Below are 72,089 nucleotides of genomic sequence, written 5' to 3'. Positions count from 1 at the left end.
AATGGAGTACGGGACACACTATAGCCATCGCTGCCTCATGCTGCCTAGCAGCTTGAAGAAGCCAAAAGCCTCACATCAAATTATCCCAGCCAGAGCTTCATATTTATCCGTATGCTGATGGGGAATACAGACAAAAATCATACTTTCCCCATCCCAAGCAGGGTAAAGCCAAGTGATTCACTCATGGGCATGAAATCAAAACATCATCTGTGTCAACTAAAAAAACAAAACAAACAAAAACAAACAAAAACTTCTAGTGAGATTCTTATTAAAATTTTACATGATTTTATCTTGACAAATCTTGTGAAAAAATCTTAGCCTCTGAAGATCTTATAAAATGCCGAGATGGAACTGATCTTAGCATTGATGAGTCTGACTTCACAGGAGAACACAGGACTGCCTGGGAACTCCCTGCATCCAATACTTGGCGTCAGCAGTTTCTGATGGGCATCCCAGCTGGAACTCCATTTCAGGGAAAAGTAATGAACTAAAAGAAAAACTTAAGGGAAGAGGTGATAAGTCTGAAATTGCTGGATAATAATTAATAGAACCACATATCAGGTTAAGTCCTTTAGAGTATATCCAATAGGCAATTATTAGACATTGTATTTTGAGCAAACAGGCGTCACATTCTAGAAAACTAACTTTTGGTGATGTACAAGCTTGGTGAAGTGATCCTCCAGTCTCAAGTCAGGTGGTATAATCAGGAATGAAGGGAGAGCATCCGGGAAGTTGTAAAGGTAGGAAGCCGGAGGACATGGGAGGTGATTGCATAAAAGGCAAAGAGAAATTAGAAGAGTTGCAGTTTGCCTGGAAATAGGGTGATGTCATTCATAAAAATGACTATTATGAAGAAGAACAGGAGAATAAATAATAGGCCTGTTTTTAAAATGCTGAATTGGAAGTGATGACCAAATAAAACTTAGAGAAATGTACATTCTGTTATGCTGTTCGTATTGTTGACAAAAATTGTCCAACAACTATTTCTACTCAATACCAACCAAATTAATGATCCCCTAAATTATAAAAATAAGCCTAACTTTAAAATATTATTAAATAACATTCTATTTATATGGTTGGTTGCAATCTTAAGACAAAGTTCTTTTAGGGGAAAAGCAAAGTTCGAAATCATTCACAAAAAAATACTGTAAAATTGAAATGAGAAGAACATGAGTAGGCATTAGACTAAACCTAATATTCACAAAAATAACATAAACTCACTACTCTTGACACGTACACTCAAGTCCAAATGCAATTGCTTTGGAACAAGATTCTGGAAAAAAAAAAAAAATTACTTCCTTCTTAACTCTGACCCAACCTCTCACAACTCTATTTTTCTGAGTCAAACATCCAAAACTCTTTAAAAGACTCTAGCACTGAGCATAAATATTTCTTCTGCATGATTCTGGCTGTAGAGTGCTTCTATTTGTCAATCTAAAAAGCTGAGAAGACTAAAAATTGGATCAACTGTTTTCTACAGAAATAAAGTCTAAAAAATTACTTTAGCAGAATTCTACATTCAGCATGTCTATAAAGTAAACCTGGCAACCCCTCCTCATTTTATTTTCATGCTGACTCAACTGCTGTCAATTTACAGAAATGACCATCACTTCTAAAAATGACCATTCATTGATGTAGAATTCTCCATTTATTAAGTTTGACATGATTTAATTGACATCAACTCTGACAACTTCTATTGTTTTATTTTTATTATTATTTATTTTAGCTCTCATTGCAAAGCCTAGATCTAAAATCATCACTAAAAATGTCTGTTATGAAATATGCACGTAGTTCATCTTTGTGCCTTGTTTTCTTCTTTTGGGATATACCTGAAAAGTGGAAGAGAGAAACAGAGGAACTTTAAAACAAAAGTCTTAGCAATTAAATTATTCACAGACTTGATCAGCTTGTAAGACAGGCTTTAATTTAGTATTTCTCTTATAGACGAGACACTTCAGAACTTCTCATTACTTCTTACCTCAAGTAAGACCCAAGTTCCTTGAGTCTCCGGGTTTCGTTTCTTTTTTTTTTTTTTTTTTTTAAGATTTATTTATTTATTTATTTGACAGGATAGAGACAGCCAGCGAGAGAGGGAACACAAGCAGGGGGAGTGGGAGAGGAAGAAGCAGGCTCATAGCAGAAGAGCCTGATGTGGGGCTCGATCCCATAACGCCGGGATCACGCCCTGAGCCGAAGGCAGACGCTTAACCGCTGTGCCACCCAGGCGCCCCAAGTCTCCGGGTTTCTTACTTGTAAATGGGCATGATAATACTTGCAGGACAGGATAATTTGTAACTGAAATAAGCTAAATACAGAAAGATACCTGCTACAAAGTGCTTACTAATAAGCAAAACCGGTCAGGAATTAAAGCATCTGTTAATCAACTTGTCCCATTTTGGATGCAAAGCCAACTAAAAACAGCTTTATATGTTTGATAGCAAATGTATGGATGTTATTAAAACTGGCGCGTTGTTTAAAGTGGTTTATAAAAAGCTTGAGTGTATCCATAAGTTGTGAGGGCAATGAGACATTAAAAAAGAGAGAAGGCAATTTGCCCTCTCCACCCTACTAACACTGATAAAATCGATCATCGCCTAATCAATAGCATTTCTGGCAGCCTTTAGGGCACTTTGGCTGCTGATCTACCTCCTAACTAACTTGTCAGCTGCTACTGCATGGCCTCCATTTATCAGCTACAGACTGTGGCCATTATAGCATGATTCCTTACCTGTTATTTTGGCCCTCACCTTGATATTATCTTTATGATATTGTTGACACCGAATCAACTTTTCCTCCATAATTATTGCTTGCACTTCAAAACTACATTTTGTTTTGTTTTGTTTTCAACACCTCTTTCTACCTGAAGAAATACTCTTGGTCTCCCACATTATAGATATATTTTTTTAAGATTTTATATTTATTCGACCGAGATAGAGACAGCCAGCGAGAGAGGGAACACAAGCAGGGAGAGTGGGAGAGGAAGAAGCAGGCTCACAGCAGAGGAGCCTGATGTGGGGCTCGATCCCATAACGCCAGGATCACGCCCTGTGCCTAAGGCAGACTCTTAACCGCTGTGCCACCCAGGCCCCCCAAATATTTTTGCTTATTCCTGAGCTAATGAAATACATAATCAAAAAATTTGCCACAAATATTGAAATAATTTTATAATTGTTAGTTTATAAATTACAACAGGATCTACAAATACATTTAAAACTTACCCACAATTTTCATATTGTGCAGCACACACATTTATATATATAAAGGGTATTTGTTGAAACTATGGGTCCAAGGATCTTTTGCAACTAACAAAGCTTTTCCCCTCTGGGTCTTCAGTAGACAATTTGAGGACATGCATCAGACCAATAAGCATCTCAGAGGACCAAAAATAGTGGTTCTCAATCATTATTCTCAATTTGTGGTTTGGAAATCTGTGGTTACATTTTGGATTGTAACAATGATAAGACATACTTGCCTTTTAGGTGGTAAGAGTCTGAGATGTCCAATGCCCAGCAATGAATGTAATAATGTCACACAACTTGTAAATGTTTCACCAGATATGTATGTATATAGATAGATATATATGGACAATCTGTTTAAATTAACTTTATCCTAAAAAGCAGGTCCATTTTACATATAAAGAGAAAATATTTGGAGCAAGTTTTTAATATAATTGAAATTTCCAGAAGTATATTTACCATGTAAATCAAAGGAAGACTCTACTGTGTCTTACTTGAAATTTTACCAAGAGTTAATCACCATTTTGAATAACAAGTCTTTAAAGGTAAGGTTGCCCATGGGATCTGAGTCATCAGTAAACATGCCCATATAGATCTTGTCTATAATTGTCATATTCATGAATGTCTACATATAAGTGCTATCCTCTGACTGCTTGTGTCTTTCATCATAGTCATGACCAGGCTTTTGCAAATTAAAAACATATTATTTTATTAAACATTATTTTATTCTATATTTCTCTATTACAGTTGAGATATTAGATTCTTTTTTATTTAATCACATATACTGATAAGTGAAAATACGAATGAATTTTATTGCAAAATCGGAAAGGTTATTGCAAAATATTTGTTATAAAAATGAAGTGTTAGGTCTGATTGAGACCAAATGACACTGTGGTTTATTATATTAAATATAATATAATTTCAGCAATTGAAGAGGTTTCTCAGGGTTCTCTGATCCAGACAACCTAGATTTGTTCCATCAAAATATAGATGCTCAGAGTCCATCCCCTGCCAGACATTCATTTGTCTTTTACCAAATAGGACTGAGTTGATGGCTGGAGAGACTGAGATGAAACGTTCCTTTGCAATGTAAACCCTTGCAGACCTCCATTCTCTGCAGCCTCTGAGAAGAAAACCTGCAGTTCCGGCCACCCTTTCTGTGTATTTCTCTTCTGATCTCACCTAGCGGTCTTCTGTGGCTCTGAACGTCTAGGAAGCATACTGATGGAGGGACATGACCTCCCCCATAAGAGCCGAAGACCAGAGTGTCATCCACACCTCTCATGTGACTGTTCCCAGCCTCCCAGAAGCTGAAGCTTAGATTTGGGGTTGAGAATCACGGTCCAGGCTGCTGCGGTTGGCATCTGAGTCTCCAGGGTTTGCCCAATCAGTGGCAATTTATCAGCAGAATTTTATCAATTTTTTTTGTGTGTGGTGATATGTGTGTTAAAAGAAGGGAGATTATTTCAGAAAATATGATTTTTATAAACATATAAGCTTTTAGAAACACTTTGTAATGGACAATATATTGTTTTTGCTCCATGTCATTCTCTAGTAATAATAAACTATGCCATAGCTTATTTCTAAAAGCTTTCTGGCAATGTTTCTCTAGGAAATTCAAATTATTGAACACTTCACAAATAATTTTCTTTGCTCTAATGTATAAAAATAAAAAGATGTTTTGTGAATTAAAACAACAACAATGTAAACTCTTGCACTAGCACCCACGGATAATAGGGTAACTCAATCTTAACTAGTGAAATAGTAACAGAATGGTGCTTTGCCTGAAGACAAAAGAGAAGGAATCAAATAAGTATCTGGTTATGGGACTCTGCATTATTACACAAATGACACAGTGTAACTATTACATAGTAATACAACTCCAGAAGATCTCAAATACGTTCTTAAAAAAAAAAGTACAGTCTGGAGTTGCCACTAGAGGATTATCCTCTAGTTTTGGTGTTGACAATAACCTTAAGTTATAAACGCCAATTACCTAGAAAACTTGGGGAAAGCCACAATCCACTTATTGTGAGCCCTAAAAAAGACAGCAAGAAGAAACCACTATGAAGTTTTCCATGACTGGAATTTACTCGTAGAGATAAGCAAGCCAAACTGTTGCCCCCAGAAGCTGCCAAGAGCTGATGATTAGCCCATGTAGAGCCATTATCAACTTGAGTTTCCACATGTTGCCCTAGGCTGAAACCATAACCACAGAGAAAGCCAATGCATATTCCAAGCCCTGCCTCTTTGCCTAACTAGATCCATTACTAGGACCTAGTTCCTGACCCAAAATGGTAAAATAGAGGACTCTGGTTGCCCCACTCCCTTTGCTTTCTTTTTTTAAAGATTTTATTTATTTGTCAGAGAGTGAAAGAGAGGGAGAGAGCACAAGCAGAGGGAACAGCAGGCAGAGGGAGAAGCAGGCTCCCGTTGAGCAAGGAACCCAGTGTGACTTGATCCCAGGACCCTGAGATCGTGACCTGAGCTGAAGGCAGACGCTCAACCAACTGAGCCACCCAGGCGCCCCATTTTTTTTTAAGTTTTTATTTAAATTACAGTCTGGTAACGTAGAGTGTAATATTAGTTTCAGGTGTACAACATAGTGATACTATGCTTTTTATTTCAAGTGTCTCATTCTGGCCTTTTCTATCTTGGTCAAGTCAGAAGAGTAGGAAAAAGTTTCCCAGCTTGTTAGCACCAGCAGTCCAGTGTGAAAGAAACCCTGATTTGTTTGGCTTGGACCCAGTTGAGCTCTTGCCTGCTCCTTTCTACTCATAGTCCCTTTACTACGTAATGATATTGCACTTGCTTCTGGGATCTAATGTCGAGTCAAAACCATCACAAGTCCAGGCCCTCATGGAGCATGAGACATGTAAAAGACAGACAATTATATTAACTCACAAGTAAACTGAACTGCAACTCTGAGAAATGTTACAAAGTGGAACTGCATCGTGCTCTGAAAGCATATAAGAGAATTTGACCTAGGTATAGGGACCAGGGAATAATTCCATAAGGAAATGAAGCCTGAGCTGAACTCGGAGGGTATATAGGTGTTAAATGATATCGTGAGTGTTCTAGGGCCCTGTCAGACCACCCCTTCGGGACAAAAGCACTAATTCCCACAGGTGCTGGGAAGGGCGGAAGTGGATGACCCACAGCTAAATTGTTCTCAAACTGGAAACAGTTAGAGCTGGGTGGCAAAGGTAGGGGTAGGATAAAGGCCTGTCTGGTATTTTCAGCCATTCCTTATCTTCTCTATCTTCATCATAAATTAGAGTTAATAATACTACTCTAATCACCTCGGAACATTTTGGGGACAAGTAAATTAGACAATGGATATGAAGTACTTGCTACAGGGCTATCCATGTAGGAGATAGCTTAGCATAATTGTGAAGAGCATGGGCTTGATAACAGACTATCCTGGCTTCAAATTATGACCATACCATTTCTTCAATCTGTAAATTTGGGCAAAGTGATAAAATGGGGGCAAAATTTTCAGTCGTGTAAGTTTGCTGAAGTCGCTAGAACCCAGCCCTTAACTTGATATTAATACCAGTAAAAACCAACTAAAGAATTGTCAAGGATATTTGTTGGTGATTATTAATTCTTTATATTTTAGTGCCTAGAGCAGCATTTGTATTTCGTAAATATTTTAAGTGAATAAATGATAATTTCCCTCTAGTAAGTTATTCAGCAGTGCTTTATACCTATTAAACATATTTCTAAATTGCCTCCTATGTGCTGACCTGTTATAGGTGAAATTTCCCTGGTATAGTTGGAGAATAGTACTACAGTCAAAGACAACTTAAATAGCATCATGAAATTCAGGTTTCTTTTGAAAGGTATGGGTTTCCCCAAGAGGTCATCTCTCATATTTGGACTACAAGAATATACTTACTCATCCATATCCTGTATGATTTTGTAGCCCTTTTTCACATCCTTTTCTGTCTTTCTTTCCCTTGTTTATATAGAAGGAGTTTAAAAAACAACCATGAATTATTAGTTATTAACTTCTCACAAGTTGCAAGGCAGTGATATATGTCTGCTACTGATTGCAGAAGATAGGTTCAAAGCCATATCTATTAAAAAGTTTTGTGTCATAAATTTTGTGTAAAATATAGCAGTATCAAATCAGAAAGTCTCTTGCAGCCTATCTCCCTTAATCTACCATCATTCCTTTATGAAGTTGTCAGCCAGAAGAAAATTGTCAAAAGAATACAGGTAAGAATTGGCCCTCAATCTCTCCTCTAGAGACCCACTTAAAACAAAAGTTTGAATTGCTATTTCTCTTTCAGGTAAAGCAAAGAAACTATCTGAGTATAAAACTATTTGAGGCCCTAATAACCCAAGAGGATATATTAGAAGACAATATGACATAAACTTAAAAATATCAAAAGGAAATAAATTAACAAGATTAATCTGCAGATCATTTTGCCTCACACACAACTACAGAGCTCAGTGTCAGTCGTTCTTAATTTGAATGTGTTTACTTTTCTTTAATTTCATAGATTCAACATTAAAAACAGTAAAAGCTCCTCTTATTATTCAGTCCCCACTGCAATATGTGACATTAGTGTTTTAATTCTGGGACCAGCTACCTCCTCCCAGAGAGCTGGATTTTACATTTGGTATTCTAGTAATTATCTTGTGGTAGCCAGTTATTGCTAGGGTAATATTAGTATTTACCCATAAGTAAGATTCAAACCATAAGTCTGAAAACTAAGGATATTTGAAGGTGAAGTCTAAAAAATAAGGATAACAAAGTGTCACTTAGTTCAAAGTCTAGACCAGAGAGAAAAGTTTCTTAATTTCTTTCAATAACCATAAAAATCTCAATACTATTTCACAGCATGGTTTAGCATAACAGACCACCAGAAAAATTCAGTACTCTCACAAGACCATGATGCCAGTGAAACTAAGATTAATTTTTTTAAATAATCCAAACAGCTCTATCAAAAATCCAAATCTCTATCAAAAGACACTTTGAAGCCTGTAGTTTAGTGAATCATTTGTAGACACTGAGGAAAGGCATCTAGGGAACATTCATTTTGAAATATTTTTTAATCTCATAGTAGTGTTAACTTCCCTTGTCTTGTTTCATGGGATTAAAAAAAAAAAAAAAAAACTCATGAACTAGGACAGTTTCCGCACTCTTTCAAGGGTCTGAGACAGTTGAAAATGACTTAAAATTACAATGCATTAACAACTGAAAAAAAACTGATAATAATGATAGTAAGAGCTAAGTGCATAAATATCTTAATTACTCAAGTTTTACACCCCTTTCTTCATTGCTATTATAAGAACAATAACAAGGTTGGTGTTGTTATTACCATCGTTTTACAGGTAAAAAGATTGTGTCTTGGAAAACTTAATAATTTGTTTAACATTATTATCTAGGTGGTAAACCAGGAGTTGAATACAAATTATCCAACTCCAGAGTTTTTAATTTTAATTACCTTTTAGTAATTAATAAAGATTTAGCATGTAAAATAATTGGGAGATATTAAGTTCAAATACACACACACACACAATTTGTTGAAAAACTCCATTGAACCAAATGTTTAGTTTCAATTCAGGGAACCTCCTGGGAAAAGACATCTTCCTTACATTTCCTCCCTACTATCTCTTCAGATTTGTCTTTCAAAATCAGATTTCCAAAAAGTAGAACTACAAAAAATTTATCTTGGCAAAAGAAATTACTAAGAAAAAATGTCTGTATAAATGGTTATTCTTGAACACACTTTGGATATTTCTGACCACTATCTTCTAGAGATATGTTCTCAACAATTTTCCTCAAAGTTATCTATGGTTGCAATTGTACAGAAAACAAATGATAAGCATAAAAAGAAGACTGTTTTCCATTTACTTGAAACGCTCAGTAATTATTTTATTCTGTTATACCAAATCTACTCAGTAAGTTAAATAAGCTCAACTTGATGAAGTATGCAATTTGGAACTCCTAAGTTTGTAATTGGAAGGATTACTTTCTCCCATAAACTGCTTAGGAATTTTTTTTTTTTTCATTTGTAAGGCTAGAGCATTTGGTTACCCAAACACAGACTCAAGGGAACTTGTCACACTATCCATTGTTTATTAATCACTTTCTACTGATAATCTAAATGATTAGTCTTGCCTCAGTGAATTCTTTACTCTTCTAATACACATTTAGTTTAATCCTTGTTACATATTCTGATTTGTCATAATTTGGGAAGTGGAATTCAGGAATGTTTCTTTCAAAAACTAAAGTAATTAAGGAAAAATAAAATATTTTAAATGTGAAAGAAATTGCAAATCTAATATTTTTAACTAGGCCAGATGTCATATATTACAGGAAAATGCCTATGTGTTTTACGGTAAGAAATTTAAAATAAAATCATAATTTGAAGGTATAATTCAAGTGGAAGATTTCTCTTCAATTTAGGTAAACAGCCTGTTCATTTTCTTATTATATATATAAAACTCTTACAAATTATAATGAATAATAATAAAAGCTACCTAATTAGTTGGGCAAGCTGTTTTTCATACAAATGAAATTCAGAAAAGATTGGGTAAACAAAATATCCAAGAAATATTAAATGCTTTTCCAAAGTTGCCGTTGTTGTTTGTTAAAAGGGCATAATAGGCAGAGCTGGACAATCCTCAGGCAGATAGAAATTCAGTTTGGCACACCATCATTTTCATTTTGAAGAAAACCAGACTTACATTTGTTGCTGAATCAGCTCTCCACTCTTAGGTTCTCAACATTCTTTTTATCTACACAAACTCATTCGTTTTACGTTTCATCTCTCCCTCCCAACTTTGCATCACTTTCTATTTTTCTAGCCAAGCTTGTAGCAATCCATCTTCCTCCATACATCCAGTCCATTTTAACATTCATTTTTAAAAAGTCTTTTCACAGAAACAAAGTTTCTATGATCCTTGTCAACGGCAAGGCCTAACCTCTTTTTATTCTGGAAAGACAGAAATATGAGAAACAAAAGTATAGAATGCCAAAAAAATAGGCAAATTTATTTAAATGTTTAGGGGGAAAAAAAACCTATTTTGGAGCTAACCATCTGCTTGGCTAATGCAATTGTCCTTGCCTGTTTAATTTAATCTGTGAGCCTCTAGGACAAGGCCCTAGTCCTTCAATATGGTTTATAGGGTATTGGGCTTACCTGGCACTCAACAAACAGGGTAATAAAGACCTTGACCTTTTGTAGGCTTTTCATCTCTAGTATTTACCAGAATTCACTGTATTATTATTTGTGTGAATGATTTCACTGAGCTTGGAAAGGGTATATAGAAAGCATTGTATTTCCCATACTCTGCCACCCCATGCCATTCCTCTAGAAAGAAAATGAGAATAAATATTATAGATGACTTCAATATATTCTTTTTCATTCAGTGAAATCATTCAGGGAAAGTTTGGTGATGGAAAGAATTTTGATATCCTAATTATGCTGGATGTTGGTGGCCTCAGTTGATTAGATTGTGGTGGTAATTGAAGGCAAAATCCTGTGCTGAACAATGGCTTTGCTTTTCCCAAGGCACTGGGTTCTACCCATAACATAAACAGATGCTTAACACACAACTTCCATTAGTCAAAAGGTAAGTAAGCTACAGAATGTAAATAGATCTGCAAAAATCTGTCATCACTCTTGCGAAAATTATTTGGTATGCATACACTACTAATAGTGAGTGAATGGCATCAGTTTGGTTAATAAAGAAGAGCTAGTTTGACAGTTTTCCATTATAGCTTAGTTCAACCAGAGCAATGCCAAAGTGCTTGCTGTATGATATATAAATTGTTTAAAATTCTAAGAATCCTTACATAATAGCAAACATTAAGGATACAAACACATAAAAACATCAGGGTTGTGTTTCTATTATGAAATGTTTGCACACCTTTAAATAAAGGAAGTACTTATTAAAGTGCTCTGTTTAATATGACTAGTAGGAATACTCATCTGAATTGATAAAACCAATGGTCAAATGGTCCAACAAATTTTCATCATTTGTGCTGTTGTCGGCTGATTCTTCTTAACATTACTTGCTTTTCTATAGTACTTTTCATTAAAGAAACCCTATTCTTATGGATATGTTATATTAATAACATAAATAAATATATCTTGTGCTGGTTATTCTACAGTTTTGATGCAAATAAGACATAGCACTCACCCTTAAAGATATTTCAATCCAGTTTTTATAATCAAATAAAATCCTCTGAGTATGGTTTCATTTGTCATTGGGACCTGAGTGTCTAGTTCAGTGCCCTACGAAGAGACAACTCCAGGACATGTTTGTGGAATTGCAGTGAGCCACAGAAGCATCCTTGTACACCCACAGGGCAACAGTCCACCTCTGAACCACATGACTGGCATTTCTTTGCAGTCCTGGATCCCCAAAGATGTGGGACCTAGGCCAAATTTTTCACGTTTTAATCAGCTCAAATGAAAAACACTTCAGTACAGAAAAAGAAGGACCCACGTCCAATTGTGATTGGGGACAGGCAAGTAATATAAATAAGTAATACAGAGAAGAGCATGGAATATTAGAGAATTGTTGAAACTGGCCAACTGGAGACTACTACCTCACTAATAGGACTGTTACCACGTAGCTTTAGCCAAATACTGCCATTTACTCATGAACATCCAGTATTAACAAGTCATCTGATTTCTAAGAGAATCTAGAAATTCAGAGTTTTATGGGAAATACCAGAATATTAAGGTAAGGTAAGCTCTATTTATGAACTGGCTACCTATGTGTGGGGCACTCTGCTAAGTTCTATCACTGTTCAGTTGGAAACAACTGAAAATATACAGAAGTCTCTATGAGGGTCAAACGAAGCACATCTGCTGGTTGGAGCTAGTCCTCAGACCCTAACTTTATGATCTTTTGTAAACTGCAAGGAAAATAGAATATGAGTTACGAAGATCTAGATATTAAATATAACCTAAATTTCTCTTATTTTTGTTTTCTTATATAAAATAAACATGGAATTACGTAATTTGTAAGGTTCCTTTCTGCTGTAACAGCTTATCTTTTTAATATGTGTGGAAAGAAGTGTGAAATGTAGACCTAGACCATAAAATAAGGATGTTTATCTATATAGCCTTTGGAACATTCCAGAAATGCACTGTATAGTCTATTGTAGAGAAACGCAAGAGGAAGTTATGGAGAAAAAGAGAAAAGCAGAGTAAATTGGACACCATTGTACAAGGAAGGTTCTGTGGTAAGTATTCACAAAACATGACTGAAGTCGGTTTGCCTGTGGCAGGAGTAAATTTATACAGGCAGTGACAGAAAAGATAAGATTACTTGGAGGGCTGGTGAGGAGTCTGTTTTGGTCATTAGACTTTAGAAAAAGAAGGTCAGAGGATTTATTTTGAAGAAGAGGTTTAGAGAATCAGCAATGAGGCTCAATAGTAAGAGATATATTGTCAACAAAAGAAGGGAAGAAAAGTTAAGAACAGGATTGTTGGAAATGCTGAAGCCAAAGGAAGTGTTTTAGTTATGGGATAAGAAAAGTCTTATTTAGAAGCAATGTCTACAAATAAATCAGAGGTAGAGCAATAACAATAGGAGCTAGCTAAGTGATTTTAAAAGACTCACTCAAAATTGGCAGGCCTGTAGAAACAGTCTATTTTGGCAGTTCCTTAACTTAAAAATTTTTTTGACAAATCTACAATATTATTTATTCCCAAACATGATCTTTCCTGACACAGACCTGAAATATGTTGGGTTTTTCTCCTCATAAATTAAGAAAGATATTAAGAATGATGAAGAGTCAAGACTAGCTGAGAACAAATAACATGTTCTCTTCTACTGACTCGCTTTCATTCTATAGCAATCTAATTCCGAATTAATACTGTGAGAAAAAGAGTTAATTGCAAAGATAAACACACATGTTTTTTGAGGATTAACAAAAACATGCTGGGTTAGTAAGCAGCACAGTTTCCTACTGCAGAGAAGGTGATGAATCAGAAGAGGTTAAGGTAAGGTAAGATCTAGATTTTGAACTGACTACGTGTGGGGCACTCTGCTAAGTTCTATCACTGTTCTATCTTCCACTGTTGACAAAAATTCTCTAATAAATGTGATCTTATTACATTTCTAAGAAAAGATATTTCAGGATCAGAATACATAAATAATCTGCCTAAAGTCCCATGAGGGGCTGACCCAAATTTGAATTCAAATTAGATGAACAGTAGATTCTACACTCATAATGGCTCCACTGTGTTATCTGCCTCCAAATAGGGGACAGAAACCATTCTTGCAATTCTCAGGATGTTTTACGTTAAACTGCTTTCAGGCTTTTGTCCTTGCTATGCTCTCTTTCTGAAAAGCCAGCCTTCAAAATCCTCACTTAACTGGTTTCTTTTCATCGCACAGGTGACAACTCATCTGCCCCCCTTCCTAGAGACCTTGTCTTTCTGATCTAGGCAAGGCTCCCCTGTTCCAGCCACCCTCTCCCCCACTGCACTCTTTTCTTCCCCACAGCCCTCTCACTATCTTAACACTAACTGAATCATTGTCTTTGTACTTCTCTGCCATCATCTGTCTCCTTCCTCCAGTAGGTAAGCTGTACGAGAACAGTCTTCTCAATTGCATTGTTGATCCCTGCTAATCTAGCACTTAAGAATCTAGTGCATAGTAGGCACTTAATAAATTTGTGCTGAATTTATAAGTCAGGAAACATTACCTAACCTTGATTTTTTAAAAATAATCTTTGGATAATGGATAGCTAAACTGCTAGTTTTGTGACTTTTTTTTAAAGGGCAACATACTATCATGTTAGATCCTCACTTCCCATGGAACTAAGTAAATATTACTATATAATTTGTACCAAATCTTTGATGAGCTTCTTCATTCCCATCTCTTGTCACAACCCCTCCCACCAAATACAATACCCACAATCATGAACTGTGAGTTCCAATCTCCCTTGTTCTACTCATATTCTCAACTACCTCCATGGCCTTTCATTTTTAGTGCTTTGCATGTCACACTTTGTGAAAGACCTTACCCTCCTTTGGCTGGAAAACTTCCACCAATTCATATCAATAGGCTCAGTTCTTCCTTTTCTTTTCCCTAGAACTGTGCTCTCATTTCAAGAATGGCCCTTATTCCTAACGCTGAAATGTCTCTCCCACCAGATGCTGAGATCCTCAGAGGCTTGGACCACAAAATAATAGACTTGAGAATGACTAATTTTACCATGTCATGCCATTCAAAAAACAAAAACAAAAAACAAACAAAAAAAACAACGTTTTTTGAGATATGACTGATGTATGCATCGTATTATTTTCAGGTGTACAACATGATGAAATGATGTGTCACGCCATTCTTGGTAGCTGGTCCCTTTCATTTACATTTTAGACAGAGCTGACCGCAAAGAACAGCAAAGCAACATTGATATTCACAATAAAAGTTTCATTTTTTAAAGTCTAACACGAAACAATTTTCTGTGATTTCCTTGTGATAAAAAAAAAAAAAGCATGAAGATTGCTACAATTAGGGTAAAATAAAAAGAACCAGTAGCCATGTGCAAATAACATTCATGAAGTGGGCTAGTCATGGATTTTTTGAAGCTGTTGATACATGGCAGACCACAACTTGGGGAATACAATGACAGTAGCCCTAAAATATCAACAAAGACGAATGCAGGATAACCGTAGTGTTCATTGTAGATTCTATTCAACTGTATATACAGGTAGGGATGTGTGGGTGTGGGTGTGTGTCTGTGTGTGTGTGTAATATGTTCATCAAATTTGTAGCTGCATTCATTGATCTTTCTATTTGGAAAAGACTTTCTTTGTTCCCCTAAAGTAGCTTTAAGGACAGTCTTAACTATGGCTAATAATCTTCCTATGGCTTTATCTTAAAAGAATTAGGGTGACCCCTACTGTCCAAGTTAAGTGGCTATATCCTTCACTTTCTTTTGGGAACTTTCAAATGCAAATTTTAACTTATTGCTTACAATTTCTAATCAAAGTCAGAATTCCTTGCTTCACCTTACACCCATTATTAGAACAGGATGAAAGGAGACATTTGATGAAAGTTTCCATCCAATAAAAATGTATGCGCCTAATTTAGCCTTACTGCATATTCTGCTATTCCCAGCATGGCAAGCATTTTTTTAAATAAAATTATAATAAGTAAAGAAAAGAAGAGCTGAGGTGAAATGTCAACTTGGCAGTAAAATAGGCATTTGAACAATTGCAATTGATTTTGAATGTAAAAGAAATGCAGAAAGATCTGAATACAGGCTTATCTAAAATCAAGATTTCAGTAATTCTCTATTTTTAAAGGCTAAATTAGAAGTACTGGCTTTCTTTCACAATTTTTTGGTTTTAATGGACATTAAAAGTTAATAGATGGCTTGACTGTAGATAATAAAGATTTCTGTCATTTGTTGAAGTAGTACAAATCAATATAAAAGCCAGAGACGGCAGTCACAACAAAGACCTCAGTATGGGGCTACCAAGAAAGATGACATCTCAAATTTTCACAGAAAAATAATTATAAAAGAAGCTGTTCTTTGAACTGCTAGAAATCCATTCTACCTTTTTGGATAATGTGCCTTAATTGGATTTTTTTAAAGGCCACCTTTGGAGACCTTACAAATTTTTTGGAATTCACTTAGGTTTTAGTATTGAATATATCTTTTTAACAAGAGGTAAGGTACCACAATGACTTGTATTAAAAAATAAAATATTTTGAAAACTTTTTTTAACCATTTCAGCCCAAATGGGTTTCAGATAAAAACAGACGGGCTGCAAAATATTGCTCTAGAAATCTGTCTGCATCCGTGGAATCCATGAAGAGTTGATTAATCTTCAAATAAAATTAATTTTGCATGATCAAAAATGATTTTCTCAGTTATAGAAGTAACTATAGTTTGGATATGATTTTTCCATAGTTACTTTCATCCTAGGATAGCTGCACCCAAAACTTGGTGATAGTCTGAGAAACCATGATATTAAGATAAAAAGTATCGGTATAGGCAAATCCTTTACATATAATGTAATATCTCAAGCTACCTTTGTAATAAGTAGTGTTAGTTTCTCCATGGGTCCTCCCTAAATAAGCAATTGATTTGATCCATTCTATCCATTCATTTTTAGACTTGATGTTTAGGGACCAACATGGTTTCAGAGGATAGTTCCGAAAAATCCATGTCACAGTGAATGTAGCTAAAATGGGATTTAGAATACCTAACTTTAAGGGGAAAAAAAAAAGATAACAAGGTAGTGAAATGTTGAAGGATAGAAATATTATGTATTCTATATTACTGTTACTAAATGCATTTGTTCAGCATGGCTTATTTGGTTTCTGCTTAAATTATATTGATTGTTATAAATATGATATTGTACAATTCTTTTTCTTCTTACCATCACTAAATAATTTAAGACCTGTCATAAAGAAAAATGCCAACTCCTCAAATTTGACAGTTTTGATTTTACACCAATACATAAAATTAAAATAACTTTCCCGTTTAACAATATATATTTTAGGTAGAGGAATATTATTAGCAAATATTACATTATTTCATAAAAGTTATCAAATTCTTGTGTTAAAAATTCATATCTATAAAAGGAGGTTCAAGAACAGAAAATTCACACACTTGCTCTCAGCTTAAACTTTAGTAAAAAAAAAAATCCATACACAATATACCATCTGTCTCCTAAACCATGTGAAAAGAAAAGCTTTGAAAATCCAGCCACTGCTAATGTGACATGTTGAAACATTAATCACCCCCTTAGGCCAATATAATTGTAGCTCCATGTTAATTACCTAACAATTAACAGCAGTAATTTCCAAGGGGCAATCAATGAATTAGCTTGTGATTTTCCCACAGATTTCAGTCCCACACTGCCAATCTGAATGCATTTCAAATTCCTCACCGTGGTTCATCAATGACACTTCTGGTGTATGAAATAAAAATTCATTTGCACCCTTACTAATTAGGCTCAAATATATCCCTATGTGTATTGCAAACTCTATTCACTAGCACAAAATCTCTGCCACAGGCATTTTTCCCCATTTAAAAATTCATTTTCTATTAAATTAGAAGGTCACCTAGCAGGAAAATGTACTAATCAAGATTTTATCACTAACGAATTAAAGGTTTTTAATAAGCAAGTTTAATTAAGTTATCCTAACAAGTGATAACAGCTATTTACAACTTAGGGGATGTGTGCATGTGCACTAGAGCATGGAGAGTTTGAAATCATATTTCTTGAATTCAGGAGATGCTAAATATTCCATATACAGATGGAAGTTGACTAGGCATATATGTCTAAGACTGAAATAATTTCAAGCATGACAATTGTTTTCAGGCTGAGGAGGGGAGCTTGCTTGAAAAAAACTTAGTTTTCTAAATTTTATGCTCAAAGAAATAGAATATTTGACTTAATAGAATATTATCTTCTCTTGACCCTGTACTTGTCTTGGTGTCAATTACATGAATGTGTCGGTGTCAATTACTTCAGTGTATTGATAATTTGCATGATATCTGAAATACTCAAATATTGTAGTTGCTTATTATCTCTTGGGATAATGATAAAAATTGTGGTTCTAGGAAATTATATACCATCTTAACAGACATAAATCTCATCTTAAAAGAACTATGATATGGTAAACACAAACTTCTTGTCAAAAGTTTGTTACTCTCCAAAAAGTAAAAATGTAAATGTATATGGTATGTAACCTTCAAAGGGTTTGGAATTCTTACTGAATTTGCTAACACATTTTTTTCCTTTATAATTGCTATGTACATATACAAAGATTTTGCTGCTTGCAGAATATCCCCCTTTTAAAATTAGTAATGGAGAGAGAACAGAGAAAGAAGTAACAATATGGCAATAGCAGCTTTCCAACGTGACACTCATAGGCAGGTCTGCAATTCTACAATTGAATTGTTCTTCCTTTAAAAGATTTAACCATATTTATCAATCCATGATTCATCTCATTTATTCAAAAAACACATGCCAATCGGAACGTGATGTCTGATACTATTCCCATGATGGTAAAATCACAAATAAATATCTCGGTTTAATAGTATGTTATTTAACTTAATCTGTGTTGTTTAATACTGTCTTGAAATCTGTAAATTTTGTAAAGTGTATACAAAAGTGTAATGTTAACATATTAAAGGTGGAGAGGAAGAGGAAATGAAGTCACAGAATTACTAGGAGAAAAAGAGCAAACTCTCCTATATGCTAGTCACAATAACTACTAATGGACAAACCATTAGGGTATAGATAATTTAAGAAGACTCAGAAAATGCAACCCTTAATATTATGAAATGCAAATGTTTTCACTCTCAGATTCTCTTTCCTTAAGGAACGCTTAACACAGATTATGACCAAATCATGTTACAAAGCATGTATCATAAAATCATAGAGTTTTTAAACTCAAAATGACCTTAAGAGGTTAATTTAAAAATGAAATAACTGAAGCTAAGTGATGTAAAGTGCCTATTTATGGTCACACAAGCAGCTAATGGCAGACATAGATTTACTGACCTGCTAGGCCTATGCCCTTTACACCACATTATACTGCTACACTGTTAGTAATGCCATTTTTTTAGTCATTAATGTCATATTTAGCAATAATTAATACATTTTATAAAGGATTTGGGGAGTTAGCCTCCTGCCTTTCTGACCCATTCATTCCTTTCCTCCACTAACTGTTAAGTGGCATTATAAAGAATACAATAATACCTTTTATTCCTACATAATAATAAATGTCCAAGAAGCCTTATTTACTGGCTTTGAAGGCACACCTTAAACTGGCTCCAGTTCCCTATTAACCATTTATCCATCTCTACTTCCCACCACTCCCTAATAACCTTATACATAAGAAGTGACTAGAACTTTCTAATGGAGAAAGAAAGAAAGAAAGAAAGAAAGAAAGAAAGAAGGAAGGAAGGAAGGAAGGAAGGAAGGAAGGAAGGAAGGAAGGAAGGAAGGAAGGAAGGAAGGAAGGAAAAAGAGCATTACATATCTTTGTTAAACTTTACTTTCAACAAAGCAAACATACAAAATAACAGTTTTGGGGATTGACAAATCTACAGAGGCAATTCTTTTATTTAGTTTTTTTTTTTTTGATAGTCTTGATGTGATATCCACCAACAAGTCATACTCATTCCTACATCTATGCTTTGAGTTATTATCTCCAAAACTTTGCCTTCTTTGTCTTCAAATCCATCACATCCTCAAGATTCACATGCTCCAGAAAGTCTAGCTTCACTACGCTGGTCTTCTTCTTTTTTCTGAAACACTTACATTTTTAATGAATATATGTCACTGGTTATTTTTAATGACTAATTTTCAGTGTTTTCTTATTTTTATATTACTGTTGGGGTTTGATTCATTGATCTCTATTCAAATATCACCTCTTCAAAGAGAACTTATCTGATCTGATCAAATAGTCTAAAATAATTCACCTAACCCAAATACCTATCAATTCTGTGATATTCTTTTATTATTTTAATTACATATAAAACTCTGAAATCATTATATTTATTTACTTAGTTGTTTATATAGGGGGAAAAAAACGATCTTATCTGCCTTTTTTACTACTGAGTTCCCTGGATCTAGAATAGTATGTATCAAAAGGCATTCTATACACATCTGTTGTATATTGAATAAAATTAAATGATTCATATTTAAATCTCTAGATTATAAATTGAGCATCATATAGAGAGATAATCTGATTGGCTGGGCTTCAAATCCTGACTCAACCATTCAATCATACATGACAGTGTCCTATAAGATCAGAAGTAATAAGACATTGATACCTATTCTCTTTACTTCTGTTCAATTATAGTACTGGAAGTACTAGCTACAGCAATTAGGCAAAAAAAAAGAAATAAAAAGAATCCAAATCAGAAAGTAAATAAGATTATATCTGCTTGCAGGTGACACAATCTTACACATAGAAAACCTTAAACACTACACAAAATATCTTAGGACTAATAAATGAATTCAGTAAAGTTTCAGGATGCAAAATCAATACAAATATCAGTTGCATTTCTATACACTAACAATAAAATATCGGAAAGGGAAATTAAGAAAAAAATACCATTTACAGTTACATCAAAAATAATAAAATACCTCAGAATAAATTTAACCAAGGAAGTGAAAGACCTATATGCTGAAAACTGTAAGATACTGATGAATTAAGAAGATGGAATAAAAAGTTATTCTGTGTTCACAGATTAGAAGAAATATATGGTTAAAATGTCCATACTACCTGGATCGATTCAAAGATACAGTGTTATTCCTATTAAAATTCCAATGGGATTTTCCATGGAAATAGAAAATGCTATAACTCATATGCAACCACAAAAGACCCCAAATAGCCAAAGCAATCTTGAGAAAGTAGAACAAAGCTGGAGGCATCACATTTCTTGATTTTAAATTATATTATAAAGCTATAATAATCAAAATGATATGGTACTAGCATAAAAACATTTACATAAGTCAATGGACCAAAATAGAGAGGCCAAGATAACCCCATGCAGATATGGTCAATTAATTTATGACAAAGGAGCCAAGAATATACAGTAGGAAACAGTCACTCTAATAAATGTTAGGAAAACTGGACAGCCACATGCAAAAGAATGAAAATGGACATTATCTTACACCATCCACAAAAAGTAATTCAAAATGGATTAAAAACTTGAATGTAAGACTTTAAACCATACAACTCCTCAAAGAAAAGATAAGCAGTAAGTCCCTTGAAATTAGTCTTGGAAGTGGCTCTTTGGATTTGAAAAGCCAAGGCAACAAAAGCAAAAATAAATAAATGGGATGACCTCAAACTAAAAAGCTTCTGCATAGCAAAATAAAGCAAATGAAATGGCAAGCTACTGAATAGAAGAAAATATTTTCAAATCATATATCTGATAAGGGGCTAATATCCAAATTTTTTAAAGAACTTTATAATTAATAGCAAAAAAAAGAGATAATCTGATTTAAAAACGGAGATCTGGATAGAAAATTTTCAAAGAAGACTCACAGATGGTCAACATGGAAATGTGCTCAATGACATTAATCATGAGGGAAATGCAAATCAAAACCACAATGTGATACTACCTCACACATGTTAAGAACGGCTATTATCAAAAAATACAAGAAATAGCAAGTGTTAGCAGGGATGTAAGAAAATAAAACACTTGCGCACTATTGATGGGAATGTAAATTGGTGCAATCACTATGGAAAACAATATAGAGGTTCCTCAAAAAAATAAAAATAGAATTGCCATGGGGACCAAAGTGGGACTAGAAATGAGCTATCTGAGTGCAAACTTGGATCTGACAGCCCAGAGAAGGGCTGGAGTAGTAAGAATGGGGCCAGGGGTTGAAACAGGACCTTGTGTGAACACTTAACCCTAGCCTGCTTGCCTTGCAGAAGTCCTGAGCAAGAACCCTGGCTATATCAAACTGTGCAAGATCCAAGCAGTCCAGAACATCTCTAAGACAATTGCCACATCACAGAACCAAATCTATCCCACTGCTGACAACCTCGTCCTGAGCTTGAAAAGGATGAAAGTTTCACCCAGGGCAGTGACAGCCTCATCAAGGGTAAGGAAAGAACCTGGTGACCAGGAACTCGATACCCAGAGAAAAAGTGGATCTGGTTCTCCCCTGGTTTTTGAGGAGCCAGCTTGGGGTCTGGCATGTCCTTATCCCACCCTCAGTATCATGTGATGGTCCCTTCTGTGTCTGTCCTCTCAACCCTTATTGGATGAAAAAATCCTGACCAATTTGAGGGGGGAATGATTTTGCTCCTCCCTGTGTTGGCCAGAGGTGTTGGGACAGTGTGATTTCTGAGTGATTTCCTATAGTGTTGGTTCCTCCCTCCAGATTGGGAGGCAATAACCACCATCCCAGGAATTTTCAATTAATTTTTATTACCTTTCTTTAAAAAGATTTTATTTATTTATTTATTTATTTATTTATTTATTTACCAAAGAGAGAGCACAGGCAGGGGGAGAGGCAAGCAGAGGAAGAAGCAGGCCCCACTGAGCAAGGAGCTTGATGCAGGACTCAATCCCAGGATCCTGGAATTATGACCTGAGCCGAAGGCAGATGCTTAACCAATGGAGTTACCCAGGCATCCCTAATTTTTATTACTTGAAAAAAAAAATTAGAATTGCCATGTGATCTAGCAATTCAACTTCTTAGTATTTATCTAAGGGAAACAAAAATGTTAATTCAAAAAGTTATCATCACTCCCATGTTCATTGTGGCATTAGGTACGATAGCAAAGGCATGGAAACAACCTAGGTGCCCATCAATGGATAAATGGATAAATACATTGTGGTATATAATACAAAATGGAATTTTATTCATCCACAAAAAAAAAGAATGAAATCTTGGTTATTTGAGACAACACGGAGGGAACTTGAGGGCATTATGCTAAGTGAAATAAGTCAGACAGAAAAAGATAAATACCATGTGATCTCACTAAAAACAACACAAAACAACACGACTGAACTCACAGATACAGAGAAGAGATTGGTGGTTGCCAGAGGTAGGGGTAAGGGGTAGGTGAAATTGGTGAAGGTGGTCAAAAGGTATAAACTTCCAATTATAATATAAATGCAATGGGGGTATGACGTACATCATGGTGACTGCAGTTAACAATATTCTATTGTATATTCGAAAGTTACTGAGAGTAGATCTTAAACTTTCTCACCCCAAAGAAAAAAATTGTAAATAAATGTAGCAATGAATATTGACTAGACTTATGGTGGTGACCATTTCACAATACATACAAATATTGAATCACTATGTTATACATCTGAAACTAACAAAATGTTATATGCCAATTATATTCAATAAAAAAGAACGAATGGCTGAAAGCATCTCAGGTTTGTGATGCTTTAAGAATACCATTAAGATAAATCAAAAGAGATTTACACTGACCAAAATATCATAAATCAAAGACAAAGAGAGAATATTGAAATCAGCAAACAAAGTGAGTCATCACATACAAAGGAGCACCCATAAGATTATAAGCCGATTTCTCAGCAGAAAATTTGTAGACCAAGAGAGTTGGGTGATATATTCAAAGCACTGAAAGTAAATTGCTACCAAAGAATACTATACCTGGCAAAGCTGCCCTTCAGAAATGAAGGAGAGATAAAAAACAGAAGCTGAAGGAAATCATCACACTAGACCTGCCTTACAAGACTTACTGGACACCCAGAGGAAGGAGAGAGAGATAAGGGGACAGAAAGCTCATTTCAAGAAAGAATGGCTGACAATCTTCTCATATCCGATGACAGATTTGGATATCCAAGTTCATGAAGCTCAAAGGTTACTAAATAAAGTCAACCTAAAGAGATCTTCTCGAAGATACATATAATAAAACTATGAAAAATCAAGGACAAAGAGAATCAAAAGCAGAAAGAGACAAAAAACTTATAATTTACAAGAGAATCCCCGTAAGGGGCTCCCTTTTCCCCACATTTTCTCCAACACTTGTCTCTACAGAAATAGAACAACAACAACAACAAACAACAAAAATCTTGTGGGATTATAAAAGGCCCCAAAGAGCCAAAGCAATCTTGAAAAAGAACAAAGCAGAAAGCCTCACACTTGCTGATTTCAAAATATATTACAAAACTGCAGTAATGGCAGCAGCTTGGCACTGGCATAAAAACAGACATATAAACCAATAGAACAGAATAGAGAGTACAAAAATAAATCGAAGTTTATATGGCCAACGGATCTTCAGTAAGGTGCCAAGGACACACAATTGGGGAAAAGAAAGTCCCTTCAACAAATGGTGTTGGGAAAACTGGATATCTACATGCAAAAGAATGAACCTGAACTCATGTCTTACAGCATACACAAAAATTAACTGGAATTGGATTAAAGATTTGAATGTTAAGACTTGAACTGTAAGAATATTTAGAGAAAACACAGGAAGAAAACTTCTTGACATTGGTTTTGATTTCTTGGATTTGACACCAAAAACATAGGCAACAAAATAAAAAGTAAACAAGTGGGAATACTTCAAACTAAAAAGTTTGTGCACAGCAAATGAAATAATCAAGAGAGTGAAAAGGCAGCATACCAAATAGGAGAAAATACTTCTAAACCATCTACCTGGTAAACAATTAATGACCAAAAAGAATCTACTACAATTCAACAGTAAAAGAAACAAATAACCCAAATTAAAAATGGGCAAAAAACTTGAGTAGACATTTTTCCAAAGACATAAAAACAGCCACCAGATATATTAAAAGGTGCTCACAATCACTAATTACTAGAGATATGCCTATTAAAACCACCTTAATGTGTCACCTCACATCTGTTAGGATATCTATTATTTTAAAAAATAAAAACGATAAGTATTAGCGAACACGTGGAGAGAAGCCTTATTCATATGCTTTTGGTGAGAATGCATATTGATATAGCCACTATGGAAAACAGTATGGAGCTTCCTCAAAAGTTAAATGTAGAACTACCATATGATCCATCAATCCCAATTCTGAGTGTTTAACCACAAGAATTAAAATCAGTATCTCAGAGAAATCTATACTCCCACATTGCGGCATTAATCACAGCAGCTAAAATATGGAAATAACCCAAATGTCCATCAATGTATGGATGGATAAAGATGTGGAAAAACATAACCAATGGAATATTAATCAGCCTTTTAAAAAGAAGGAAACCCTGCCCTTACAGCCACATGGATGAACCTAGAGGATATTATGCAAAGTGGAATAAGCCAATCACAGAAAGACAAATACTACATGATGTCATGTATATGATGTATCTAAAATAGTCAAACCCGAAGAAGGAGAGAATAGAATGGTGTTTGTCAGGGGTGGGTGGTGGGGGAAATAAAAATAGTTTCAATGGCATGAAGTTTTTATTATGCAACATGAATAAGTTCTAGAGATCTGCTGTGTAACACAGTACCTAAAGTTAACGACATGGTATTGTAGACTTTAAAATATGTTGATAAGATAGATTTCATGTTGTGTGTCTTAGGAAAACCAAACCAAACCCAAACAAAGCAAAACAAAATGCAAAAGAGCATAAGGACATTTTGGGGAGTGATGGATACATTTAGAACGTTGGTTATGATAATGGTAATGGTTATGGGTGTAGGTCTATACATATGTCCAAACTCATCAAGATGTATACATTAAATGTGTGCTATTTTTTGTATATCAATTATACCTCAGTAGAGAAAAAAAAAAAAAGCTTGACTAGGAGGTCTAGGATATTCAAGCCCTGCACATTCCAAAGAAAGGTCTATCTCTTGATCTGTTTCTGGAAGATAATGTCTAAGTCTTTGGAATATTCTCCCTGATAATAGTATCTTTGTTTACCTGGGGCATCGGGACACATCAGATGGTTTGTATTAACAATGTGATTTATGGTGGGAACCACAGGCCATAGGGAATCAGTTCGACCTCTGGAGAGGCTGAAGCCTGAGTGATTATGGTTGGCTACAGTGGATGCTCCATGCCTACCTCCAATAAAAATCCAGATACCAAGGCTCAGATGAACTTCTCTGGCTGGCACTATGTCATATGCATTGATGTGTCATGAATTGCTAAGCGCTATTCGTATGACTGCACTGGGAGAGGACAACATGTGCTTGGTCTCTCCTGGACTCTGCTCCATGCACCTTTTTCTTTTGCTGATTTTGATCAACATCATTTCATTGTAATAAAGCATAAGTATAACACTTTTTTTGATTTCTATGAATCCTAGTGAACAATTGAACCTGAGAGTCATCTTGGGGATCATGGACACACTATGCCATTCATAGAATAACTCTGCTTCCTGATCTTTAGGAGTGTTAAAGTGTGTTGTATATTTTGAAACTCCGTATTTTTTTTTCCTGTTGTTTGAACATCCCCACTGGGCACACTCTGCCCAGGTGGCCAAGTGTACCAGTGTGATAAGGATGACCTTTCCCTGCCACAAGTTCCCCTTCCTGCCCTGCCCTGACCACGACCTAGTAACATTCAAACACACCATTGAAATCTCCTCGTGACTTTCTCCTGTACTCCACCTTGACCTCCAACAAAGGCACTTTGTTTGTGGATTCCTACTGTGTTTTGATTGAGTCCACTTCCCCATCCCCGCCCCCAACCTTCCCACGACTTCCCTTACAGCCAGAAGTAACTCTGTCTCTAGGACCTGTGAATGTAATAAGCTGTGTTTTCCTGCACCTCTTCTGTGTTCCCTCTTGTGCCTGCAGCTGAGTGACCATCAGTTCGTCAAGTCTGACCACAAGAACACAGGACCTGCAGGTGGGAGCTCAGATCGACCCCAAGCATTTTGTTATTGGTAGTGGTGGTTTATTTGCTTTTTTTTTTTCTGAAAAGTATGTTTTAAACCCTCACTATAGCTTCCGTTTTCACAAGTAAACAGAGGAGAATTACTTCGAAGCAGTTTATTGGCTCTGACTATGAATCCCAGTATGACTACTTGTAATTATTTCAAATCTTAAATATGGCTCCTCAGCACTGCCCATCTAACAATGTAACACAAACTGGCATAAATGTAGTCTCAGGAGAAAAATGATAATTTAATGAGTGACATCTAAAGAAATGGATAATCCTAATTTTTAGTATTCTTGCTTTTCTTTCAAAACCTAATGTGAACCTACATAAAAACACATAATATATACATAAAATCTAGGATCTTTGGACTTAATGTCAATAAAGGTAATATCACATATTGCTCTTATATACAAACTGTCTCTCAGTTTCTTAAATAAATGACTGTATTAGTATTGAATTTTTAAGCCATCCAAGCTTGTGAACACCACGATGCTTAACAATATCTAAAACATACGTAATGGAACAAGAATATCATATATCTTTCGAACGAGTTTCTATATGCTCCGTAGCAGCTTTTACTATTGTTGTGGACACGTACTCCCTAGGTTTCAAAGAATTTATAAATCCAATTATTTTCATCATCAATTTTTAAAATTGTCACTCTTTTGAAATATACCCTCGAGATGATCCCATCATTTTTGGGCCAGCATGCTAAATAATCCCATATTTAGAAGTGTCAAAGATGGATGAAATTTAAAAATGCATATTTTATGTATTCAAATATATGTACACATTTTATATCACCTGCAGGGATTTTCCATTACAATCTGATCAAAGATCACTCAATAAAGCAACACCAATCCCTAGAGAACTCTCAGTGTTATCTTTGAAATATAATGTTTTAAGCCCTGACAAAAAGTAGAACTGGGTGAAAAGAAAAAAATGCAGCAACCAAAATAACCCCTTTTAAATGTAAAATGCAAGGAAATGGGAGAGATGTATATATTTAATGGAAAATAAATCCCCCATATAAACATTTTTCCTCAATTTGTTTTGAACTTAATGATTCACAGAATTTTATCACACTTGTAAGAATATTGCCGGTTCTGAAAAGTCTGTTCAATTACCTGTCCTTTAGTGTTTTAATCACATAGATGTCCAATGCTTTAGAATAAATTTAAGTAGTAGAGCTCAACGTACAGCAATGAAACTTGTTTCTGTAATGAACTTTTTAATTCAGCTTCTATCAGGTTAAAAGTGTAAATTTGAATCTTCATTCAAGGATTATATGCAAGGAGAAAACAATAGTGTAGTGATTTTTATGGGGGTTGTAGCAATGTATACTTTATTGTTAAGAGGATGAGAATTCCATGAAAAAATATTTTATATTTTATTTTTTTTTAAGATTCATTTATTTATTAGGGAGAGAGCGAGTGGGGGGGGGAGGGGGGTAGAGAAGGAGTCAGAGACTCTCAAGCAGCCTCCACACTGAGTGCAGAGCTCGATACCAGGACCCTGAGATCATGACCTGAGCCAAAATCCAGAGTCTGGTGCTTGACAGACTGAGCCACCCAGGCATCCCATGAAGAAATATTTTAAAAGTGATTTTTTTCTTACAGATTCAACAAACCAACTAAATGATCTAAAAACTACCCAGGGAGGCATATAGTTTAGAACAGTCTAAGAGAATTAACTAGCACTATATAGCAAAAACATAAAGTAAATAAAAAAGTCACTAAAATGAAAATCAATGCCTGAGAATTATATGCCATATGCCTAGTGAATGTATACCAGGATTATTTGAGTAGTTGGGAAACAAAGCAAAGAAATAAGAGAAGTGGAAAGAAAGAAAAAGTCAAAATAGAAAGAGTGCCAGATAGTGAGTCTCCAAAGACTTAAGAGAAATTTTAGAAATAGTTATATAAGTTGAATAAAATTTGAAGAAGTTTGGATGAGCTGTCAAGTTTTCCATTATAATTTTCAGGGTGTAATTATAATAATTCTAACACTTTTATTCTAGCAATAAATTTGGCTTTTAAGGTATTTCAGCACTTCTTTTACAGAAAACAAAATTATGTCATTTTGTAAGTATCTACTATTTAAAGGGAAAGTCTTCCAAATAAGAATGACATTTTTCTAGTAAAACAAGTATATTTAACTTCAAACTTTCGATAATAAGTAAACCTATTCTAAAATGGCACTAAAATTCATAGCAACAGACAGAAAAAGAAAACTCACTGTCGGACAGCCTTATACCAGCATATTGGGCATTTCCATCTGCCTTAGAGTAAAATGGAGATTTCTTCACTTGGTGGAGAAAATCTATGAAAGTTTTCCTTCATAAGACATAGGTCTCAAGTCCCAGCAGTCTATATCTGTAACAGAAACTGGACCACTATACCGTAATGCCACAACTACAAATCTCCAAAGCAACCCGATTAAGTTTCTAAATGCTCTGGTTACCTCTTTCAACGCCTAGGAAGAACATTTTCCGGAAAAGAACTGAGCATGTCAAAAAGTAATGGGATGCGTGTCTCTATAGATAGAAAATTCCTTAGAAGCAGGGTTTGCTGGGATTGAAGTTGATTATAGACTTCAGAAGTCACAGTGATTAAATCATCAGATGATTGGGGCAGGAGAAAAAATTATCACAAGGGGTCCACGGGGTGCTAAATGAAGTCCACTCAAATCAGGGAATTGGATAGGATCTTATGAGTATTAAGTAACCTTCCAACAGCAGACCTGTGAATAATATCTGACCAAAATGTGATTAAACCAGAGTCTGAGGGAAATATTGTGACCCAAGAATTTTATACCTAGGTGAGTTATTTTTGTTATTTTTATATCTTTTATTTTTTAAAAAATTAGATCTTCAAGACTCCTACTATCTAAAATATAATTTTCATATCCTACTAGAATAAAAGTACTGTATTCTAGTAAAAATATTTGAATATTCTAGTAAAACAATTCAAAACTGTATCTGTTTTCAAATAAGTGTGTAAAAAACCAATAGCTTTTTTTATGCAAGTAGTAACTAATTTGAGCATATAATGAAACAGAAAATCCATTCAGAATAGCAACAAAAATATGGCATAGTTAGTAATAAACGTAATAAGAAATACACAAAAATTTACATAAAAAAGAATTACAGGGCATTGCTGAGGGATATAAAAGAAGAATTGAATAATAGACAAGTTATATTACTACGTATTTAAATATTGTATAGATATAACATATTTATATGATTTCGTGTCTTAATGCAGGCATTTAAAAATGTTATATACTCCATTACCCAGTAATTTACTCTGAAGTTTTTCTCCTAAGGAGCTACTTATTAATGTGTATAAAGATGTAGATGCAAACATGCTTATTGTGATGGTTTTATAGTCATAAAATTATCAAAACATTAAATATCTAATAATAGCACACTAATCTATGATAAATTTATATGCTATTATGAAGCTATTACAAGAATATAAAAACATAAAAAGAAACAAATAATAGTTTCTTATGTTTGAAATTATGGTCTGTCTTAGTATATGTTGTACAATTCTGTGTTAAAATGGAGGAAAAGGAACCGAGTGATAACATTTTTTTTACAAGGCAAAAACATAGATGATATTTTAATTAGATTTCTAGATCTTTACAATAACAATTTTTCTTTTTTTTTGCAATTTGAGTACTTAGAGGGCATAATGCTAAATGAAATAAGTCAGACTGAGAAAGACAAATACCATATGATTTCACACATATGTGCAATCAAAAAAAAAAGGAATAAGCAAGCAACCTTCTTTTTTAAACTAAAAAAGTGTTACTTACAAGTTGCTCGTAAAGACGTTATTTCCCTTGTATGATAGTCTTTAGTTGAGGAAAACCACTAGAATAAGCTCTCCAGTCTAAAAAAATGGTGACCAAATAAGCAAAGATTATCTTTGGGGAGAATTATAAACTTCTTATTAACCAAGATACAGAAATTCAGATGAGATGTAAATCTGTTCTGCTTATTCATGCATTCTCATGTTTCTTTCTCAAGCTTGGGCCTAAGAGGAGCATTTCAGGAGAGATGGTCAAATTACCCTTGGCACCTCACACTGGGGAAACACTCTGACTGCAGAATTGTCTCTAGACAGGTGACCAGTGCCCTACCCTGGCCCCAGGCATTGCAGAGCCTTTCTTTCATCTTCCCTCAACCGTGGCTTCTGCCATTAACTAGTTGCATTACCATCAATAGTTCATTTTACATTACTTACATTCAGTTCCCTTATTTTTAAATTCAGATTTTAAAGTCCCTCTGACTTTAAAAATTATATACCTTTTAGCATAAAATTGGCATAGCTACTACAGTCTTTACTTCTACAAGTGGTCAAGGATATTAGAACTTCTTTTTTTTTTTTTTAAAGATTTTATTTATTTATTCAACAGAGAGAGAGACAGCCAGCGAGAGAGGGAACCCAGGCAGGGGTGTGGGAGGGGAAGAAGCAGGCTCATAGCGGAGGAGCCTGATGTGGGGCTCGATCCCATAACGCCGGGATCACGCCCTGAGCCGAAGGCAGACGCTTAACCGCTGTGCCACCCAGGCGCCCCAGGATATTAGAACTTCTTTCCTTCCATGTTTCCCTTGATTTCTCCAACACCTTGATTCTTCTATGTTTTGTACCTGGTGGAGTGACCCCAAATTTTTATTTCTAAAGGTTCTAGATTCCCGGTCATTCATTCAATATTGAGTAAGCACATTTTCCGGTAATGTTAATAAATAATCAGGTTAAATTATGCTGGCCAACTTAGTAACCCTCTTCTCTATGGATTTATAGGCATGGGCAGCCATAATTGGCCAGGGAGCAGCCTCAACTTCCCATTTAATGGCATTGTAGCTGTGTTCCTTAGTGGAAGCTTCCTCCTTTGGAAACAAAGGCCTCTGTACCTTCCAATTCCAAGGCTGGGGAAATATGAAGAATCGCTCTGAGAGTGTGTTGTAACACTCAATAATAAAATGGCACTCTCACTTCCATCCCTTGGTTTCCAGCCCTTTGTATTATAGTTAAGGTAGAAATAACACCATGTATATTTGCTTTTAGTATAAGGCATATACCCCACTCTAGGGATGAGTGCCACCAGACCTCCCAATATTTGTCTTTTGTTAGCTGGTCATATGAACTATCTAAAGGCAAAGTAGAGGCCAGAGAAAAGAGTAACGAAACAGGAAGGAAAGGTACTACGAATGTCTGAGTCTACGATAAGTGCAATTTATCTGTGTCTTCTGGATCTAGTTGGATCCAGTGGATCTGTCACATACTACCACAATTTTGGGTGGTGTGTGCCCAACTTAATGGTTTATTGGAACAGAAAACACTGAGTTTGTGATAGGCAACTTGGATTTAATATTCACTAGGTGTTCTATAATCAGATGTTCAATCTTTAACAAGGTCCATTAGCTAGGAGCTGCTTCTCAAATGGGGAATCATTGTTAGAGGGTGATAAGGCGTTGTTCCAAATTATGCATCTGCCCCATATTTCTCCTACTGGAGCTCACATGTAACTCCATACAACCTCCTTAAGTGCAAAAGACAACTTGAAGTATCATTGGTCATAAGATTCAAGTCTCAAGCAGCTTACAGAGCAGCCTGGACTTGAAGAGCTCTCTCTTTTTCTGGGTCCCTGTTCAATCTGGCAGCTTGATAGGTTACTCAAAAAAAGTGGTATATATGGCCTGCAAAATCCAAAAAAACACCTATGCTCTTTCTTTGTGGTAGGGACTATAAAGTGCAGCAACCTGCCTTTACATTTGGAAGGTCTACTCCAACAGGCTCCAGACAACTGAACTGAACTTCACTGATGTGGCAGGAGTCTGGAGTTTCTCTTGACTTGATATTCCATCCTTTAGCATGCTTGTGATTTTTTATAAGTATTTAGGATACTTATTAGTTCTTGTTTCTCAAGTTCGATTAGCACATTTTCATAAAAAGAATGGACCAGTGTGGAGTTTTGTGAAATATCAAAAGGCTCAGTATTCCTACCAATTATATCATGACCAAACAGAGAATTGATATCAATGTAATTTAAAACAGTGAAAATGTACTATTCTCCCACCCAGATGAAAGTGATCTACTTCTGATTGTCCTTAATAATATGGTTAAAGAAAACTGTTTTTAAGTCAGTAGCTACATACAAGGTGCCAGAGGCTATGTTGTTTGCTCAGTGATGAAAACACAAATACTATATCTGAAATGGCAACTTTAGTCAAAATCACTGCTTTCTTAAAGTTTATGATAATCTGTAATCATTCCTAAGACCCATCTGGTTTTTGTACTGACCAAAAGGAGACTTTAATGGACATTCGGTAGGTGTCATCATCTTTGATATCTTTGGTTTGCTATGGTGATAATAATCTCAATAACTTCCTTAGGAAATTACTTTTGTTTTAGCAGTAGTGCAGTGTTATGTAAGGGGGGGGAAAGCTAACGGGTAGGGGTAAGGGTTGGCATTTCAAGGAGCTTTCACTTTAGTTCTTCCTACCATAACTACCTTTATTCTATGAGTTAAGGGACCATCTGGGAGACTGGACCAGTTGCCAGTTATGTCTATTTGCACTGTATACTTGGAAACTATGGGGATAGTCAAAAGATGGCTCTGCAGACCTACTGAATGACAGTGAGAAGAGATTCTGCCAAGGATCTATAAGCCCTTATGTTGTCCAGTGATCCCAGAAGCTATTTTAAGTCCCCAGATATCTTTGTTAACTTAAATTTATGATTTGATAGTGTGATCCCACACCAAGAAGGAACATTTAACTTGTTTTCCTACTATGCAAAATATTTAATTCTTTTAGTAGATTATTTAGGTTTGCTTTTATAATTAATCTCTGTATCTTAACTGTTTTCTTGTAACCATTATTTTTAAATTATAAGCTATATATGTAATTAAGTCATTTTTAATTGTATAAATTTGTATATTCTCCAAATAGGGTCTTTTTTTTTTTTTTGCAAGTTTTAATCCTCTTCTTGCTCTTAGCAATAGCCTACTAGAAGTAACTTGCAAATGTAAATAGGAAGTTTTTAATATTCAAAATATTAAAAAGATCCACATCAGATTCATTACAACAATTATTTAGACACTCATAGAACTTGTACTTAACATAATTTTAGGATGTCAAATAAATTTCAAATAATGTAATAGAACAGTAATTAATGTCTAGAGTATTATATTGTGGACAATGCTGAAGATACATCTGGCTTCGGGGGAAACTCTGATTATTTGGCAATATCTGTCATGGACACTGGAAAGAGTACTGGCGATCCACATATTTGCCATCTAGGCCAAAATGAGTCTATCTGCAGAACTTCTCATTTTATGGCATTACCTTAATGAACCATTGTATGTGCTATTTTGCCTAGAAACGGGTGGATTTTTTTTAACTAGAAATATTTGCTTGCTGAAAATGCATCAGAATTTAACAAATAATCTGAAGACCATAAAAATGAGAGTTTTTTATCTTTTGTCTTTTTTCTTGACTTTATCTGGTTTGAGTTTGCTATAACAGCTATATGATGCTGCAAGTTGGGAAAAAGATGACTGACACTAGGTTCTGGTGCAGACTAGCAACCGTCTGACAGAGACCAATGCACAGGTCTTGAGTGGAGCACTTTTCTCGTTTGGGTCAATGATCACAATTTACATTCTGAGGTGCCTTGAAAATGTTATGTTTAGTAATATAGATGAAACACTGGTTAGTTAGGCTGTCAAAATATCTTCTATCAGCCAACGATTTAGTTTTTCATATTGTCTCATGGAAAAGGGAGACTTCTTGTGCACTTTTCAATGTCAAAATAAATTCGGTCTTGTCTGAATGTCTCAAATGTATTTCTTCAAATTAAATCACCATGTTGACATTAGGTGCCATTTGGGCTGTATTTATGTCTTTTGATTATGAGAAATCTTTTGAAATGAATGTTTCAAAAAATTTTATTACTACCATATTTTAATTTTTTCTCTTGCCTATGTTTGTAGATGATGTTATTTTACATTCTTTCTTTAGAATATACTGTGTATTATCATACTTACTTTAAGATTTAACTGAGTATATCAGAAGTGATATTATTCAGTATAAGAATCTACAAAAATTAACCAACTACCTTTCATCATAGTTGTATCAAGGGCACTTACCAAAATATTTTGTCCAATCAGATATCTAAAGTTATTTTCAGGTTGAATTTATCAAATGATAATCATATAAAACTCAGTGGGAGTTCAGAATACTATTTCATAAAAATCCATCATTAAAAACAATTTTATTTAGGTAACATTTTGATGCCAAAACTTTCATATTTTTGTTTTGGTGCTCTAATACTTTGCTGCATACCATTAATAACATGGAATTCTGGGAAAGTTACTTGATAATAAAATAATCTCTCTGTCAATAATCATGTATCTTGTAAATCCAACCATTTGAAATCAATTTCTTGAGCCAGAATAAAAGAGATTTGGGGAAACATTTCCACTGCTCTAAAGTATTTTTATTTTTTATATTGTGGGCAGGGGATTTTTGTGTCTTTTTGCCCACCCATACTCTGATATTCTTTTACATTTGGAGATTTTCCCACCTAAAGAGATAGAGTCTTACTTCACAACATGTTCTTAAATTCCTTGCTTTATTGCCTCTCATTACATAGAATTGTTTAAATAGAATTAAGAGGCAGAGAAATGATGATTGTAAGCTAGTTATCGAAGTAGCAGATCTGTTTCTATAGAGCAGTTCTTGATCTTCCACCAGGATTTAAACTCCATTTTCCTTAACTTCGCTTGTGTGTTCCTCTCTCCTGGAACTACATACTTTCTCTACTTGATTTCTGAACATATCTTACCTTCTTCAGACTTAGCTCCTTAAAGAAGGAAAATGATGATTTGATTCATCTTTGTATCTTTCAAAATGCCTATTCCAGTGCTAGATACATAGTAAATGGTAGAAAAATGTCTATGCATGAAGTAATGAATGAATGAGTGAATGAAAGGGAGATAGAGATAAGGTGTCTAAGTGGCTCAGTCAGTCGAACATGGGACTCTTAATTTCAGCTTGGGTCATGATCTCAGGGTTGTAAGATTGAGCCCTACATCAGGCTCCACACTGAGTGTGGAGGCTGCTTGAGATTCTCTCTCTTCCTCTCTGCACCGTACTCTCTCCATACATAAAAGAAGGAAGGAAGGAAGGAAGGAAGGAAGGAAGGAAGGAAGGAAGGAAGGAAGGAAGAAAAGGGAGGTACAGCTCATGCATCTGGGGTTTAGTTGTAAACATACTCTCTAATACTGTTTCGCCTTCACTACTAAGAGGGTGACTTAACTGATTATGCCATTCCTTTCTCAAAAATAGTCCGATGTTAAAGGGACTCTTTTGCCATTGGTGGAAAATTTTTCTGTGTAGAGATAGAAACAAACATCATTAGAATCAAACACCCTTAGGATCAAATATCAGTACAACTGATGGTATGATTACAAACTTTTGAGAAACTGACAATACAGTAGGCTTAAAATAAGAACAGTGAGTATTTTTCAAAAACTGTAAAACACATGGTCCAGTGATGTAATTAGATCTTTTTTATAAGTGATCTAAAATCATTTGAAATGTTTCCAATAACATTCAAATCATCACATAAAATACTATGCACGATATTATTTACATTTGTATTTTGGAAGATAAATGGAATTTTATCTGTATTTGTCCAGATATTTCAGAGAATTTTCTTTCAGCTTTTAGTTTATGAATGTGAAGTGTAGATTGCACTACTAAAACCATAGACAACTTCCCAACTTATTGTATATTACCTATGCGTGTATGGCAGGCACTGTGGTTGACTACTCCAAATTAATCCTCCTTCTTAGCCTTGATTTGATTCAGGAATCTACCCCATCTATAGAGTCATTACACCTCCGGGGAAGGTCCTCATCCTAAGTGTGCATTAATTAGTTGTGATTAAAACTCTAAGCTAATTTTGATTTTTCCATTTACTTTACCAGAGATTAGTGAAGTCATAAAAATTTTAAGAAATTTTGGTCAATTAAGCAGGAGGGAAAATAATCTAGATGGCTTTGCGAAAGGTTTCCTTGCTCTTAAAAAGAGATGAGAAGAAAGAAATGATCCTTTTCTTTTGATGAACATTTTTGTCTTTGTATGCAAACATCAACACTGTCTTGCAATCTAGGACAAAACTGACACACGGAAGAAGGCAAAATGGAAAGATTAAAAAGAAATTTTTTTTTTAAATGTGTGGTTGAATCACCGAATTAACTAAACCTAGAGTTGTCCCAATTTGTTACACGTTTCTCATGGTTTATGAGATTTTTGTTGTTGTTGTGATTTTCCCTAATTTCAGACAAAAGCTGTCTCCCAATCTCTAATGTTATCTACCTACTAAGAAATATGATATTTGAGGTAGAATGAGCGTGAAAAGAAAAGATATAAATTTCACTCAATTTATTTCACTGAATAAAATTCCTGGATTTTATTTTCTATCATGTAATCAAATTTTTCATAACCAGTTTCTTCTTTGACATTATGATTAACGTAAATTTTAATATATTCACTTAAAGAGTCTTAAAATTACATTTTAAAAGTTTGACATTGGGGCACCTGTGTTGCAAAGTCGGTTAAGCCACTGACTTTTGGTTTTCGCTCAGGTTGTGATCCCAGGCTAGTGAGATCAAGCCCCATGTTGGGTTTCAGGCTCATGGCGGATTCTGCTTGAAATTCTCTCTCTCTCTCCCTCTCCCTCTGCCCTTCCCCCCCCACACACACAAACTTATGTTCTCTCCTTCGCTCTCTTTCTCTCTCAAATAAATAAATAAATCTTTTTTTTTTTTTTTAAGTTTGACATGGTCCACAAAACCATAAAATAGGTTTGTTTTGCTCTTGGATACAAAAAATATAATCCCATCATTTTTTCAGTAGTCTTTGTAATCTATTTTTTATATAGTCATTAGTTATAATGTTCTGACATGTCATGTTATTATCAGAGTTTCTTTCTTTTTTTATTTTAAAAAATCTTCTGGCTCTGTGAAAAGTTTAATTTATTAAAACATAATAAATGTACATCTAACTTTAACCCCAATTTATGAAAATGTATGAAAATTAGATATGTTGTTTGACACTTATAGTATCAGGCTTTGCAAGTTTCACATTTAAAACATACTTACCACAATTCCATTTATCATCTTCTATATAATGTATATGTTCTACTTTCAAGAGATAGGTGTATGTAATTTTAATGTCAACCTCAGAATCACCAAAAAGTACCCTGGCAATCAGTGGAAAGGTTTAATAGGTTTTCTGTCTTGTTCTTAATTTGCTGAAATTACAAAATCAATACTTTCAGTTGTAGCTGCAGTTACCCGTTTTACTGCTTTAAGATAAAGTCTACAAGAAAGTAACCTTCACTTTCAATTTGTAGCTCAGAACATCAGGTTGTTCTTGGCCACTAGTTAAATAGCCTGTTCTCTGCCCTCCTATGTAGGATATTCCAAATGTATTGTGGTTCCATTTCCAAGGAGTTACATACTAAAAGGAACTGTGATTAATACAGAACAAACAGAAATTCAAAGTTTTACACTTTCCCTCTTCCCCTTTCTCTTCACAACATACTGATACCCCTTTATTTCTTGCATTTAAGCTCATCTGAAGTCTTACTATACCTTTCAACTCTGAATCTTAGATTGGCATCAAATGTTCACAAACACTTTCCATCCAAATAAGAAATAGTTTCATTCTGTCTGAACCTGGTTTTACCCCTAAGATTTTTGTTACAAGAACACACTCCTGCCACTTTTAAGATAAGAAAATTCTTCCAGTTAGAGTTAGATTAATACAAAGTAGTCAAGTAAGTACATTTCTAAGATTTTAGTTTGAAAAAAAATATTATAGATCAAACAGTCACTTTAAAATGTCATAGATATTGGAAATGACAAAAGGATTAAAGCTATGAATGTTTTTTCATTGTAATAAGTCTCAATAAATGTGGGCAAAATCACTCCTGAAATGCTAGTTTTATAACGTTTATCACATAGTCTTCATGTACACTGTTTTTCATTCTAAGACCTACACTCTGTGTATAAGAAAAGGAGTAAGAACTTGGAGTTCTTAACTCAAAGGATTTTTTTTTCAGTCCTAAAATTCAGAAATGTTCTGTTTCAGGCCATCTAATAGAAAAAGAAAATATTCCAGAAGGATGTAAAGATTCCTTCAACTTTGGCTACAAACACATGAGGTTTTGTTGTTTCATCAGCTCATGAACACTATGTCTGAGCAACAATAGTAATAATCATATTCTATTTTAATTAATTTGTTTACATGTTGATCTGTTTTAACAGACTATAGCTCTTTAAGGGAGATAATGTCTTATTCATCTAGTACTAAACCTATTAACATAAAGCACTCAGTATATTCTCCATAATTCTAGGAAAAAATTCTTAAAAACTTGAATTAGAATTGAAGTCATGATAAACTGCTGATCAACTGAACATATAAGAACCAATAATAATTTAAAGTTGCCACTTCTAATTCTATTTAAGCAGGAGATTGGGAGTGGGAAGCTCTGTCATAGAACATATAATACAAGTACATCATTCTTATCTTATGATAATAGTTTGGACAGTGTTTCTTAGACTATAGGTTGTGACCCATTGGTAAGTCCTGAAATTATTTAGTAGGTATTTTCCAACATTATTTGTCTCAGTAGGATGGAATGGGATGGGATGGGACGGGATGGGATGGGATGGGATGGATAAGATGGGATGGAATGGAATGGAATAAAACAATAGAATGGAATAGAAAAGAATAAAATTCAGCAGAGTAGAATAGAAAATGTCCAAGTGTACATGCTAAAGGTAATTATACTTCTGTAAAAACTCTTGATCACTCATATATTTTTATACGTACTAGTTGCAATTTAAAATGTATTTTTAGCTAAGGGCAGTGGTCCAAAAAGTTTGAAAACACATGCAGCTAGAATATGAGTTTGGCTTTTCTGTTAGACAGCATAGATAATTTTGGTTTAAACACAAAGGCAGTTGTTTATCTTTCATCTAAAGGTCTGGAGGTAAACAATCCAGGACTAACATGGCATCTCCACAGGATCAGTTCCTGTGCTCCTCCTACTTTGTTGTCTTGCTGTCTCTAGAGGACTGCTCTCATCCATGTGATCCAAGATGGCTCACTTCCATGTCCACATTTCAATCATTAAGAGACAAAAAAGGGAAATAACAGAGCACAACTCAAAGTTGTCCACAGGTTTTTATTCACAGCAGATGCTAGATCTAGTTCCAAGAGAGATTGGGAAATATGATCTATATTTTGGGCAGCCAGATAGCTAGCAAAACCCCAGAGTTTAATTACTTTGTAAGATGGAGAGATGGAAATTTGGGCACAAATTGCAGTCTTGCCCATTTATGTTTGGTAGACATAAAGGAAGGAAATGCTACAATTCACTTTTTACTATATGGAACCAGTTTTATCAGCCTAGAAATTCAACTCTGCCTTGGCTGCTCTTGCTTTACTCTCTTTTGATCTCCTGGTTAGTTTTTATTAAGAATGCCATGTTTTGGGAAGCAACCTCTAAGATGACCCTCAATGTTCCATACCCTCTGGTATGTATGCTTTTGTGTAATGCCCTCCCATTGAAGGCTTGACATAGTGACTTACTTATGACCAATAAAATATGGCAGAAGTGATAGCATGTCACTTATAAGATTAGGTAATAGAAGAAACACAAAGGATTCTGTTTTGATTGCTCTTTTGCACTCTTTCTCTTTCTTTCTCTCTCTCTCTCACTATCAGTTTCTTAGATTACTCACTCTTGGAAAACCATATCATGAGCAGCACTATGGAGAAGCAGCATGTAAAGAACTAATGCCCCTGCCAACAACCTTGTAAGTGATCTTGGATGCAGATTCTACAATCCCAGTCAAATCGCTAGAAGTTGCAGTCTTGGCTAACAGGTCCACCATAGTCCCATTAGATACTGTGAACTAAAACTACCAGCTAAACTGCACCCAAACTCCCAACTTGGCAGGAATCTTGGGAGCTATCCTAGAGTTCTGTCTCCTATAGCCAACTTCCTTTTGTTTTTTTTTCTTCTGGCAAGGACAGTCATGGAGACACGAATGTTTAGAGAAAGTTGTGGTAACCCAACTCGGCATTCCTGTGTCTAACCACCAGTTTTGTGGATGTTAAAAGGCATTTTATCAGCAGTAGTAATGGCAGCAGGAACAATGTTCTAACCTCTGAAATTCAGTGATGTGCTACACTCTTAAACACATGTAGCTACACTCTGACTCTCACTACAACACTCCATCCAGAGATCTTGTAAGACCTGAATTTTAATATTAAATCTGCTTGGAGATGCCTTGGTGGCTCAGTAAGTAAAGTTTCTGCCTTCGGCTCAGGTCATGATCAGGGCTCCTGAAATTGAGTCTTGCTGAAGGAGCCTGCTTCCTCTGCCTGCCTCTCCTCCTGCTTGTGCGCCCTCTCTCTCTCTCTCTGACAAATAAATAAATAAAATATTTTTAAAAATCTCTACTTAAAATACTGTAATGTTTCTGGATTCTGCCCCAAATCTAGGATGACATATTAACACTGCCAGCTTTCCTGGAAAGAGGCAGATCATGGGGAAGAAAGTAACAAGAGAAACAGGAAGCCTTAGACTGGAGGAGGAAAAAATAGCCCCTCCTTTTAAAGCATAGAGAAGCTTCAAAGCATTCCTGATGTTTGAAAGAAACTGGTGTCTATTTGATGCATGACTATGAACCTAAACCTGTGGACTATAAGAATTGCGAGGACTAGAAGGTGGTCATATATTGCTTATAATTGTAATTCCTTTTCCTTGCATGCACATTCTCAAAAAAGCCTTGCTACATGTATACTCTGGTCTCAGGTAAATGGTGGAAAATTAAAACAAGAATTTGAGAACATTTTTAAAAGAAAGTAGTGAGAGAAAAACAATATTTCCTATAAAGCCAGAGCAATGGTAATACAGTAGCCTAAGCCCTGCCACAGGCCCATGACTACAGAGGGCTTATCAGCAGCAGAGCAAAAAGAGGCCATGGTCCCAGTGAGGCTCAGGACTTCAGCAGAAGGCATGTTGGGGTACAGGCTGATGGAGACCACATACAGTACTCTCTCTGGATAAATCAGAGAGTAAGGCAGTCAAGACAAAGAGGACTGAGGAAATACCACCATAATTTATTGAGGCTTAGTTACATTTTGCCTACATTATATGAACTCCGAAAAAAGTTGACTCCTTTGAGTTGGACTCAAAACATAGCATTGTTGATAATTTTGTTTTTATCTGGCATAACTCAGAGAATAAATGCTTCAGATATGTTGTGATCCATTTGGTCTTTACATTACATTACCCTCATTGACACTGTGGAGCCATAACTGCAAAGTATAAGGTCAAATATGGTGGGGACTCCTAGTATCCATAATAGCCTGCCTATATACTCATCTTGAGTGTGGGCACAGCCAGTGGGTCTGAGGGAATATCATTCTTGTGATATGTTACATTATACTACAAAAGGGATTTTGGCAGGTGTAATTAAGGTGCCTAATCAGTTGAGATAATCAAATGGGAGTCTGTCCTAAGTGGGTTTCATCTAATGAGATTAGCTCTTAAAAGGAAGTCTAGAGATTGGAGGCAAGAGAAATCAGAGAGATTGGAAGTATGGTAAGGATTTAATTTAAGGGAGATTCTTTACTGCTGGCCTTGAAGATGGAGAAGTCTTCTGGAAACGAATGCAGGTGGCTTCGAGGAACCAAAAGCAGCACCTAGCTAATGAGCAACAAGGGACTGGGACCTCAATCCTATAACCACAAAAATTCACTTGTGCTACTATTGTAAATAATTTTGGTAGAGAACCCAGAACCTCAGAAGAGACCCTAGTCCTAGCTAACATCTCAATGGCAGTTTTGTGAAAACCTGAGCAAAGAACTCAGCTATGCTGTTCCTAGACTTCTGACCTATAGAACAATGAGACTACAAGGCAGTTTTTGCTGTAAACCACTACATTTTTGGCAATTTGTTACACATCAGTAGAAAACAAATACAGTTAGTATTATTAGTTAATTAAAGAAATTGCATTCTTAATAAGCAGCCACTGATGGTGGTGTGAGGACACATATTGAGCTGCATCCAGGAACACCATTTCAACAGAGAATAAAGTAACTACACGACTTTTAAAAAATAAGTGTTCTTTGTGTTGAGGACAAATGCCGACTACCTAAAGAGAGTGAGTTTGGGAAAAGAAACAAAACAGAGCTTGCATTAACACTGGGTTGCCACAACTCCCCAAAGAAGAGAAGTACGTACCTCCAACAAGAGAAATATACTAAAATTTTCTGCAGGGTCTACCAGCAAATCTATACAAAGCCCACCAACAATGCACATGCATTCAAATGCATAGTTCTCAGAATCAACACCTACATTTTGGCAGCGACCTTTGGAAAATAAACTGCACCACTATAAGGACCCATGCCTGTTAAGTGTATTCAACTCCCAAGGCTATGAATGACACACAGATATCTCTAGATAATTGATGAGGAAAATATGCCTCATGAAAGATAAGTATCGAATAAACACACAAAATACTTGATGTCACAAGAAACAGATTATTCAGAAAACAAATGAATTTGAATCCATGTCTTCAGAGAAAGGCAAGATACTTTATAAAACAATAATGATGAGTTGCTTTATCAAATGATCAAGTAAAAGACAAGACACAGTCTTTTAAAAATTAAAATTAAGATTGTTAAATTATAAAATTTTAAAAAACCAAATATATGGGCTTAATGAGAAAATGATGTCAAAAAACAAAATCGATAAATTATAAGTTAAGTTAAGGAAATCTTCAGAACGTAGAAAAATAAAAAGAAGCAGTTATGGAAAGTATTTGGGGAGAAAAAAAGAACATGAACTCTCAATCAAGGAGGACCACCATTCTCCAATAAGAGTTTCAGAGTTTAAGAGCCTTAAGAATAGGGGAAAAGAATCAATTATGATAGAGGAAAGAAAAAATTTTTAAGCCAAAAAAAATCATCAAAATGTGTAAAGAAATAAATGTTCCAAATGCAAATAGAAGTTGATATTTACTAACCATGGTTAAAGACGTTAGCCTAGCCCAACTCTTCCAGACATGAGTATATTTCAAGAACAAAATAAATATTTTAATTAACAAAATATTAGGGGAAAATGCTTACACAATCTGAGGAGTACAAAAGACCTTCTTAAGTAATACATAACAGACAGAAGTTAACAAAAGGAGTATTAATGAATTTTACTTTATGACATTTTAAATGACCATAGTCTAAAGGATAGCATTGAAAGTTTATGAAAAATAAATGTATTATATATTGGAAAAATTATTACTCTCCAGAATTTGTAATGAATTTCTACAAATGAGTAAAACCAACAATAAAAGATAGAAAGTGTATTGAAAAGACTGTAATGGTCAATAAATACATTAAAATCCTGTAAACCACTTCATTAATTAGCAAGTTCATTATTTAGGTAATAGATTTTTGTTTTGTTTTGTTTTTTCCCATTCGATTAGCAAAAACTAAGCATATACCTATATTTATAATACCCAATGTTAACGTTAAGTGTGAAGAAACAGATATTTTCATATGTAGTTGATAGATACTAAACTGACGGAGCTTCTTAGAAGGTCATCGACCCACATGAATCAATATTTCAAATGTACAGATCAACCTATAGATAGTCCTTTGTTTAATACTTATTAAGCACCAACTTATTAGTTATTGGACACTATTGGAGGCACTGAGGTATAGCAGAATAAAGCCTGAAAGGTGTCTGTCTTCATAAGATTTACATTCTTGTATACACTGCAGCATAAATTTTTAAAACCTCATATTTTCCTGATGCTTCAGCATCACCACAAACAAGGTGTGTGAGCACCCTGCCCAGGGGACCTGGTGCACCAGTGTGAAAAGGTTGGTCCCTGTCACATTTTCCTTCTTGCCCCCGATCCCTGACTGTGACATTCAAAAACGCCAATGAAATCCCCTCATGCCTTTGCTGTGTACTCTGACTTGACTCAACAAAGGCACTTGCCGTGGATCTGCACTGTCTTTCTCAGCTCCCCACCTGCTTGGTTCAGCCTACTTCCCAGAGCGCCCCCTTCGCAGCCTCATGAATGGCAAGCCGTGCCTCTCTTCTGGGACTTGTGAATATAATAAATCTCTTTCACTTTATTACCTCCATGTTCACACCAAGCTGATTATCAAAAAATAACCTTCTTAAGTAATATATTTATTCCTTACAATTCATATACTTCAGCAGAATAATCACAAATACTCATAAAGAACAATTTATAAGGATGTCCACTACAGTTTTGTTTATAATAAGGAAAAACTGGAACTCAATGAAATGTCCATCAACCTGGGGAGCAGTTAATCTAATTATGATTTGTCTATATTGCAGATCATGAGCTTCTGTTAGAAAGAATGAGGCAGAGGTATGAATACTGGCAAGGAAACATCTCCAAATTATGATGAAAATGACAATTTGTGGAATAATAAATGTAAATGATTACATGTACTTTTCAACAAATATTCTTATGTATTCCTCTTTCAATCTCTATATCCCTGTCCCTATATATTTACTATATTATATTTGCATATTCTACCTCCATAGGAAAAAATCTGTATTAGTCAATAAGTTAATGATGGTTATTTTGGGGGCAATGAGTGATATCTTGGAAGATGGAAAAAGAACTTATAATTTATTATATAAATTTTATTTTGTTTAAATTTTAAAAGAAAAATGTCTACAAATTGTCCTGCAAATAAAGGCAAATTGCCAAGGCATACATTCTCCCCCACCTACTACAGTAGTATTCAATGGAGAAAACTGCCAAGACCAGATGAGTAGCCAGTAAGCAGGTCCCCAATTCCCACTTATTCTTATGCAGCACATAGAGCTCCATTAAGGCTGTTCATCACATTCCTGGTGAGGTGTCCTAATAACTCGGGCTATGTGACTTTTTAGTTGCAGGATTGGGGAAACCTCAGCTTCTCACCTGGTCACTCAGGGGATACAATAGAAATATGATCTGGCAGAATCATCATTCCAACTCTAGCCCAAAAGCTAATTGATTGCAATTTGGGCTAGTATTAACTGGCCTCTCCTTGTTCTAATGAAGGATTGGGGTCCAAGCCTTGCTGTTTGCAGCTAAATTATATAGCAAGCTGGTTGCAGAATTCGCCATATCAACATTCTTGCTTAGGAAAGCAACAGTTCCTTCCATGGCATGATTAAGAGGCTGGGATCCAAATCTTGAGGTTGGGTAAGTTTGGTTGCCTTAAGCACTGAGATGTGACCTATTTCTATGGAGTTTTGTAAAAGGTCATATTTTTTTTTGGAAGCTAATCTGCAGGAAATTAGTCTTGGACAATTGCATTACTTTTTACGTATATTACTTGAGTAATTAATCTATTATGAAAATGTGATTTAGAGGCGAGGCAATAATAATTACCTATTGAATTTAGAGAGAGTAAGGCCAATGATGAGTAATTAATCTATTATGAAAATGTGATTTAGAGGCAAGATAGTACTAATTACCTATTGAATTTAGAGATAGGAAGGCCAATGGTGATCTTGAAGAAGGTGGTGGTATAATAGATAAAAGACTGATGTCATGGGAGAAAAAAGTGGATAGGGAATGTATAAAACTATTTGAGAAATATGACTTTGAAGGAGAGGTAAGAAGCAGACAATTAACTGCAAGGTGTTTGAGTGGATAAGAACAGATCTAGAAAGACAATTTAAATTGTGTATAATGAGGGTGTGGGGGAGGCTGCAGGGCACTTGAGTGGAGTAAAATGAGAACGGCCAGAATTGTGCAAGGGAGGGAATGATAGATGAATGATGACAGTCCATGGGCACAAGTGTAGCTGGAAGAACTGGCTCTGGATAGGAGAATGAATTCCCTTCCCACTGTAGCAGGAGGGAAGTGAGAAAGAATGGTGCAGAGACCTGCGTTGTTGTAGACTCTTATGATGAAAAGTTGAGGGAGGTCCTATCTGAGAGCTTCCGTTTCATCTGAAAAGTTGAAAGAAATTCATTTTTATGTCTGAAAATCAAAGGAAGAAGACGTACTTTGACAAAGAAGATACTTGAAACAGTTTCTGTGGAGGGAAGAAAACCACATGAATGAGGGTAAGAGTTGAATTTTCCCATCAGAGTTCCTCATTAATACAAGTGGCAATGACTTACACTGTTGTGTTATTTCCCCAACAGTATTAAACAGGCTGCATGCAGATATTTGGATTGATTCAGAATTGGGAATCTTCCAGGTTAGCGTGAGGGAAAAGCCATGAGCGAATGATAACCATAGGATTCAGTACATACAAAACATTCAATAAATCTTCACCTCTATGGAAATCAATGGATTGAAGCTTTCCAAAATGATGTAAAAACCAGTGTGGTTGGAGTACAAGCTAGAAGGTTAGAAAGGGGGGACAATGGAATTTGATTTCAGGGTTAGAGTTGTTTCAAGTAGGAGCAAAGTAGAGTTTGGTTATCAGATACGTAGCAAAAGTAGGATAGGACAGAAAGTTATTGAAGGTGAGGTGGCTGTTCAGTACTCTTAGAGTTTAACTGAGGCACATGCAAGAGGTCCAGTACTTGGGGGTGACTATTTCCCATTGTTGTAGGTCTTGGAAATTGGTGACAGAAGATAGCAATTGACAGGAAAACGAAGAGATCATCATAGTTTTGGAATTCTAGGATTACCTATTGTTTGGGGGCATTGGATATGACGGGCGGAGTTTCATCTTGCAAGCTTATGCTTTTTTTCTTATTCCTATGATCTCTACTCTAAATTTGGTTCCCTCTCAGAAACAGTAACCTTCTTAGAACATTTGATCAAAAAGTGCCATGCCATTTTTAACTCTCTCACCCCAGAATATCACTATCATTTCAATACTCAGTAACAGCAGTTGAACTCTTACTGTGGGCAAGAAGGAGAGCTTTGTCCATGAAGAGATACATACACCTGGTTTCTATCCTCAAAGAATTTTCAGTCTAGCTAGACAGTTTATATCATATCCTTACAAGTAGAATGACTTTATTAGTGTAAAAAATAATGTTAATAATCCATTTCTTCTGAATTCTCAAGGCATTTTATTTGTATCTCCCTCACTAAATTCATGTGTGGTATCATAGTTTTGTTTTGCTTTGGAGGAGTCTACTTCTCAGCTTCTCTATGATAAAATAAGGCAATCAGAGATGTGACCATATGTTTTCATATTTATCTATCTAAATTTAATGAAGTGCTAGATGAAAGTATGGCTCTATGAGGTATCAATCTATGTTTGACAAAGAAGGGTTCTAAGGGGGGAAAATGTCTTAGATATAAAACAGTTTTGAGAAACAATGGGCTAGATTGTTCTGCCAAAAATTTATAGTTGTGTAGATAGGGACAAAATTCAGTGTGCCTTTGAGGTAAGTAAGACTAGAATCTCTAAGCACATAGTCTAGGCAAACCATAAGGTTTTGACAGACATCTTTAAAGACTGGAAGTGATCTCATGGATTGACAGCCTTTGTTCTGGACTTGGAGATGACAACGCTGATAATAGATTAAAAATAGAGCTTGCTCGTTGTGCTACAAAATTCTGGCAGAAAAGCAAGTAGCAATGACAAAATTTACTTTTTTTGTGTCCCGTTTATTGTAATTTTAATGGAACCTAAGAATTGAGTTGCTTAAAATGTAAACTCTGACTAAATCATCTAATCTTGACAACACTAAAGCCATTTGTGTCAATTCAGGCTGAGAAAAAGTCAAATTGTTTGTCTACAAAATAAACAAGTGCCAACCAATTCCATGACCATCATTCATTCCAGTTTGTTGTGATTGGTCCGTTCATGTTTTCAGCACACTCATCTCAGCAGGCTCAGACTCCCAAATCTATATTTAATTTAAACATTGCACCATCACACAGAAAGCCTTCAACAACCTCACTACCATTTAAAGGGAAAAGGGAAAATCTACTCTTTACCAGAAGCACGTTATTGTTCAAAAGAAATGATAAAAATTCCAAATATATATATATATATTTTTAATTCAAGAAGAATATTCTTTGACAAAAACCTAATCTCTTTCCTTTCATTCTTCATCTTAACAGAATTAGGAGATGCTTGCATTTTAATTTAGTTTTCATTTAACTTCATGCAGAAAATGCAAGAAAAAAATGCTGCTCAAGATGTGAGAACCTGTAATAGACTTCGTTAAAGATTTGAATGTGGATTTTAAACCTGAATCAAAAAGTCTTCCCATTTTTTAAGTGGTCATTTTGTCTATTGTTCATATCTATTTCCTGGTAGGAAAAAGAATATAACTCAGCTATTTGGAGAGATTTTAGAGAAGGATCTATTAACGGAGATGTAATTGAGTCTCAGGGAACAAAGAAGGGCTGTGGAAGCCAGTCTAGTTCTGAAAAGGCAGCGGGAGCAGAGCGACGGGAGCCCAGTGGGAATTGGAGGTGTGGAGGGGCTGCTCAGGAGGCACTGCAGCCTCAGAGTCACAGAAGGACACCGTCACTGCCTCCAACTGCAGCCCAGAGCTGGAGGGAGTAGATACGAAAATACTCAACTTCTCTCCATCACCTCTCCCGCTCTTCCATTTCCCACTGACACTACCCATTAGCTGAAAACAACCAAAACTCAGAAAGTAAGGGAGACTGGGTGATGCCAAACGGGTGTCATATCCCAGGGAACAAAGTCAGGAAGGGTGAAGATGGCATCAAGGGGTTCCGGGAGGATGGACAGAGCATGACCAGGACAATATCATCCCACAATGAATGGGAGTTTCAATGTATCATGAAACAGATGAGAACTGTTCAGATGCTGACTCTGTCACTTAGTTGCTTCATAGATTTGTGCGATCTACTTCCCTCCTCTGACCCCCCCAGCTTTCTTTCATAAGGATATCTGCAAAATGATTGAATTCTTGAAAAAGGATTTTTAAAAAAGATTTTACTTATTCATTTGAGAGAGAAGTGCTCCTACCCCTGTGGGAGCAGAGGGACAAGCAGACTCCACACTGAGTGTGGGGCCCCACGGGGAGGGGGAGCCTGAAGGTGGGGCTCGATCTCAGGACCCAGAGATCATGAATCAAACTGAAATCAAGAGCCAGATGCTTAACAGACTGAGCCACCCAGGTGCCTCTTGAACAAAGGATTTTTAAATTCTCCTACTGTTAGATTTTAGAGGTGGGTGAATAGTATTAAACAGTAAACTAAATACTGACCATCTGGAGTTAAAAACTAAGAAAATAAAAATAACTAAAATGGTCCAGAGATGTTATTAGTTGAGGCATCAGGGCATCAATGACACCATAAACGTTTATGGACACACTACTGTAGCATCCCAGGAAAGGGGAAAAAGTAAGTCTATGGAGCATAAAGCAAAATTGGGCAATTGTTTAGTATTTTATATTATAGAGAGCTGAAAAGTGTTTAGGGGACACGCCTGAGCATTTAGAACTACAGTGAGTGCTAAGATGCAATGAAAAGGCAAAAAAAAAAAAAAAAAAAAAGGTTAGGTCCTAATCTCCCTTCAAGAAGTTCATAGCGTAGTTGGAGACAGAAAACATAAAAAGTAAGTAACAAGAAATTTCTCATTGTCATTCAAGAAAGATTCTCAAAAGGCTGTGCAAAATAATCTCCTCAGTGAATTAGAGAATAACCGTGAGGACAGTTTAGATGAGCACAACTGGTAGGTAAGCAGGGAAGACAGCATTCTAGTACATGTAATATTACAGGTGCGAGCAATAAGACAGACGAGCAGAGATATCACCAGAAGTCAACCTTTTACTAAAGAGAATAATTTGTTTAAAAAAGAGGCTGAGGTGAGGCTGGACAGAATATGCGGGAAGGAATGCATGATAAATTATTCAGGACCATAAACAACAAGACAAGTCATCCCGCCTTCATCTGATAGACAACTAGGAGCCATAAAATATTTTGGAAATGGATAGTAATCTGCTCATGTGTTTAGTGACAACAACAAGGAGGACGTGGAGAGCAGAAAACTAGCCGGGCTATTGCAGATGGTCCTAGTGTGTCATGATAACTTCCGGAATCAACAGACTAGTAGTTGGAAGAGAAATTTGAGCTACTTGAGAGAAAAAATAAAGACTGATTTAATTTATCAACTAGGAAAGAAGAGGAAAAAAGAGGAGTCAAAGATGATCCTAACCCTTCTGAGTTGGGAAGATGATGTCAGTGATCTTCAGATGCCAGCTTTGGAGAGGTGTTGTAGAGGAAAACATGAATTCAGTCTTAAATAAAAGAGGGAAACATGAATTCAGTCTTAAATAAAGATCGATGTTCAGTGATAAGTATGCATGAAATTTAGAAATGCAGGCGCAGAGTTTAAGAGAGAATCAGTGTCTAAAGGTACATGGTGTGGACAGACAGCACAGACGTGCTATTTGAAACAACAAGATGACAAGTGGGAAACACTGAGGGAGAGGAAGTGTAGAAATGAATGAGGTAGGCACAGTCCATGCAGAGCAATGCTAAATATGTGTTATTTGACATTAGGAAGAAATGTGCCAAACAAATTTCTAGGTAGGTCTGCTAAAATCCTGATCTCTGCTAGAACATAGGCTCTACCCAAAAAGGCAACAGATGATTACTATAGCATCTAAAATTTTGCAAATTTAGTGTAATATGCATTCTAGCTGTAGAATTTGGGGCTTCTAATGAAAACACAATTATTTACCAAATGTAAACAGATACCATAAGGCTTCCTATGGGGGACAAATGAACTAATATTGTAACCATAGTTGTTAAATATGTAATTGAAATAAATACATTGATTTCCAAAGAAAATCTACATTTTTATAAATATAACATGGAATAGCAGTGGCATTATTATCCCTTGATACGTTAAGTTGAACCATGTGAAAATTTGGAGACCCCAAATAGTTGAACATTGCCAATTTTATATTTTTCACCTATACTTTATATTCATATATTTAACAGATTCCTAAATTTCCAAATTTAAGTTGAAAATATTATAATAAGCCAAGTAAAATTTTCCCAGTTTTACTTTCTTTGAAGTATGCATATTCTCTTTTCAACTATATTTAAATATTAAAAAATCCCTATAATAAATTATAGTTGACTTGTAAGTGTAAGAATCATAAATGACTATTCTAATACAGAACAAAAAATGCAGATATAATCATTTTTTTCTAATTTAAACAAAACGCACAATTTAACAAGTAGTAAGAACAAAGAGATACAACTTTGTCTACTTAACATTGTGTCCCCATTGATCCTGTTAACAAGATAATTACAAAACTATTATATTGTGTTCTGTGGACACAAAGCCAGTTTATTTAAATGTATTGAATTACTAAACAAAGGAACAAAACTTACTTCTAAAACATTGATCTATTTTTAAAGCAGATTGGACAGTTCAGCATCAGCACGTCATGAAGCTCAGTACAGAACAGATTTTCTTCTGTCAGGGCAGACGCTACCATAATGTAGCTGCTAAATGCATGCATTTGATATAAGAAAATTATGGTAATGTGACATTCTTACTACATGATGGAATATTCTTTTAGATAGTGAAACATATTAATAACACACATGATAGAGTTCTTTTTGGTTCTTGACATTTAGAACCAAATTTTTCAAAGATTGTCCTTATTACATATGTATACAGTAAGTATAAACACACCCCACATAAAAACAAATGTCTGCTACCTTTGTTTCAATACTTTTGCAGAAGTCAACAGGTGATCACAATTTTTCAGATCCTTTGAATACAAAGTCTTTAACGAAAACTAAATGAAAACATTTTTGAGAAATTATTTGCACTGACATAACCTTGTGAGGTAAGCCTGTCTTCCCTTGTGATAAAAGTATTTGGGACAAATGGAAGGGTAAAAAGCTACTCAAAATATAACACCATGTTGTCTCCTGTTAAAAACATGTGACAACATTTACTAGGAATCTGTGTGTATGGTTGTATACAGTCATGAGTACTCATTTGCCTTTATATGCAGACTTAGCTAGTATAATATAGATTATAGATAGATATAGATATAGATGATATAGATAAATCTTTGTGAGTAAAGTTAAATGACGAACTAAGGAAGTCATTGTAAAAGTCTTTATGTCACGAATCTGACCTCTTTGAGATTGTTATGAATTCTGTGAACTCACTCCCCGCAAGTAAGCCCCCTTGCACACACGTGCAGCGTTCGGCATGCCATTGCAGGACAAATGCACTTCTGGAGTCTAATCCCAGAACCGTGCAGCTGCTGCCTTCAATTCTATGACTTAGCAACCTTGTTGTCTTTGTAGATTTGTTTTGGATGGCATTGTTACTTTTTAAAATAAAATGTTAAATTGCCTCGTGTAAATGATTCTTAGGTATTCATCATTAATATTGATTACAAATTGCCAAGAGGCAAGTACAGTATAATAACACAGAAGCCCAGGGGCCCCTGGGTGGCTCAGTCAGTTAAATGGCCAACTCTTGATTTCAGCTCAGGTCACACGATCTCAGGGTCCTGAGATCGAGCCCTTTGTTGGGCTCCGTGCTCAGCAGGGAGTCTGCTTGAAGATTCTCTCTCCCTCTCCTTCTGCCCCTTAACCACTCACTTTGTCTCTCTCTCTCTCTCTCAAATAAATAAATAGGTCTTAAAAAATAAATAAGTAACACAGAAGCCCAATTCTGGAAATCAGACTGCCTGCACATCGGAATCTCACTTCTCCCAATATTGGGTTCATCACTAAGTCATTTGACTTCTCTGTGCCTCAACTACCTCATCTTCCAACCATAGGTAAAAACAATCATGAAGCATATTAAGCATGTAAAGTACCCAAAAAACACTTGAAAACATCAATCATGGAGAGCTATCCCTTAAGGTATAGATATGGTTACGGCTCTGTGTCTGCTTCTTCCGCTGTCTTCCGAACTATTGTTTTTCATATTTGATTGCACCCCATTCCTCTAACTTATAGGTTATTAAAATTTCCACTTGCAGTGCTTGGGAAAAAATGGGGTGGGTTTGCTTGCTCGTTTGCTTTGCTTTGCCAAGTATCATGCCTCCATGAAATGGACTTCGCGAACTGAGTACGGTCATGATAGTAATTGGCATTTTCAACTGTAAAATGTGGCAAGGTGAATTAGAAGCATCCCCAATATTATAGATTATTTTTCCTATCCACAAAGGTGAATATGTTTTATAATTAAAAAAGGTAAGACACTCTCAGTTATAAAACAGTGACACTCAAGTTTTCCTTCATCTGCTTCTTGAATTTAATGAATCATTAGAAATTTTAATAATGCCTAATGCCAACATTTGATGAAAGCTTGAAATTGGCTACTGGCCTTTGATAATTGGCTTACTAATATAAGAAATTAGATAAATGCTACTTTGAATCTTGTTGTGGATTCCACATGATTAATCAGCATGATATGGAACACAGTGATTCTGAAGCCAAACAATTTGGCTTAAACAATATACATTAGGAGTCTGGTACAAAAATCAATCTATAAACTGGTTCCCATTTTCATTAAAAAAGAATTTTGGTAATACAGTAGTTTAATCGCTCAGCAGCACAGATATTTGCCCAGAGAGTGTTATAAAGAGGGAATTAGACTGGAAAACCAGGGCACCACAACCCTAGATAAAGGTATCTAGGCAATATTTTCATTTTCCTAAACCTCAGTTTAGTGACTTTTACTATAAAGTGATATAATTTGACTAGATTTGGGCAGCAAATAGGGTTCAATGTCTATTTTAATCAATTTATGATAACCCCCTGGAGTTCTGTGCTAAGACTCATTTTTAGACTCTATTTTCATCTGGCCATAGGATGCCATGGACAAAGGCGGAGGGAGTAGTTGCCCACATGTCCTGTTTTTACTACTGCAGAATTATATAGATAAAGAAGATCCTTTGTAGCTCTAAAAAGAAATGTATTAATTGCTATGGTCATCATTAAAATTATTATAATAATGCTTTCTGGGCCATCTTTTTTTGAAAATAAATTTTAACTATGACATTCAACTGAAATGTATGTGACCTGATGAAGGAATGAGTACAATTCTGTGTCTTAAACAGAAATCTTTTTACACAAAAATCCAAATTATCCAGTATGACTTGATTTATGTCACATGAAAAAAACATAAAACTATGCTTGGAAATTGTTTGCTCCACACAATTGGTATCTGATTCGTCCTGAATAAGAGGACATACATTAATGTGGGTTGTGAACACACTGGAAATGCTGCTGATCCAGGAGAGCAGAGGCCATGTCTTAGTTAACTCTGTGTTCCTCCCTAGGGACTGACCCATAAATGATGTGCAATAAACATGGACAGAGCCATACTGCTCAACTGTATCCAGTCAGTATAGCATTCAGTTCAAACATTTATTGAGCATTCATTTATTCTTGTATCAAGCAGTGTTAGGTGCTGCTATGAAAGCTTTTTAAAATTTTCAATCAATTATTCATTCTTTAAGGTCTTTTTTATGATCAAAAAACATGAAATGAAATGTCTTGGTTATGATCTCCAGTCCCTCACTGTAAAGCACAATGGAGGGAACCTTATGTTATAAGGGCCCCTGGTCTCTAGTTCAATGGGTGTCCTATCTTCATGAAGGACAGGAAGTAGCCTTGAAGGTGGACCTTCGTGAGCAGGAGTGTTATCTGTGAATGCCCAAGGGATCAGCCTGTGCAAGGGAAAGTGAGCAAGCAACACTGGGCAAAGGGAGAAACTGAGCAGTAATGCGCTCTCCACGGAGGTCTCACCCAGTTCTGTGGAGAGTTCTGGAGCTGGGGTGAATGTTAAGAGTTGCCCCTAGTCGAGGCTGATTCCCCCGTGGTTTTCATTAGGCATAAGTCTCCCCAGAAAGGGAATGTGACCTTGGGCCACAAGCTTCTGTTCAGCAAAAGGAATCTGCATTGTGGGGCGGCCGCTGAGGCCTGTCTCCTGCACCACTGGCAGCAGGGAAGGAAGCAAGTCCTTCCTTTCCAGAGGGGGTTTGCCGCATGCGTCCCTTCAACCATGCAGTGGTTCTCTCTTCAGATAGTAGAACTGTCTAAGCCCACGACAGCATAGTCATGAGAACCATCAAATCTTATGCTTGGCCATCGTTTCTGAGAATTCTGGGAGAAGGAACATCAGCAGTTAGTTGGCTAGTTGGTATAACAATCCGTTTGTGAGGCTTGGTGCAGACTGTGGCTTGCACTGGGCTACACCGCCAGGTGGCAGGAAGCATGGGGGCCAAATCAAGGCTTCTTCCAATTTAGCAAGCCTTGTCCTGGTGACAGGCTGTGTCTGCCCAGAGGAAGGAATCATCTTCTTGCAATCTGTCTGCCACAGGGTCAACATATCCAGCTTTTACAGAAGTGCTGTGTGTTTTAGAAAGGGCTCAGTCTTTATTGCTATTCTCACTTCCCTATAAACACTGTGAACACATATATAGCCTGTTTTATTCCTTTTCTCTTCTATTTCAGATGTTAACAATGACTATGTTGGCAGTGGTGAAAGAATTCCACTTCTGTACTATCAGCCTAATGGGTTGCATATTGTCAGGAATCACTATTTAGCGGCATATACATTACATAAGACCTTTCTCATTTATACCATCGCACAAAACAATGCCAGAAGAGACGTGGCAGTGCCAAATGAGTTTTATTAATCAACTTCAGCATTCTGAGTTGTTGTCTGGTTTTGAGAACACCTGAAAATTTCCAGTGCTAATTCCTGCAGGATTAGGAATTTATAAAGTAAAATTTTGCAGGAAAAATATTAAGTGGTTTATTTGTATTTGCATTAAAAAGTCAACATTTTCATGAATCATACTAAAAGTGTACCTATTTAATCATATTTATTGTCATTAATTTTAATCTGCATTTCTACTTGACGTACTGCTGGCTGTATAAATAAAAATAATAATTAAGTAGTAATGATCACAAAATAATTCCCGGAATTTTTAAAGTTTACATCTGTGCTCTCATTTGTTTACATATATGAAATTATATACAGAGACAATCCATTTCCACTGTTCAATTCAAATCAAAGAGTATTTAGGTAACAGTGCCACCTATTGCTATAAAGTTAAAGTAACCCTATTTGTCACCATGCCCTTAGCATTTGATGCTACAGTTCTTATTTTTTTTGTTTCAGTCTGTTATCCTAAGTTTTCACTTTCATTTTAAAGTAATGGTTGATTTCAAGTAATTTAAATGTATGAATGCTTTCAGGAAAACCACATTTAAAAAGAGGGATTTATTTGAAGTCTTAAATATACGATGGGTCAATAACCAATATAAAAATAAAATAATTTAGGCTTGATTTGTTCTCTGTCTTTGAAAACCAGCATCATAAAAAAGTGTGGCAGAAATTTGTATTTTTAATTAAATCTTATATCAATATCAAACATAAATAATAGGTCTTTGATTCCATCTCTGGCAAAATATACTACAATATATTTAAAATAGATCACTGAAAAAAGGAAATGAAATTTCCTTTGCTGGCGATAAAAACTGTGAATTTCTTTTAAAAAAATTGTTCATAGCATTAACTTGGATTTATGTAAAAACAGGTAAATTGTAATAGTTTGCACATTTTATTTCATTGTTTCTGTTTTGTAATAATAGAGTTTAATATTTACTACACACATACATTCATACAATTAATATCAGTTGCCTATTTTCAAAAACATGTATATGAATATCCTTTTTGAATAAAACTAAATTTTTAATATGTGTAAAATAAAAGTTTATTTGCTTAATTCTGAAAGACTGTACTCATTTAGATATATTGTGATATTTTCTGTTTATCCTTTATTGTATGTTAAAAACAACTGCATAAGGGCTGCATAAATTATAAGACTGTCTAAGAATGTAAAAAGAAGTTCTTAAATTTCCCAGTAGCAAAGTCATCAATGAAGTTAAATTTTTTAAAAAGCAGAATTTTCTCTATCTCTCCAAATGAATTGTGGTATAAAGTGGTATTTATAGAGACTGGAATTTAAGGATACTTTAGATGAGCAAAAGAACAGTTGAATTTTAATATATGCTTCTTGGTCCTCAGGGAAGATATCATAAATCATGTATTTCTAAAACCTAATTATATAGATTATATGGTTTTCAAAATTACAATGACTGGAGTTTGTATATAATCTTTGTAACTTAGATGTAAAAATTATTTCAATCTTTCAATTGTCTTTTAATTTTTATATTCAATTACATTGAGCTGTTTTGTTGATTACGTATGTTTATACGAAAAATGGTGATATTCTTGGATCATCTCAAATTGTGCCATTTAAATTCAAAATAAACTTTATGAATGCCATGTACAGTCTACCCTGAAATATGAAATTAGTTTAGAATCACTGTTTGTATAGCTATGTATATGTTTAGAAGACATTCAATTTAGTGAAAATATGATGAATTACATATGTAGGAGAGTAGGAAACATATCTTTTCTTTTTCTAGATTCCAACTAATTTATGCTCTGTGTAAAAATGTAATAAAACATCTTGCAGACCAGGAATTTTGCTCACAATGGCTAGCACAGTTCTTGGTACATAGTAGGTGCCAAACACCTATGTAATCAAGGTTAAAAGAATAAATACAATTACTCTGTGGTCTTAGAAGGATCAAAAACATTTTTTCCCTCAATTTCAACTCCCCTGTGTATACTTGCTCTTCCTATTTGATATAATTAATTTTTTTAAACACAACTCCCTTCATTTATAGACTGTTTTCAGAAATATGTTAGCCTCACAGGACAACATATATTTTGAAGTCAAAAAAAATTGGGGGAAAGATCTATTGTTTCCAAAATCTTTATTTCATACAATATTAAAAAATACTTAAAAATTGTCTGTTAATGTCTTCACAAACTTTAAAAATTCCTCATCTTTGGAATAATTATTATATTTCAACTGGAGAAAGAGAAATAACATAAAATAGAAGGACTAGACCAGAGGAACAGTGGAAATGTGCCAACCATTTTAAAATATCCTCATCCAGCTCTGTATAAAGGAGTGCATAAGAGACACTGCTTACATAAAACGTGTATTATTGTCCATAAAAGTAAAACACATTGATAATATATATCAGAAAGAAAAAGAACATGTTTGCTTGAGAAAAATAAATACACATGACCATATATAGACAGAACTTGATAATTCTTGCAGTCTGAGCAGTTTGGCTCATTTTGTGCTGTTGGAATTAAAACAAGCATTTTTGTATAAAGATCTTCAAGGTGTTGAATTTCAATGTTAGGGTCATGTTTCTTTATATAAGATTATCATTAAGGTATAATTCAATCTGCAATAAGAATGAAGAGGGGTAGGTAATTAGGCCTAATGTTGAATTATTTGTCTTCGCTTCCCCACGTAATTTTCTAAGGATGCAGACGAGGAATGGAAAGGGAAGACGGCTGTACCCCAACAGCTCACATCGCCATTGCTTTTATGTCTTGGTTGACTAGATCATTGCTTTAAATGAACATCACAAAACCAATGGGGCTTCAGTCTCTGCATTACCTTCTCCTCATAATCATTTTCAATTTTTTTTCCTTGCATGTCATCATTTTAATGTAAATCTTTCTCTTTCTTTCAATAAAATGAAATGATGAAGTAATTCTGCCTTTTGCATGATTAAAGATGATGGATAAGCTTGGGTGGATAAATATCAAGGCTCCTAACAGAATCTGTGCACCTCACATGTCAGAATCCTTCTAGCTGGCTCACTGTTAATGACAGGGAAAATAGCATGTCTGTGGCTAGCCTAAGAAGAATTAGAAGATAAGGAAACTATCATCTGTTCTTAGTAAAATTTAAATCACTTTCTTTCCTTCTTTTCCCTTTCTTTCTTTCTTTCTTTCTTCCTTTCTTTTTCTTTTCTTTTTTTGTTGTAATTAATCCCTAGCGTAAAGAGTAGAATTAAATTATATATAAGTCCTAACTACAATGCAGGTTTATGTAAAACTTAAAAAAAGCTAAAAAGTCAGTAGTTTTTAATAATTGCTTAGTAAGTACACAGGTGTAAGCCAATATACAATAAAGAGTACATATCAGTGCAAAGATATTTACAGAATCATTAATGACAGAAAACACTGATTGCTCCAAAAGCACTACTTTGGTCATTTTGTCATAATGACTTAAAGGGTAAACACAAATAAAATTAATGGTAATTACCACTTTAGTTTTCAGAACTTTATCTTTCAGTTTTCACAGTTTACTCAGACATGTATCAGAAAGAATCACTCACAAGACAGCACATATTATATTGTCATTGTTTCTAGATATAAGAACTGAAATGATGCTAGAAATTTGTGTTGGGGCCTCTTGAGATTCAGATTTTTTTTCATACAATGCTAAAGATCATGATTATTTTTTTAATTTTAACATTTTCAAGGACTCACCCATATTTTCCTCAGTCAATCTTAGTTTTATAAAATGAAAACCCCTGGTCTCTGAGCAGAGGCCTGTGATAACAGTAAAACACAACCTGCATTAGTTTTGCCAACCAGGACCACACAACAACATTTCCTGCCCTGGGTTTTGTAGACATCTGTATCATGGTAGTCGTGTATTCCTTTTTTTGACAGAAGAAATTACTATTCTCTGATTTTTTTTTTTTTTTTAGTGTGTTCTGGATGGCAAAATTTGGGCCACAAAATGCTAATTTCTAACCTAACACCATGACAGCAATCACGGCCATCACAAGGATGGAATAAAGAGAGCAATCTAACATCCAGGGGTATGAGTTTCTCATCAGTGGCTGGCAGACTGCCGTGAAGGCTTACAGTAATCCCATTGGACAGCCCTGGTTGATGAAGCCTGGGAACAGGCAGCCACAATGTAGGGAGTTCACAATTGCAAGCATTTGTCCATAATTTAAAGCTATACGAGAACTGGAGAGTATTCATCTGAACAACAAGCTGTAATTTTACTGGAGTAACATTTACACAGTTTTTAACCCATTAATTTCTTCTTTCCTTACGCACACTGACTTTCTTGTTTTAAAAAATACCTCTCTAAAAGGCAACATGCAAACACCTAACGCACGCTTCTCTGTTAAGCTGTGAAAACCTGCCATAAGAATAAAAGCTTTTTGTTTGGAAACAGCATCAGTGAGTGACATTTCTAAATCACAAACTTGGCAGTTTTTTGATAGTTTCCTCTTATGCGGTGCTTTTAGTACTTGAAATTCATTTTTAGCATATCACAAGCATATCTGGGCTGGTATTTCACTTTTTTTTTTTTTTTTCATTTTCATCTGTGCTGGGTCTGACCATGTATTACTTCAGCCTGAGATGTTACCAAATGTAAAAATTCAAGTAACTCCAGCTTTGCCACTCCCGTGAACTGTGTGTGTGTGTGTGTGTGTGTGTGTGCGCGCACACGTGTGTACATGTGTGCATTGGTGGGGAGTCCCCCCGGGATTTTATGGAAATGTACAAACCTTGGCAACTTACTCTTTACTTGCTTCTCTTATTACCTTAGAAGTGGGGCATCATTTCAAGAAAAAGAAACAGTGTGGGTTTGTTAAATATCAAAAAGACAAAATGATAGTTATTAAATGTACAAAGCACTTCTTTTGAGAACACCAATGGTTACATTGTCTATCAGGTCATTTTAAATGGAAAGTTTGCTATGGTCTAAAGTTCAGAATTGGATACTTAGTGCTTCTTTCTCTTCTTTGTAAAAAAATCTATTATTTTTTCCTTCTTCCCCTTATGCATTTGCCACAATATCCTCACATGCATACGTGTTACCATCAAACCACATTTTACTGTTATCCTAGCTAAAAAAACTAAATGCTTTTATATATCACGATATTATTTCAAATATCCACCCTTCACCCAGTGTTTGGAAAAAAATCTATTTTTATCACTGTAGCAATGGCTGCTTCCTTCCACCATCATTCCTTACCCCCATCTTACTCCTTTCATTTGAAATCATGGGGAAGTGGGGCACCTGGGTAGCTCAGTTCGGTTAAGCGGCTGACTCTTGGTTTTGGCTCAGGTGGTGAACTCGGGGTCCTGGGATCAGGCCCGGCATTGGCCCCACCTTGGGCTCTGTGCTCAGTGGGGAGTCTGCTTTGGGATTCTTTCTCACCTGCTGCCCCTCTGCTTGTGGGTGCTCTCTCTCTCTCTAAAATAAATAAATAAACCTTAAAAAAATAAAAATAAAATAAAATCATGGGGAAGTCCTATGATAACTAGTATTAGAATCTTTTACACTTTGGTCCTCTGGTTTCAATTATTTCTCAATAAATTCATTAAAAGCTATAGTAATTTTGCTTGCCTGTTAATCCAATCATTTTAAGGACATCAAACCTCCCATTTGAACTCAGGTCATCATCTATTTATTGAAGTAGCAATAAACAGAAAGAAGATTAGCAAACTGTTTAAAAATTAAATATATTATTGGGGCAAAGATCACATTCTCTACTATCTACTCTGCAATATGCAAGCACAAGAAGACAAAAGGAACACTGGCATTAAACCACAGCATGCCTGGTCCTCTCTTCCTCCTGAGTCAGCTTGCTTTTTTTCTGAAGCTATCACAGGTACACTGTAGTTATTACACCAATATGTCTGTGACATATGATGAAACAATTTTTTACTCCTATCTGGTCAGGAATTCTCAAGAATAGTCAAGTATTAATGTCAGATGGCTCTAAATGTGGCATTTCTAATTACTCAGCAATTCTCAAATTACCCTTTGGGATTCAGGCTCCAAAATCTGTTTATTATACTAAAGATCATCAATAAATAAACTATTTATTGATAATAATAACATTATCAAGTTAAATTCAGCACTCATGGCCCCAACCACTCTATCTTCATTTTTAAACTTTTTCTTGTAACATAAGACGCGGATCTCGAAAACCACACACACACAAATAATACTGCTTAGTGAAATATTATAAGGCAAACACTCATGTGATTCCACTCAGGTCAAAACAGAACTTTGTCTGCCAGCCCAGAAGCTCCGCTACACACTTCATCCCAAAGGGGCCACTTTCTCTGTGTTTCTTTATGGTTTCATCACCCAAATGTGTATGCAATCCTAGTCACTATAATAGTCTAACCAAAATTTTAATTTGATATCTTTTAGATTTAAAAAAAATCTTTATATTCCCCTGCTCTATACAATTTTTCGGGTGAAGAACACAAAACTGATGGTATCTTAAAGAACCTACAAACATGTGACCTGAGCTTGTGAGTCTAGATTTGCTGATTGAGTTCTCATGGTGCAATTTAACATTGTCCTCTGTCCTTTAGACTTCCTGAAAATTGGCAACTGTATGCAGAGACTCCATCAATCTCCGGATTGATTCCTTTGATGGTGTGTTCTTTCATCAAGAGACAAAGCGTCTTTTCTTTTTGTAATGTTTGCAGCTGAAATGCAAAATACTTAGATCCACTCCTTCATTAAGGGTTGCGAAATAGCGATACTCTAATTCTATCATTTTATTTTCACTTGTTAGGTGGAATAATTTCACAAGGAGGCTCTGTAAGACAGAATTAATCTACAGCTGGTCTGGAAAGCTGTCTCTTTATTTCCAGAGATGCCTGGATGTCTGGCTTTGACTTTTGACCAAGATAAGTGCAGTGGAATCATGATGTTTTGTTTAAAACCCTGAACTCCCCTAGTGACCCCCCCAACCCTAAGGCCAATTTATTTACTGAGAGTTTTCAACTGACATAACTAGTAAGGTAGCCTGAGTGTTATGAAACCAGAGGGGTATAAAGGACCTCCTGGAAGCTCCTGCCTTGAGCTCTTCTGAGGCCAAAATTCATTGCTCAGATCTTGGTGGTGAATCAAAAGGTGAAGTGTATCTGTCTATGAATAAGAATCATGGAGAGCTTGCACATGAATGTATCTTGATCTCCAATGCCTACCTGCACTCTCTTTCTTTCCCTCTTTGACTAGATAATATCCTTACACAAGCATGTTCTGTTGAGTCTTAGGAGTCTTTTCAAATATCCCAAACTAAGAAATCCTGAGATCATGACCTGAGCAGAACCCAACAAGAGTCTCAGGCTTAACCTACTGAGCTACCCAGGTGCCCCTCACCTACTAATTATCCAATGGTTTAATTCATATGTAAAGGCAGGATAATATTGATTTCTTTCCTCTGATTTAACCGGTTTTCAAAGTAGTGAATTGGTTCCCTGTTATCTTCAGCAGGTAACCAATTATGTTTTTTTTAAATATACTTTTAAGTGTTTGTTTAAACATATTTAACAAGCTTAGATTAATTTCAATATTTACCCTTTTATTTATTTATTTTTTTCTGAGCCTTTAACTACCCTCATTTTATTAAGAATGCAGTCAACAGTAACTTATGACTAGTGATTGCAGGTATTTTCAAATATTCACAGGGACCCTGGAAACACCTTTCAGAACTATTCCTTAAAGACACTTTTGCAAACACATGTGATGCCAAGACACTTTTCATGGAATATAATGAAACTATGATGGTGAATGGAGGTAAGATGCTTCAGTCGGTGCAGTCATGAGTTTATCTCCATACATCCTACTTTGCATTCCTCCTAAGTGCTTCTGGTTGTGGACATAATCACACTTGACTGGCCTACCCTACCCAATGTGGCCTGTCATCCTGAAAGCATGACGTTACATTTGGAGAGTAAGGGTGCCACTGAGGCTGGTTGTGGTGGATATCGGGATGGTACTAAGGCTGGGAAGTGAGGCACACATCATCTGTGCAGGGTGCCCCCTGGCTGCTCATTAGAACCACCTCGGGAGCTCTTAGACCTTAGATCTCATCTGTAGAGCTTCTAATTCAATCAGTGTGGGCTGTCCATGTTTACCCTTTTAGAAGCTCACATTCTCTCATTTGTCCCAGTAATCTCTGATGACTCTCATGCTTTCTGGTACATCAAGATGCTCTACAGTTATCTTTTGTGTTTCCCCCTTGCCCCAACTTGGTAGTATCCATTACTCCATCAGCACAATCTGCATCCTGGGAATACTCACTGCTACTGTGTCAGTCATTGTCTCTAGGCCTTTCCAGTGAACAGAACTAATTAATAAATAAATATTTTTAAATATTTGAAAGGTTTATACTTTTATTTTGAATTCAAAGTGAGGACTACAGGGTGTTTACTTAACCTCTTCTATGTATATCTTCTCCAGACTGAATACACAATGAACTCTAATGGATATTTGAGGAGGTTTATTTTAAAAGGAGGGAAGTCACAAATGTTTGGAATATAGAAGAATCACAAAGATTAGGACAATAACCCAGAGCTTATCACAAGTGAGCCGTTACCAACCCTATGTACAAATGAACGGGAATGAGAGTATTGTCTCTGGAACCTAAAAGGATAGACAATTATGTAGAGTCGGTTGTCTTGTTAGGTCATTGGACACAGCCAGTTCAAAAAAAAATTGCAGGGAGGAAGCCAAGAATTATTACTCTGATCTCACTCTCTTTCCTCCTGATTTCCTTCTCCTGGCAAAATTCATGTTAGAAGTATTGTTTTAGAATCTGTTTTTTATACTTTCTCTATTTGTCAATAACTATTCATCAAAAGCAGTATTTTAGTTGTTGAAAGATATTCTGTCACGTGTATATGCCGCAAATAATGTATTCAAGTAGTAAATATTTAATATTTTTCTGTTAATTTTCTGTTATTGTAAAAAAAGTTTTTATGGAGATTTATTTTACTAATTGTTTGCATAGTCTTGTAGGTCTATTTTGGGTAAATTTATAGAAATAAAATTGATATTCCAAACAGTATGTACATTTTTGGTATTTGGGGGATATTTTGTAAAATTGCTCCCTAGAAATATAGTACCATCTTGCATTTCCTCCAAAAATATAAATACTTTTACACACCTGATTAAAAATGTGGGCTCTAATGTAAGATTTCCTGGCATCAAAACCTGACTCCACTACTTCCTAGCTCTATGAAGCAAGTTACTTAACCAGTCTCAGCCTCATTGTTCCATAAATAGAGATGGTAGTTATTGTATATCCTTATAGGTTTCTTAGAAAGAGTAAACAGGATGCTGAATGTCTTAAACAGTGTCTGGCATATAGAAAGCAGTCGATAAATGTCAGTAGGCATTATAACTCTAAAAGTACATCTTTGCCAATTTGATAAGTAGAAAAGTTACTTATTATTTTAACCTTTCTTTAATAATCCACTTGAATATTTTTTCATTTCCCTCTAGATAATTTAGGTTTATTCTTTATGAATTATTTATATATGCTCTTTACACATTTTCATTTTGGTGGTATTGATTTTAAATATTAAGAAAGGCAACTATATATTAGAGATAGTTTGTATATTATATATGTTTTAAATTATTCTCAGGTTGTAATTTGGATTTTAATTGTACATTATAAGCAATTGTGTAACTTTTCAAAATGATTTCTGACTGTTCTCTTGCTTAGAAAGGACTCCACAACTCCAAATTACATAAAATAGCTTTATATTCCTTGAAGAAACAGACTCTTAACTTATCAGAGGGGAGGTGGTTAGAGGGATGGGGACTAAGAAGGGCACTTGTGATGAGCACTGAGCACTGGGTATTATACACAAGTGTTGAATCACTGAACTATACAACTGAAAGTAATAAAAAAATTTTATATAACTTTTTAATATAATAATGTTATATAATTTTTATAGTATTGTTCTTTATACCTATGTTTTTAATGCATTGGCAAATAATTTAAATATAACTTGTGAAAAAGGTAATCTAAACATCATTTTTCCCAATGACTAAGACCTACACTAATACTTTTTTATGTACAGTATATGATCTTATCCCTGATTGGAACTGTATCTTTATTTTATATGAAATTGTTTATGTAAACACAGGTATGACTCAGGACTTCCTAATATTTCACTCCTATGCCTATACTTTCTTATACATGTGAGTATATAATAAGGTAAAGATTCCTTTATAACTTATTTTTAACAGTTTAATTGAATACTTTATGAAACAGTATATTTTAAAGTAAATAAGTCATAATTCATTTAAGGTTCTGGGATTAATTTATTGAAAGTCACCAACATTTAAGAGATAAATAAGGTAGATAATATTAAACTTCATTATATGTATTTGGGGCTAATATCATTTTATGACACTTACATTGCTTTTTTCTGTGTGTGTGTGTGTGTGTGTGTATCAAGTCACATGCTAAATATGCTTCATACTGTAGGTTACAATAAAAAAGCTTAAAAATCACTGTTGTGATATCATTAATTCAGATAATATTAGAGTATTTTTTTCAAGTTCCAGTGCCCCCTACCAAAATTTGTCCATATATATTTACTGCCATTATATTAAGGATCACCATCTTTACTTCCAATTTTAAAAGGCAGTTTTGTCCAAAGGAGTCTGTAGGACATATCCATTCCCATTACATTTTAGCATTTTTCAACATGTTAAAGAAATCTAATTTGGAACTAATATGGATTTGTCTTCTGTAATTTCTATTCTGCATCTCCCTGAATTTTATTCACTAGTAGACAATGTTTTACTTACTCACTGAATTTACAACTTTCCTTTGCATCAAAAAAACCTTATTCCAGAGGTGCTGGGTGGCTCAGTTGGTTAAGCAACAGATTCCTGGTTTCAGCTCAGGTCATGATCTCAGGGGAATATGCTCCAGATTCTCTCTCCCTCTGCCTTTCCCCCTCCCCACTCATGTGCGCACACACTTGCTCGCTCTCTCGCTCAAATAAATAAATAATCTTAAAAAAAAAAAAAAAGAAAACCTTATTCCATTAGTATGTAGGTAAGAGCCATTTTCCCTGCCAAATGTAATGGTTAGCATACCCTGGACCATTTTTATCCTAGACTTTAAAAAGCAATTGACATATCACTGAAAGTTACAGGTAAAAGTGAAACATTTGTCTACACTAAGAAATTGAAGGAGTAAAGCTTTCACATGTCACCTGGTGTTATATAAGCCATGATAGGAAAACAGGGTTGAGGTTATAATCTTTTAGGAGCTAATTCAGCAGTCATAAATTAATTGTCTCTATGTTAGAGATAGATACATAAATATAGTTACATATAAAATTCTTTATGGCATCCTTACCAGCACCAAAACATCATATCAACATGTAATATGTGCCTGAGATGTGCTAAGAACTCAACATGCATCACCATATTTAAACCCAGCCGGTGAGGTTTAAATCTCCATTGTACAAATGATGCAACTAACACTTGCGAGGTTATAAACTCACTTAAGTCCACAAAACTGGAATGTGGCAGATTCAAGGCCGGAAGTCAGAGTTGCCCACTCTTATGCACTACAAAAAGAACAGGAAAAAAAGAGTTATCTATGGGTTCTATTGTTTTGGAAGCCAACAGACAGATTGTTTTTCCCAAGTCCAGAATCCCATGCAGCACCTAATGTTCTCCCTGGGGGGACTGGTCCCCGATTCTCTCCCAGCCATCCGACTTCCTTTTGCAGTTGCTGGCCCAAGTTCAATCTCTCTCTTTTTTTCCTTTTTCCTGAATTCCCATTTTTCATTCATGTAACTTTTGAGAGAATAAATGATTCATCTAATTGTACTTCATATATAGGACAAAGCAAGACAAGTTGAATGTTTTCATTTTTCACTTTGGGGAAAAAAAATAAGCTTTTAGTCAAATCAACTTAAGAAACAGCTTGAATTGCAAGATAATACTGCTCCTGTAAGTAATTGCTTATGTGCTTGTCCTATTCATAGCAGAAGAGCTATGATTTATGAACATTTTTATTTAAAGTATAATCTTGGATTTATTCCAAATAATTGTCATCTTTGAAATGTTGTCAACCTGACTAGCCACGGGGATGCCAGAATTAAAGTATATATCAGCTCACCACATGGTCCGCCCATTGGGCTCAAGTAGGTTTTTATCCGCCTTTCTTTTATCGCGTATTTCCTTACTTCACATTTATATTTAATCCATTGGCTTCTGTGATTTCTTTTATACCAGAGAGCATGTAAAACACAGGAGAAAATGAGTAGACATATTCACTTAGCAGGAGCTTTCTCCCCGATTCTCTCTCTCTTTCTGGCTGAAACTCCATTAGGCAAAAGTGCCCCTGGTATTAATCTAAGATGATTAGCTGGGAAGCCGAACACAAAGGCGAGCCCGGGGTGGAGCCATCTGAGGGTGGGAAGATATTCGAGAGCAAAAGGATCAAGAAGAACATGAGTTTAAGAGGCAAACTTTCAAATAATCCTAGGCACAGGAAATAATGTTAGCTCCAGCTGCAAACCAAATGGGAAAATAGATGCACGAGGAGGAGAGATGAGTACTGGCCTCACAGAAGCTGGGCGCAGAGCCCAGACAGCGCCGTCGCTGTGTATCAGTTTATCCCTCGCCTTCCCTCTCTTCTCTTCCTAAAATTTTAAGTACTTGATCTCTTTTCTCCTCCATCCCTTCCACAGCTTACTCCCGTATCTTGCTTAACTTGCCGTTGAGGTTGTGTTCTAGGCATCACGGCTCGCCATGTATATGACCCACTCTCCCAAATTATGTATTATATACTCCCCTTGCAATTCTATTAGGCGATGACACTAGTTCCAACAATACTGCTTTATCAGAGGTGACGTGTTTCACTTCTAGGCTCTTAAAACAGCTAAAAGCCCATGTGCCATGTCCACCTCCCCCGGGGAGAGGGTGAAGTCGCAGCAGGTAGGAACCCAGATGGCTCACCCTATGGAAGAGCGTCTCCACCGGCCAGCATCAGACTTCCCATGAACAATTATTAAACGTTGTATGTTAGACTATCATAGTCCTGAGGTCGATTTGTTCCTAATCTAATTTATACATTGAGCTATATTTTATTTTATTTTATTTTATTTTATTTTATTGGGGGGGATACTGTTATTTATTTACTCCACAAATACACACAGGGAGGAACAAGAAGTCACCGCTCTCATAGAACTATCACTCTACTGGGGATAGAATGTAGTATAAACTGACAGATTGTATTTTCCCAAAAATGACCACAGAGATATTTCTCTTTTTTTTTTAATTTTTATTTATTTATGTACTTATTTTAAATTTTTATTTGAGTATAATTGACACCTGAAGCTACATTTTAAACTAATAGGTGTATCGGTACTCATTTCTAATATATAAACTAAGTGGACAGAATACACTGGCCATGTTTTAGGAAACTAGGATTTTACTTCCATCCATTTGATATTCCTTCAAACAATATGGATAGTGTTTCTACAGTATTTTAATCATTGTTTCAGATGTGCCCCGGAAATAGTAAGTAGGAGAGATCCCTGTTCTCAGAAAAAGGGTAAGATAAAAATTAGGTAAACAGATAAATTACTGAGGTAATTCAAAAGTTAATGTTTTGTGAAAGACAATGCCAATGTTATGTGAGAGACCTGGGTTGGGAACTCTTCAACTGAATAGTTAGGGGAGGCCTCTTTGTCTTAGAGTTAGGCGTGAATGAAATAAAGGAGCTAGTCCAAATATTTCAGAGAGGTCCTTGAGTATAAATGATCGTAGTGCACTAAGGAAAAGAAAGAAATCCGACGTGATTAAACCATCAAAGCATAGTGAACCTGGAAAGAGTAGTAATATATGAGGCAAACGTCTGGAGTAAGAATTTGCATTTTTTTAAATTCTGTGAGTATTAGAGAAATTTAAGTAGGAAAGCATATTAATCGTGTTTACATCTTCGTAAGTTCATTCTGGGTGTGGTGCAGAGAATTGATATATTTTTAATGCAGAACTGACCAGATCACTAATAAATTAGATGTGCAAAGTGAAGAAGTAAAGAAATCAGTAAGAGCTCCTAGGATCCAGATCCATGGTGATACCATTTGCTAAGAGGAAGGAAGCTGGGAGAAGCACTTGCTTCCAGATGGGATTTATGACACCAATTACACGTCCAACTGGAGTTGTTTAATAGGAAATCAGATGTAAAATACAGAGCATCATGGAAAAGTTAGAGTGAGATAAAATTTGGGAATGTTTTTATGCAAACTTCCTTTAACCGGATTTGGATAAGATCGCTTAGGGAGAAAGCTTAGAGAGGAAGAGTCATCTGAGGGTAGAATCCTGGAATATTCCAGTATTTGGTAATTCAGAGTCTCAATTCCTCAATCTCTTACTCCCCCTCAAAGCAGACTACTCAAAGTTGCTAAAAGCTTTGCCTTGAGGGGATCCAAAGGAGTGATTCTAGTGAAAATATAGGGTCTGGTAGTAAGCTATTGGGAGAAATAGAATCAGTAGGAGAACACTTTTGAAAAATCTATAAATCATGCTGTTTAGGCGGCTGCTCACTCCATCTGCAGCCCAGGCGTAGTTATGAAACAGTTGCCTAACTCAGAGAATCCTCATCCTGTGGCTGTACATAGGGAAAGTACAGGCAAACTACTTCCTTTAATACGTACAGGGCATACAATCATAAATTTGAAATGAATTATCACCTTGTCACGAATCTTGAGTGGGTTTCCACGAATAGCCCACTAGTGAAATATTCACTTGGCTAGTCAAGGAAGTGATAAGGGGGCCACAGAAATGAGTAATTGTTCCAAGAATGATCTGACCTAGTTTGTTATATGGCTTGGGGACATCACTCAAATTTTCTGTCTGTGTTTTGAAGCAAGTGCTTTGAAACGACCAGCAGCAGAAGTTCCATTTGCCATCTTCGTGGCCTATTTTCACAGGGAAACCACCACCATTGCTTACCAGGTAGCACAGGTAGAGTTGTTATTGGTAACAAAAGGGACATCAGGGACAGAGGCAAAAGACATCTCAATGAAATAATGATGTTCCATTCTTGGAAAACCACTGCTGAATTCCAGAATACCAGCCATCGGCCTTTCTCTAGCACTGTAAATACTGTATCTTGACAAACCAGAGAAAGATGTTAAATAAAATGCTTGTATCACAATCTTCATTAGCACTCACATGAAGGATCTTAATAAGAAAGAATTGTTTGAGAAGGAGAAAAATTATTCACTCAATTTATTTTGGTAATTTCTTGCATGTAACTATTCAGTGTCTTATAAACATACTTAGCAAAAGTAGACGCACAGAATGGGCATGGATTGGTTTGATTCGTCATGAGTGATCTTAGTGCCACAGATTAAGTGTTGCTTACATTGGATTGCAGTGCAATATGTAGTTGCCGTTATCAATTTGAGGAGGAATAAAAACAAAGAGAAAGGGGGAAAGCGAAAGAGTATAAAGGATCCAATAGTCTTCAGATTCATATGAAACTTAGGATCCTGCTAGTCACTGTCCCTTCTCCAAAGTTTCTCCCATACCAACACATGCCTAATTTACTTACTTAACCTTCCATGAGATTAACCATCTTTCTTTTTTTAATTTTATTTCCCAGTAATACGTCTCACCCCTGGGACTCTCCAGTCCCTTCTGCTTTTCCAGCATGAATTAAGCCTGTTAGGAATTGGGCGACTTTGAGTGTATCAAAGTTTATATCCATTACCAGTGGAACATCTG

Source organism: Ursus maritimus, unplaced genomic scaffold (assembly GCF_017311325.1).
Source record: "Ursus maritimus isolate PB19 unplaced genomic scaffold, ASM1731132v1 scaffold_9, whole genome shotgun sequence".
Classification (NCBI taxonomy): Eukaryota; Metazoa; Chordata; class Mammalia; order Carnivora; family Ursidae; genus Ursus; species Ursus maritimus.
This window is presented reverse-complemented; position numbering follows the sequence as displayed.